Here is a 72,089-nt window from a genome sequence, read left to right as displayed (position 1 = left end):
TGGGCTATGGGTGCTAGACGACAATTGGATTGTATGCACCTCGGGTGGTGCTGGCAAACTGTATATCATATGAATTACACCAAGAGGGGGCGACCTCGTCCGTAGAGCTATTGTATTTGTTGAATTGTTCTTTCGGACGTATTGTGTAAGGCGGCCATCTTGTACCAATTCTTCCAGGTGATCTTTCAAAGAAAAACAACTATCAGTGTCGTGACCTTGATCTTTATGATAGTCACATCGTTTATATTGCCTTCTCGCATCGGCGGGTCCTGTCATCTTGGGCAGCCACTTGAAGAACAGAAGGTGTTGTATTTTTGACAGAATCTTACTGATCGGATTTGTCAACTCCGTGTATTTTTTGCCCAAATGCCTTGTTCACCTGCTATCCACTTGATACTGTTCATTAGCTCGACGTGAACATTGATCATTTGATCAGCGCGAATCATGCCTTTTGTCTTGTTTTGGTCGACTCCCCCGCTCGAGGCTTCTTGATGGCACGGAACTAATCTGCTGAACAATTCCCGCCATGGTCGACTCAACTGCTTTACGTCCGGCTTTGACTCGAAGGGCATCATCTTCCACATTGCAGTACTCTTTGACTTTCTTCATTAATACCCAGACAGTTTTGGGAGGACGCCTAGTTAATGAATTGCGGAGGGGGCTATCAGGATACAATCCCATCTTAAAGGCGGTGATGGCCACGGAATCATTGCAAGCATAATCTACCACATTAAAGCACTCCTAGTAGCGGCCGAGTATTGACGAAGAGTTTCTTCCGGTTTAATTTGCATGGCCCAAAGAGAATCAGCTTGCTTTGGCTAGACCTCATCAGTGATGAATCTCGCCCTGAATGAATTTTGGAGTTGGTGGAAGCTCTTAATCGATGCTGGCTCCAGTTTATAGTACCACCTCATGGCCAGTGGTCCTAGACTACTTAGAAATATCCGACACATGAGGGCTTCGTCATCAGCATGAAGCGTCATCGCTTGCTTATAATGACGAATGTGATTAGTGGGGTCTGATTTTCCGTCGTAGAGGGTGAACGACGGTGCCTTAAACTTTTTGAGTAGCACAACCTTGGCAATTCGTCGCACAAATGGGTCATGTTTATCTTCCTCATCCGAATCATTGCTTCTTCTTCATCTATGCCTTACATATGGACTTCCTTCAGACGAGCTGGAAACATCAACGCGTCCTTTCTTTTTAGGCTCCAGGGATGGTGAGTCTGAATCACTATCATCATTGCATTTTTGAAGTCGACGCCGACGGTTGTCCATCTTTCCCCGAGGTTGATCCCGGTCTTGGCATGCGACTTGTTGGGATTTCGCCACCTCCAAGGCCAAATCCTGGCGCAGGCGCTCATTCTCAGCCATCATGTTCTCCAGCCGCTGTTCATTTTGCTTTGCCTGATCCATAATCGTCTGCATTGTCTTATACATTGAAGCTGAGGGTGAGGTCTGAGTTACTGAGTTAAAGTTCAAGGCACGTCACGCTGCGATATCTCTGGTCCCAGCATGTTTCTTGGAGTGAGGTCATCTCTTGGTGTAGTTTTGTCGGCAACTATCGGAGGATCTTCCACTACTTCCGCCATGGATGTACTTGAGTATTCCCACAGACAGCGCCAATCGTGATGAAGTGTTTTGGAAATACTCTTAGATCCTGAAGGATGTTCCTGATCCTTTGATTGCCACTTGAAAAGGGATTAACACTCCAGTCGGGGATGCCGAAATTAACACTCCGACAGTCAAGTTAGTATATGTCTCACGTTTGCTTATGTCTCAAGTTTCTTGGGGTTTACTCTCTTTTTCTTTTCTTTGGCTGATGCTTCTCTATTTATATTTTTCTTTTGGGCCTTAGGGTCGAGCACACCCCTAATCCATTGCATGGTTATTTATTCCGCTTTTATTCAACTGGTTCTATGGCCGATTAGTATGTTCGGCTTTGGGATCGTCCAGGATGAAGCCGAATACAAATTCTGTCATAGACTGTCCTCATACCGTTATTCGACTTTATTGCATGTATACTAACAATATCCGACTCCCACAGTCGGCAAGGCCCTATTCATGGCCGGCAGTGCCTCATTTCTGGCCAGCAAGGCACCCTTTTGGTCGGCAGGGGGCCGGCAGCAACCTCCCATGACCGGCAGGCCACTAGTGCAATCCTCAAGAGAGATTTGGCAAGGTGGAGCAGAAAGATTTTGGAGTGTGCTCAACTCTGCAAACAGAACTTCTCAAGAGCAAAACGGAGGGCTTTTTGAGGCAAAAACCGAGCGCATGCATCTTCTACTTCCCGAAGCAGAGCTGTGGCAGTATAGTTTAATGCCTTGCATGATTAGTTAGTGTGCATTTGTGTTAATTAATTAGTTTACTAGTTGATTAAAGTGTTGTAATAATTAGTAAGTAGTTTGTTAGTTATTCAATTGGTTTGTAATAATTAGTCTAATTAGATTAGTTTAACTAGCTTAGCTTAGATTAGCTTGGCTTATTCATTCGGACCCTCCTTCGCAAGGGCATAATGTTGTAATAAGTGTGTGTGCGTGTGTGTATCTCTTCCAATCCCACTTCTTTCTCCATTTTATTTAATCACTTTTGATGGTTAGATTAGAGACATTTTCAATTAGCATACATTATGCTCGCATGTTTGCATCCATTCATTCGTCTTGCATGCACCGAGGCTCGGCGCATCATTCAAACTGCATTGTAATTTCAATATCTTCTTTGAATACGTGTTTCAAAGCATGCTATCAAAGTGTTGCAAATACCTTGATTAAGTAGCCGAGCCTTTTTAATTGCATATTGCATGCGTTGCATTAGGCATTTTAACATAGTTAGGAATCATGCATTTTTCTAACTTTGTTTTCTTTCCTAGCTTGGAGTACTAGGTGAGTTTTTAAGCTTTAGCATATCACATGCGTGCCGATGTTTCCATGATTAGCATGCTTGCCATGAGGCTATGTGCTTAAATGCTAAACTGCATGAATGCCTATGGATGAAGGTTTGTTGTTTGAATTGGAACAATTCAATGAATGTGAGTTTTAAACCCACTTTGTTGAGTGGCAAATCATGTTTTAAGCCCACTATGTTTGGTGGCAAATCCGCATCTTTAAGCACACATGGCAAATTCAAACCATTTTTGCAAAACAAACATGACTTGAAATGTTCCAATTCTTGCGATCTAGTCTATACATGCTTGTGCGCGTCGCATAGTAAAGTTAGCTAATAAATGGAATAAGAACGCATAATGTTTATAAAATGACATATCATGATTAGTAGAGGCCGATTTTTTGATCGGGCGAGTGGGGGTGCTCAATTCATGACTTTCCCCCTTCGTACCCAAGTTCCCGAGCTGAGACAACTTTGGTGATGACGGACACGTGGCCTTTGGCACAAGTCAGGGTTTCCTAAATTTTCCCAAAAGAAAAAATATTTAGGTGGCGACTCTGTAATCTGGCAAAGCAGTCCAATTTTGGCATTATTTGATTTAAACTCAATTTTCCAAAAAGATTTGCCGAATTGGACTCTTTGGTGTTTATCAGTTTCACATTGCACTTGTGAGACTAGATTCAAAACCGCGGGAGTCCCAACTATGAGGCCTTTCATTTCAAACCTTTCCAAAAGGCGGGGGGGCGAGAAAAAGGCAAGCCCACACTTATGTGATTATATGGGTATGGGATTTAGTTCATAAGATGTTGATTGGGTCTACGGGTTTCTGGAAGTCCTATTAGAAGAGCACTTGATCAGTGCTGTTTCTAATTGGAACTCTAGTAATGCCGCTGGACATTCATTATCTAGGAATGAAGTTCGTATGTGCTTATGTGATTATATGCTTATGTGGAGTGAATTACAGTTGTCCATTGAATTAGGACGCGAGTGAGATAGCTTCGGCACATTTGTAAATATGCTAATCTCTTTTGTTACCTTTATTAGGATATCAGGATGAGGTCGTGGTGGTAGGCGTGGTAGGCCTAAGAGGCACGAGATGCTTATACCGGATGAAATTTCGACGCAGAAGGAAAGAGTTGGTCAAGCCAATGTGGCTGAGCTAGTAGGTCAGCAGGCCATAGGCGCCTTAGCCTATGAAATGGAAGGAGCATTGAGGGAATCCATGGACATTCTTAGGGCTGAGAGTTAAGTCTAAGCCCTTGTAGCTAAAACAGGGCCATCGTTCTTAAAGAGGTAGTTCTTCTGGTCGAATCCAGACGAGTTTCTGGGTAATCCAAAGGAGCCACTGAAGGTTGACGAGTGACTGGAGCAGATGGTGAAGATGTTTGAGATGCTTGGCATCGAAGACGGAGGTTTGAGGGTGACCTTGGCGTCCTTCGAGCTGAAAGGAGACGCGGGCCAATGGCACATTGGAGGAACTTGGGAGGCCTTTGTTAACGCCTTCCAGGAGAAGTTTTTGCCTTTCACAGTTAGGGAGAAGTTGAGAGACCATTTTTCAAAGCTGGTGTAGTTGAACACACCCATAGTAGAGTTTGAGGCCACCTTTACTAGCTTGTCTAGGTTTGTACCGGAGTTAGTGGCGACTGAAGAACATCATTGTCTGGAGTTTGAGAAGAGACTGAGGACCGGTCTCATGTTTAGAGTTGTCGGGTCCATGATTAGGGATTATGGGCATCTTCTGGAGGCTGTAGCCCATCTTGAGACTGTCATGCATGCGGAGAAGGAGAGGGTAAGGGGCTCTAGGAGGAGTCAGGATGGCTAGGGAGACAGTAAGAGGCAGAGGGGTTCTAATCCCCAACAGTCCTAGGGAGCACATTCGAGGTCTACTTTTTTAGTACTGAGTTCGGGGTTCTAGGAGAGGTGGTTAGGGAGACATTACCTGTTTCAAATATGGTCAGTTGGGCCACAAGTCTCCAGCTTGTCCACAGAGAGGAGGAGGGCAGCGGGCAACATCATCTTCTGTTTGTTCTCAAGGCCGGAGTTAGGGTAGAAGCCAGCCACTCACTTGTTATTAGTGTGGACAGGCGGGGCACTTAAAGAGGTTTTGCCCACAGTTGGGTGGCACACCTGGTGCGCTTGGTTCAAGGCAGACACAGAGTCACCAGCCAGCGCAGTTAGTACAGGCCTCGAGGGCCAATCAAGGAGCCTCTTCAGCTCAGTCGGTGCAACAGTCTTATACTCCTAGGAGTGAGCAGGTTGATCAGAGACTTACGGGGTGTGTGTATGTTGTTACGGCGCCAGATCTTGTACCAACTCCATCTGTTGTGAGAGGTACCTTCTTGTTTTGCAACTCGGTTGCTAATGAGTTGATTGATACAGGTGCATCCCATTCATTTATTTCGTCTGCATTTGCATCTATTTTGGGGTTGGAGTTGGCACAACTAGCATCTCTTATTTGTGTAGAGTGACCTATTGGTAGTAAGGTTATTCTGAAGTAGGGGTGTCGGGGTTGTGACATCGAGATTGCAGGTCGTCGATTATTTTTTGCATTTGTTTTGCTTGATATGACTAATTTCTATGTTATTTTGGGTATGGACTGACTATCGTCATACCGGGTTGTTATAGATTGCTACCATCAGAGGGTTACTGTATGTACCTCGAGCGGCGACTGCTTTTATTTCTTGGGGGACCGGGTAGATAAAGTCTTATCACCGGTATATGATTTGCATGGGCGGAGCGAGCTTAGTTGTCTTCTCGCTAGCTTTACGAGTAGTGAGTGTGATAAGACCCGGGTTGAGTTGCCAAGGGTGGTTTGTGAGTATTTAGATGTTTTTCCTGAGGACCTTACTAGTTTACCACCTCATCGAGAGATCGAGTTCTCTATTGACCTAGTGCTTGGCCCAACATCGATTTATATGGCACTGTATCGGTTTGCACCTGTTGAGTTGAGTGAGTTGAAGATTCAACTCCAGGAATTATTAGATAAGGGTTTCATTCACCCTAGTACTTCGCCGTGGAGAGCACCGGCTCTCTTTGCTACAAAGAAAGATGGAGCCTTGCAACTTTGTATAGATTACCGAAAGTTGAACCAAGTTACGGTTAAGAACAAGTATCTTATGCCTCGTATAGATGATCGGTTTGATCAGTTGAAAGGGTCCAGTTGTTTTTCTAAGATAGAGCTAAGATTGGGTTATCATAAGTTGAGAGTAACGGATGAAGATATCCCAAAGACGGCATTTCGTACGCGGTATGGATATTATGAGTTGTTAGTGATGCCTTTTGGGCTGACCAATGCTCCAGCGGTATTTATGGATTTGATGAACCGAATCTTCCTAGAGTTCTTGGACCGTTTTGTGGTCGTCTTCGTGGATGACATTCTGATTTATTCACCTTCTGAGGAGGAGCACGGGGAACACTTATGAGTGATGCTTGAGTTTCTTAGGGCCCATAAGTTGTATGCTAAGTTTGAAAAGTGTGAGTTCTGGCTAAAAGAGGTTAAGTTCTTAGTCTACGTAGTATCCGGGAAAGGCCAATGCTGTGGCCGATGCCCTAAGTAGAAAATCTATTAGCAGTCTGCCTTGTATTGCCATCCGGGAATAGGAGATGTTGGGTACTTTTGGGGAGTTTGACTTGCATTTAAGTGAGTCTGTTGAGTCTGCAGCCCTATTTTCAGTGGTTACGCAACCTACGCTTGTGAATCAAGTGTCAGAAGTGCAAAAGGGTGACCTCGAGGTAGAATCTCTCCGGGAGAAAATCTCCAGTGGGAGGGTAGAGAAGGGTTTGACTGTGTATCCCGACCAGAGTCTGAGATACCATGACCGTTTGTTTGTGCCGAAGTCTTGTCAAGAGGAAGTCACCTGAGAGTTTAATCATTCATGCCTTGCAGTGCATCCGGGAGGCATAAAGATGCATCATGATTTGAGTTGCCAGTTTTGGTGGAGAGGTATGAAGAAGGATGTGGCCATATTTGTATCAAAGTGCCTTACTTGTCAGCAAGTGAAGGCCGGGAATCAGAGGCCAGCAGGTTTGTTGCAACCCTTGCCTATAGCTGAGTGGAAATGGGAGCATGTCACGATGGATTTTGTTATGGGCCTTCCGAGGACTCAACGGGGTAGTGATGCCATTTGGGTGGTGGTTGATCGGTTGACCAAGTCGGCGCATTTTATTCCTATGCGCGTAAGTGATTCGGTAGACTATCTTGCCGACTTGTATATTAGGGACATAGTGAGATTACATGGGGTCCTTGCGATGATTGTTTCGGATAGAGATCCGCGTTTCATAGCTCGGCTGTGGCAGAGCTTGCAGAGTGCCTTGGGCACTAGACTGATTTTTAGCATGGCTTACCATCCCCAGACTAATGGGCAATCCGAGCGTACTATTCAGATCCTTGAGGATATGCTTCGAGGCTGTGTCATTGACTTTAAGGGTTCGTGAGAGTGACATCTACCCTTAGTGGAGTTTGCCTACAATAATAGTTTCTAATTAAGTATTGGCATGGCACCATTTGAGGCCTTGTATGGTTGACTGTGTAGATCGCCTATGTGTTGGGCCGAGGTGGGTGATGCACCTTTGTTGGGCCTAGAGTTGGTGTGGGAAATAACGAAGAAGGTTGCACTTATTCATAAGAGGTTGGTTACAACCCAAAGTCGCCAAAAGAGCTATGCCGACCGTAGGAGGAGACCCTTGTCTTTTCAGGTGGGAGACCATGTTTTTTTGAAAATATCACCTAGGTGGGGTTTGATGAGATTTGGAAGAGTGAGAAGTTATCCCCTCGGTTTATTGGCCCTTTTGAGATCCTTGAGCGGATTAGGGAGGTTGCATATAATACCGCCATAACTTTTCGGAGTGCATGACGTGTTTCATATTAGTATGCTTTGGAAGTATGAGCCGGATCCGTCGCATGTGTTAGATTGGACCGACTTAGAAATAGATGAGGATGCCTCGTATGAGGAGAGACCGACGATAGTCTAGGATAGACGGGACCAAGTCTTGCGAGGCAAGACAAATCCCTTAGTCAAAGTATTGTGGAAACACCACGGGGTTGAGGAAGCAACTTGGGAGCGTGAATTGGAAGTCCGAGAGAAATATTCGGACTTATTTGTTGATGTTTAATCATATGTTGAGATTTTAATTTGTGTATGAACTTTACAGACATTGTATATGTTTTGAAGTATAAGAACATTGTATATGTTATGGGCATTTTGGATGCATGGAATCTATATAAGTATTGTATATGTCTTGAGAATGTGGAATATTAATGGATATTATATCATTTTTGGAAGCATTGTACATGCCATGTGAATTTCTTGAAAATTTGAATTCTGGTCACGCATTGTGAACGTTTTGAGGAATTGTAAATATCATGTTAATATGGGACTTGTGTATCGAGTCAATGGGGATGGATGATCGGAGGACGGGTCATGGTGATTACCTTGTAAGAATAACCTTGTTTTGAATGATCTAATGTTGATTTTGAACTTAATTTGAAATTTTGGGGATGAAATTCTTTAAGGGGGGAGGGGGGGAGGTTATAGCGATCCTCGGTTTGGGCCCAACTTTTATAGTATTCCGGACTCAGGTCTTGCGGTTGGATATTGTTATTTCTACCTTTTTCCTCCTTTTACTCTTTGAATTTGAGTTTTGGAATGTCTTAGGCGTGTTCAGAATAGGTTGGTTGCTAGTTGGTCTAGTTTGTTGTTGCCCATAATTTTAGTCTTCCGCTCGAGCGAGGTTTGCAAACATTCAGTACTTTGCATGTCTGCAAAAATACTGGAGAAGTGTATTTCACGCTCGAGTAGGCCTTCGCTCGAGTGGACCTTCTTACGCTCAAGCAGTTGTCTGAAGTTTGTAAAAATACTAGAAGTATGTATTCTACGCTCGAGCGTCCTTTCTTGCGCTCGAGCGGGACAATTTTATGTGCCTGATGCTCGAGCATCAAACTCTCCGCTCGAGCAGATTGTGCATATATCAGATCGCGAAAGTGACATTTTATATCACTTTTTCGGCTCTCTCTCTCTCTAAAACTTTCCAAAAACTTAAATCCACACTCTCTCTCCCTAAAATACACACTCTCTCTTCATTTTGGCCTAGATCCTTTGATCTTTTCACCCTTGTGCCTTTGAGAAAAGGTTGGAGCATCTTTGAGGTTCTTCATCCCTCCTTTGAACTTCTACACTTGAGGTAGGGATATTCAACACCGTGATATAATTTTTAACCTAGGTATTTGTCATCTTGTATAAATGGTGGAATTTGGGAGGATTTGGGTGAAGTTAGGGTTTGGGTTCAAAGTTTGAAAGACGGATTTTCTATATTGATTTTCATAAATATATATGGGATATTGAATATGAAGTTACTTGGGTTAAATGGTGAAATTTGACCTTGGGATTAATAATTGGATAAGGGGGGGGGGGGTTTGCCCTAATATATGTTAAATAATTATTTATGGGAATAATGAAATTGATTTGGGAAATGTGAAATTGGGAAGATGTGTCAACTAATGGTGCAGTTAGGTTTGTTAAATCACTCACCTATAGAAATTTGATAAGTTACTGTTTAAAATTATATGTATTTGTTTAGAAATATCTGTTCTGGGCTGTCGGTGGAGGATAGCTATGATTGTTGTAGAAATTGCATGAAGATTAGGTGAATTGGAACTAATTATGTAATTAGGTCATTGAACATGACTGTATGTGGAATACGTTGAATATGCGTAATTGAATGTCATTAAATATGACTATAATTTTAAATCTATTGTATATGTATATTGTTTGGGAGAAGAAAGGGGATGTACTCTATTATTTGGGAGGAGATATGGGATGTACTCCATTGAGAATTAAGTTGGCCGGAGTGTCCAAAGTGAAAGTCCCGAAAACTTATGTATACATGGGTACCGGTTCCCGCGGATGAAATTTTCGTAAAATGGCAAGATTGAAGTGTCTATGAGATTGTTGTGATGATTAAAAACTCCTGAGTTGTAATCTCAGTTAGGTCATTCGGAGAACTATAATCCTGGTCTAAGAATTTAAATGGAATGAATCACATTGAAAGAAATAGAAAGAAGTGAATTGAGGCATGGATATCAATACCGATCGCCTATGTGGAGAATGTGTGTTGTCATAAATATTGAATAGAATTCTACTTGGCGTTTATATATTAGTTAAATCTCATATATTGTATTAGTTTATCTTTACTGGGCTTTGGCTCACCCTACTTGGGAAACCATTGTCAGGAACTGGTGACATGCCACCTCCAAGGACATAGCTTGGGAGGATTTGGGGCTGAAGACTCTACTTTTGTTATCTTCATGTTATATGTTTAATCAAGCCGAGAGCTTTATATGTATAGAGCTTAGGACTCTTTCTTTTGTTGTGACCAAGCGATATCTTGGAAAGATGTAAACCTATAGGGCGTTTTATTTTATTGTTATTAATCTGTATTACCTGATGTAGATTCAAGACGAATGTTTATGAATGTATAATGCATGTAACACCTTTTGTAATATACACTCTGATGAATGACAGTATTTCATTTTCATTATGTTGATGGATCTTATGAATGGTATATTGTATTTTATTTTGAGGGCGTTACAAGTGAAGTGATATTTAACAATAATTGATATGATATTTCTATTATTAATCCAATAATTTAAATTACATTTCTTTTGGTTTTAATTTCATAACTAAAAATACAATATGAATATAATTTGCACATGGATTTCTAATATTTAAAAATAAGAAAGTTTTAGAATATTTCCAGCCTTTCATCCTTTTCTTTTAATTCTTTTTATCTAATTTGATTTTAAATTTGAATAAAAGAATTTGATTTGATATGAATTATTTTTAACTTTTTCATTAAATTTTTATCAATTTTTAAAAGAACTTTCATTCTTATTCCATTTTCTTTTCTTTTCTATTCATCAATTTTGATGGAAAAAAATAATAATTTTCAATGCTTCATCTTTTTAAATTTTTATCAAATTATAATTTGAGAAAAAAATATATTAAGGGTTGAAGATTCTCTTAATTGGAATTATAGTGAAATAATATTTTGAAATAGTAGAAGTTTGAGTATGTGGTTGGTTGAAATATATAATTTGATTAATTTTCTTCTCATATTTGTATAAAAAATTGACACTTACGACCAAATCATTATAAGTCTGATTATGAAAAGTTTTTTGAGGTGTCAAACATCCATTTGTAAATATCTTACCTATTAAAAAAAAAAATAAATAAATAAAAGAAAAAGAAAAAAATGTGTAGCTTTTGGATGTGTGTTTATCAATTTTATTTGTAGACATAAATAACTGATGTTTTAATTTAAAAAAGTAAAAAATATAAAAAAAATAAATTGAGTTTTTTGGGGATAAAAGAAATCATCTAACTCCTCTATATATTATTTTAAGATGGACTATTTTAATCACATAAAAGAATAGATATTATATTTAGAGATTATCCCTATATATTATGCTATTATATATAAATATAGCGGTAGCAAATTAATTAATATATATATGAAACTGAAAAAAAAAAAAAAAACTCTAGAAATCCCCTAGATGTTGATTTGTGATTATGTATCAATTTTAAGCAGAATATAACAATCCCAATCAAACAATCAAAACAAAAAGACACAACGATTTAACGTGGAAAAAAACCACAATTGGACACCTCCAACTGTGATCAAAAAACCACGGGCAACTGCCACAAGACAATCCACTAAGAAGAATTAAAGGAATTACACAGGTATACTCTCAATTACCTAGCGAATCCACAACGCCTAATTGAACCAACCTTTATGTGCCTCTTCCAACCCCATCTTCACCATGGAATTGTCTTTCTGATGAGCCACTCCGGATTCCACCAAAGCTTCAGGCTCGAATTCTTCAGAATCCACAACTGAAGAATAACTCTCTCTTTTGTGTATAACAAACAAACCTTTGATGTACTCTATTTAAATCATGAGTTGAAGACTCAATAAAAACATCAAAGAAAAACAAACAAAATATCCCCAGATATAAACTTTAAGAACCAAAAAGAAGATCTGGAGGACTTCAATCAATCACTTAGTTTTGGGAGAAAACCAAGTATTTATAGAGAACCAAAAGTAATCCTAGATTGGGAAGAAAACAAACTCCTTGAGAAATCCGGATTCTGAGGCTGGCTCGAGCGAAGCTTAGCTGGCTCGAGCGAGGAGTGTATTTTTCATGATTTCTACTAGTGCCTTGGCTCGAGCGACGGATCCTTGGCTCGAGCGAGGAATACACTTTTTCAGGTTTTTGTATGGACGCAATCCTTGGCTCGAGCGCACATTCCTTGGCTCGAGCGAGCAACGACGGACATGCAATTTTGAATGCAATTTTGCATTTTGCTTCGGCCGCGAGCTAACCGGGCAGCTCGACCCCCGTAATAATCAGCGAAGTGGCAATCTTGAAAGCATTAACATCACAAACTTCTCTGCATGGTTCGATTCGGGTTTGGATTCGCATCTAATAAACTCATAACCTCACTGAAATAAAAGTGCGAAAATAAATACATCTGAAAGGAGTTTTGTCAAACGGGGTTGCCAAGAATAAAAACCTAACAGAAATGTTATACTAAACTTTTATTTTCAATTAATTGAATTATGATTAACAAACTAACAAATACAGCAATGGTATAATAGGATAGAAAGCAGATAACAAAAATATAAAAAAAAACACAATGATATTTAATAGTTTTAAATTTACCTATTCATACAAAAATCTAATGTTATGGTACAATCATGAATTCCAAATAAATTTTCACATTTTTTATAAAATAAAATGATAATAAAAATTTGATACTCATTTTTTTTACTTCAATTTTATGGTTTTCATTGAAAAAAAAAAAAAAAAAATTCGATCAAAATCCTTGGCACAGAATGGGTATAGATACTTCGATTGCAACCATCATCACTAATAATTCTTCTCCACCATGTAAACCTTTAAACAAACACATAAATCTCACTAAAACCAAAACCAAACCAACAATAGAGAAAGAGAATCATACATGAAAAAAATAAAATTAAAAAACAAATAAATTTATGGAGTGATAGTGTCACGACCCAAACCCGGCCCTAAAAGTTTGGTCCATGACCGACCTGTACATAGGCATCAAAACAAAATTTCACAATTATTTATTCAAATACGGGGCCTTAAGGAAAAGCAAATACCAACATAAAGACAATGTCCATTGAGCTTGTGCATACATGAAGACTCAGATTAATTTAAGCATTTAAATATACTTTCGATATTTACATAAATAATCACAGAACTTATATAGATCTCACACACAAATACATAAGACTCAATAAAATACATATTCTCCAATACAAAGTTAAAGCCTCGACACAAAGGCGTAACCCGGGTGGCTTCACAGAGAGGTGGACCTCGATACAACTCTAGTGTTGATCCCCGATGGCTCACCTACATATATAAAATAAAAGGGTGAGCTAACGCCCAGTGAGTAATATTAAAGTAAAGAGGTTAATGAATGATATCCTTAACATTAGGAAAACATATTTCATAATTCTGAAACGTATCTTAAATCATTTCAAAAGAAACATTTACTGTATCATAATTCATTCCTTTTCAAATGGAATACATATTTGAAATTATTTCAAAACATTTTACATGGTACGTGGTATGCTCACTTATACAAAAGGTTAGAAGCACATTTCAAAATAGGACATCCATTCATGCATATAAAATAATACTTCGTAACACGAGGCATATAAAATAACACATCGTAACATGAGTCATATAGTGATGTAAAAGCATTTGTATTCATATCATTTGTTCTGAACGACCTAAGGTCCATGTATAACAAAACGGCCTCAGGCCCAATCATGTATCAAAACGACCTTAGGTCCACACATATCATGTCGTATCACTGTATCTGATCAGGGAGTAAATGGAAAATCGACATGTCTCCACCTCTCTTTGGGCCCAATTCATATATGTATGGACCTAAGAGGTGTCTCGTACAGACCCTAGGGGTGACTCACACTGTAGCACTTAGTTCCGTACAACACTTTGTTTCATCCCAAAATGATTAGGTCTTAAAGACCGAACAACTCATATCATGCCATAGCATAAGTGAAATAGATAAACAGAATGGCCTTGAGCCCACCATATCATAATATAACAATTCGCATTTCCCGTTCATAATTTATTTCACATTTCTTGGAAACTTGTGTATTTAAATAAAATGTAACATTTAGAGAATCATGTCATACATAAATCAAGATAGATAATGAAAAACATATCTTTTCTATACTATTACTCATAGTGATGGGCTTCTGATAGCAGTTGGACGATGTCCTCATCTTGACCTACAACCACAATTACATAACACAACATATGAATATAACTGATCCCTTTCTTTTCTCTTTAATCAATTAGTTATGTTGGTTCTAAACTCGTTAGTCCTCAATAGGTCATAACTTGTGTCTAAGAAAATAGGAGGAAACGAAAGGAAAATGGGTTAGAAGAAGAAATGGTATAAAACCGGTACACGGAAAGTGAACAACCTTCACTAATTTGAGCATATCTATTTGTGTACTTAGAATTTTGGTGTGAGACTACCATCATTGGAAACTAGACTTCCGGGATTTGAATTTAGGCTCAAGAATAACTTAAAATGGAGTCCAAAGAGATATGCTTATTCGAAGTTGGGCTGAAAGCGGCGTGCCCCGCACTTGCAGGAAAAGGGGGCCGCACGTGCGGGACAAGGGCTTTTATTTCAAAATCATTTTAGATGCTGGAAGTGGACCGCCGCATGTGCGGGAAGCTCTGCCGCACGTGCGGCTCTGGGCAAAATCTGCTGTCTGAAATCCTTATTGGTTCTAACACTTGTTTTTTTTCCATTTTCTAAGCTTGGTTTCAACTCTAAACACCCAAAAACATGTAAAATGACCCCACAACATGATAAACTAACTGTAACGCCCTCAAAATAAACCCATAATTCATACATTCATGACACAAGAAATTGACAATATATTCAAGAGAATAAAGTGTACATCTATTTATCACAAAAGTATTACATGTTGACAACAAAAGTAAATGCCTTACGGGCTTACAACTTTCCAAGCCAACACTTGGTTACAAAAAGGAGAGTACTAACTCATACACATTAAGCCCTCGGCTTGAATTTACATGTAATACACAAAAAGGTAAACAACAAAAAGGGATCTTCAGCCTCTAAGCCTCTCAAATTATGTCCTTGGAGGTGGCATATCACCTGAACCTGAAAATGATGCCCCATATAGGGTGAGCCAATGCCCAGTAGAGATATACTAAACCAAGTATGAGAAATAACTAAAACAATAACATTTGATATATGGTTGACACTTATAAACCAAGTCACAACACTTTTCAATTCAACATCAAGTACATCAATTTTTCATTTCAGTTTCCTTCACTTATACAGTTTCGATTCATAATTATGGCTCAGAAACTGGCCAAACAATTCAATGAGACTATAACATATTAAAACACTTCCATACTTCACAATTCACATGAGAATATAACTCACATTAAAACACTTCCATATTTCAAGTGATACACAGATTTGCTGTATCAGAGGAGTCCATCCCATATCTCCTCCCAAACAGGTTTGAGAGTCCATCCCCTATCTCCTCTCAAACCATGGAGTACATCCCCTATATCCTCGCAAACAATATACATATGAAATCTATTTAAACATTTATCATATGCAATGATCAATCAATACACACATTTACTGTATTATTCCAACCGTCATATTCAATAACATATTCAACGTGATTAGTTTCAGTTTTCCCTAATCATCATACAATGTCTACAACAATCAAGACTATCCTCCACCGATAGCCCAAAGTAGTTATCTCTAAACAGATAATAAATTTATCAAACAGATAAAATATTAACATTTTCATAGGTGAGTGATTAATTTATCCAACTACACCATTCCATCTTATAATTTCCCAATTTCATGATTTTCAACTCAATTTCATAATTCCATACATTTCGCAAATTAATTTATCACACTAATTAAGACATTATCCATTTTTCTCAAATATTGATCCTGAGACCAAATTTCACCAATTTGACTTATAAACTCATATTCCCAAAGCCTTATATGCACATGGAGCTTTAAAACACAAAACTCCTATTTTATAAATTACAAATCAAACCCTAACTTTCCCAAAATTTCCATAACTCACCACTTAATCAAAATGACTAAAACTTATTTCAAAACCCATAAGATGGAGTAGGGTATCCCTACCTCAAGAGAAGAGACTCAAGGAGATGAAGGTGAAAACTCGAGATGCTCCAAACACCAAGCTCCACACTTCTTACAAAGGGATTAGGGTAAAAACACACTAGAGCTAGATGGATTTGTAGAGAGAAGGTATGTAGAGAGAGAGGGAGCAGCCGGGTCTAGGGTTTGAAGATAAAAGGGATGAAAAAGTGAAGTGTAATCCCGCTGCTGCCAACTGATATAATCGAGGCTTGCTCGATCGAAGGAATGGTTACTCGAGCGACCAGACACAAAGAGACCTCGCTCGAGCCAACAATTCGAAGCTTTAGGTCTACAACCTAGAAGCACGCTCAAGCGAAGAAAAGCTCACTCGAACGAAGAAACCCAAAACATAGACCTCGCTCGCTCGAGCCAAGAAATGTAACCTTCAGGTCAAAAAGAGACGCAGACGCAAGCTCGAACGCCAGACTTCTTGCTCGAGCAACCAGACACAAAACTCAACTCTCGCTCGAGCGAAGGAACCCTGGTTCGAGCGAAGGAACTAAAACACAGGGCTCGCTCGAGCGACAAAAGTCTTGCTCGAGCGAAGACACCAAATTTTGTGCAACAACCATTTGCTCCCAATCACAGCCAACCTGCTACAAACCTACCCAACACAACCTAAAACTCAAATATATAGAATTGAAAGATGGAAACAAGATATATACAACAACCAACACCACGGAACCTAAGTCCGGAATACAACAACCAAAGGAGAGAAAACCGGGATCGCTATAACCTCCCCTTCTTAAAGAATTTCGTCCTCGAAATTAGATACAAGTTTCAAAAACAAGATTTTTCAATTCTCAACAACATTACAATTCCATATTCAACATCTTGACCCATTACTGGTCGTCCCATCTCTTTTCAAGAGGCAAATTACACATATGTTACAACATGCATTATCAACATGCATTTTCTGAAATCCAACAATTTCCAATATACATGGTTCACAATTCCATAACATATTCAATGTTAATGATATATTTGCATTGCTACAGTACATTCAACATATACAATGCCAAAATAAACTTCCAATTTCAAGGCATATTCAATAATATTTCCATAAACCGAAACATGTACAATGTTTTACAACTTAAGACATATTCAATGCTCTTAAAGTTTATCAATACAACAAAAATATTCAACATACGATCATACATCCACAAATAGATCCGGATACTTCTCTCGGTCCTCCAACTCGCGTTCCCAAGTGGCTTCCTCAACCCCATGATGTTTCCACAAAACTTTTACCAAGGGAATGGTCTTGCCTCGCAAGACTTGATCCCATCTATCCAAGACCCTCACCGGTCTCTCCTCATACGAGGCATCTTCATCAACCTCTAAGTCGGTCCAATCCAATACATGCAACGGATCTGGCTCGTACTTCCGAAGCATACTAACATGAAACACGTCATGCACTCCGGACAACTGCGGCAGCAAAACTAAACGGTAGGTAACCTCGCCAATCCTCTTAAGGATCTCAAAAGGGCCAATAAATTGTGGGGACAACTTCCCACTCTTACCAAACCTCATCAATCTCCGCCTAGGTGATATTTTCAAGAAAACATGATCACCCACCCCAAATACCAAAGGCCTCATCCCACGGCCGGCATAACACTTTTGACGACTCTGGGCTGTAACAAGTCTCTTACAGATAAGCTCAACTTTCTCCGTCGTCCCCCGAACCAACTCCATGCCCAACAAAGGTGCATCACCCACCTCGGCCCAACAAACTGGAGACCTACATGATCGACTATACAAGGCCTCAAACAGTGCCATACCAATGCTCAATTGGAAACTGTTGTTGTAGGCAAACTCCACCAAGGGCAAGTGCCTCTCCCATGATCCACTAAAGTCAAGGACACAACCTCGAAGCATATCCTCAAGGATCTGTATAGTACACTCGGACTGCCCGACAGTCTGAGGATGATAAGCCGTGCTAAAGGTCAACCTAGTGCCCAAGGCATTCTGCAAACTCTGCCACAACCTAGCAATAAAACGTGGATCTCTATCTGAAATGATTGACACTAGGACCCCGTGCAACCTCACTATGTCCTGAACATACAAGTCGCCAAGATGATCTACCGAATCTCTCACGCGTATAGGGATAAAGTGTGCCGACTTAGTCAACCGGTCTACAACCACCCAAATAGCATCACTACCCCACTGAGTCCTCGAAAGACGTACAACGAAGTCCATCGTGACATGCTCCTACTTCCACTTGGCAATAGGCAAGGGTTGTAACAAACCCGCTGGCCTCTGATGTTCGGCCTTCACTTGTTGATAAGTAAGGCACTTAGACACAAAAACTGCCACATCTTTCTTCATACCCCGCCACCAAAACTGGCAACCCAAATCACGATACATCTTAGTGCCTCCCGGATGTACTGCAAGGCATGAATGGTGAAACTCTCGGAGTACCTCCTCTCGACAAGACCCCGGTACAAACAGACGGTCTCGGTATCTCACACTCAGGTCGGGATACACAGTGAAACCCTTCTCAACCTTCCCACTGGAGATCTTCTCCCAGAGGGATTCTACCTCAAGATCACTTCTTTGTGCCTCTAACACTCGATTCACAAGTGTAGACTGTGCAACTACTGAAAACAAAGCCGCAGACTTAACAGATTCGCCCAGAAGCAAATCAAACTCGCCAAGTGCACCCAACATCTCCCACTCCCAGATGGCTATACAAGCTACATCACTAATGGATTTCCAGCTAAGGGCATCGGCCACAACATTGGCCTTCCCCAGATGATAATGCAACTCGAAGTCGTAATTCTCAATAAACTCTATCCACCTCCTCTGTCTCAAGTTCAAGTCTTTCTGTGTAAACAGATACTTCAGACTCTTATGATCCGAGAACACCTCGAACCTCTCACCATACAGGTAATGCCTCCAAATCTTCAAGGAAAAAATCACAGATGCTAACTCTTGGTCATGTATAGGGTAATTCCTCTCATGTATTTTCAACTGCCGCGAGCCATAGGCTACCACTTTTCCCTCTTGCATCAACACGCAACCCAGACCCTCTCATGAGGTATCACAATAAACCGCATAGCCCAAACCTCTCTCCGGAATAATCAAAACTGGAGCGGTGGTAAGTCTAACTTTCAGCTCTTGGAACGACTTTTCACAAGTCTCACTCCATACAAATTTGGCCCATTTTCGCGTCAATCTAGTCAATGTAGACGCGCCCGCGTGAGGCCTTCGTGCTACAATTCGGACTCAATTTGTGTCACGGTCCTTAATCTGAACCAAAGAGTCCAAATCCGGCAAATCGTTTTGAGAAAACAGATTTTTAGAAAAAAAAGTGCCAAACATGGATTGCTTTGCCAGATATAGAGTCGCCACTTAAATATTTTTTAAGGGGGAATTTAGGAAACCCTGACTCAGTGCCAAAGGCCACGTGTCCGTCATCACCAAAGTTGCCTCAGCTCGGGAGCTAGGGTACGATTGGGGAAGGTCAGCTATGAGCACCCCTTCTCGCCCGATCCGAAGATCGGCCTCTACTAACCGTGATATCCGTTTTTGAAAACGTTATGTGTTCTTATTCCGGTTATTAGCCTAGAATTACTATGTTATGCGCACAGCAAACAAGTATAGACCAAATCGCCTAGATTGGAACGAAACATTGCATATCCGTTTGTTCGGAAAACAATTTGAAATTTGCTACTCGTAAGTAGGCTAAAAAAAACGAAGTTCAATGAGTTGTTCCAACTCAAACAATCCAACATTCACCCATAGGAATTCAAGTAGTAATATCATGTAAACATATAGCCGCATGGCAAGCATACTGTCATGTTAACATTCACACTCATGCGAGATGCTAAAGCATAAATACTTACATCGTACTCCGTGCCAAAACAAAGAACTCGTTAGCAATCAATGCATGATCCAAGTCCATGTTTAAATGCCTAATGCAACGCATACGGAATGTCACTAGAGTAGGCTCGGCTAATCTATGAATGACATGTGAAAATGCACATGTAACATGTATTCAAGTTAGATTTGAAATACTAATGCTGTTAGCATGATGCGCCGAGCCCGGTGCATGCAATACTGATGAATGATGCACGCATGCATAGCATAAGGTATGCTAAATTAAACATGACCTATTACTAACCATCAAAACAGGTAAATAAAAGGGAGAAAGAAGTGGGGGTTGGAAGATATGCACACACTCACCCACACTTATTACAAATTCGCCCTCGCTCGGAGGGACCGAAAGAATAATACAAATTAACTAACTCGCAAGCTAATTAATTATTACAAATCACCTAATTAATTAACAAATTAACTAAGCTAAGAAAAGCAATAAAAAAGGGGCCTCGGGAAGAGGGTCCAATGCATGCATGCTCGGGTCTTGCTCGGAAGTCCAGTGCCATGCACAAGCCACCTCTGTTTTCCTTGCTCTGCTTCTCTGAAGACTGCCAAAGTCTCAGGATGTGCTCACTGGATGTTGGGGAATGCCACCGGCTGGAGGGAATCATCATCGGCTGTGATTTGGTGTCGATCGGCCAAAAATGAATCCATCGGCCACAGATGGATTGCCGGTCGGCACTCTGTGCAGTCGATCGGCAAAAAGTTCCTGCAGAATCTGTTTGACAGTAGCAGAGGACAGAGCTTTGCATGGCAATACAATTCAAGCAATATATGCACCAACCATATCCCTTATCATGTTTATGACTCAAAGGGACATGGTCCTTGGTTCTCGGACCATCAATCGCGCATTTCAATGCGTGATGGCCCAAGAGACCAAGTTATGCATGTTGATTTCAAATGCAATGCAAACCAACAAACAAAGGCCCAACTCCTATCACTAAATCAAGGAGCAAGGCATGCATGCTACATGGAGTGCAACCTAGGCATGTGAACTAGCATGCAACATGGGCATACAATGCATTTGTGCAAGTATGCAAGCAAACATGCAAGGTAAGCATGCAAACAAGCAAATGATGGACTTAAGCTCGTTTGGACAGCCCTTAAGGAAGCCCAAAACAGTGGCCAAGGTGCTCAAAGATGAAGGACTAATAGGCACACAAACATGCATGCAAATGATCTCCAACACTTCAAGCATTAAAGAGCAATTCTCAAGCATACTCAAGAAGATGCAAACATGGACATATAGCATGCATTAAGCTCTAAAATCATGTTACAAGATGATGCCAAATCAATTTAAACAAGACAAGCAAAACATGCCACAATGGTCCAAGTGCTTAAGACAAGCCAAGGAGGCTTAAACCAAGGTCAAGTCCACCAAACCTCACAAGGCTAAGGGGACTTAAAACAAGTCAAATGCAGACTTAAACAAAGCCAAGGGTGCACTTAGATGGCATCTAAGTGGTCTAAAAGTGCAAGCATACTCCGAGGCCTAAACAAGGGGCATAAGGTAACAACCTTTAAACATATTGAAGAAGGATTAAATGCAAGCATATAAGCATGTCATAAGGACTGAGATAACATGTTAAGCAGTTCCAAACCATTGAAATGATACAAACAAAGCATGCTACATACTTATATACTTAAGGCCAACAAGCCCAAAATGCAAAGGGGGCATGCAATGCAAGCTATGGTCGACCAAAACAGCCAAGGACAGACCTTAAACATGGCAAAATAAACATGAAAGCTTCACAAAGCTAGGCCTAAAGCATGCTTGAACAAGGGTTAAAACCTAGATGCATGTTAAGGCAACAAAATGGCATTACAAGGCATGTATGCTAAGCAAGCATGGTATACCAAAACCAACATACAACAATGCTATATTATGACATAATAAGCATAAAAAATAGCCAAGGCATGGTCAACATGAGCCTAAGCTAGGTGCTCCCTCAAGAGGCAAAAAGTGCCCTTTTCAAGGACAACAAGGAGATGGGGTGGCCCTCTCCTTCTTGGGACCTCAAGGCACCATCCTCACCTCTGAAATCCCTCAAGATTTCAGTGGGGAGGAGGCCCAAACACCAAGGTCTTGGAGCTCACCCAAAATGGCACAAAATGGAGCCTTACAAGGCTTAAGAGGGGTCAAACAACCCCAAAGCTTAAAACACTCTTAACAAACTATTTAGAGGCCTTAAAAACAGAACTTTTACGTATTATATGCAAAGCCAAAAAACAGTTTCAAGATAGGTAAAATTAGTGTGCAAAAATGGGGGATAAAAGGGAAAAGTGATTACCCTTGTAGACCTTCTTCAACAATGGAGCTCCAGCAGCTTCTTGAGGTTGAAATCAACTTCAAAACTCTAAAAACAACCCTCAAGGACCTCAGCTCCAAGGAAAGGTATGGTAGTGTGTGTTTGTGTGCAAATCTAAGGCTTAAACACACACAATACAAGAGAAGGAGAGATATAGATAAAGGAGAGATATAGATATAGGATAGATATAAAACCCTAAACCTAGAACCAGAGCTTCTCTAATAATGTTTTCTAACCCTAATGCCAAGAGAGGAAGCCTCTTCTTATAGGCAACTCCCTCTTGTAAGGCTTCCAAAACAAGCCATCCAAGAGGGAAATCCCTCCATACACGTGTATGGAGGGGAACAGAGTGGGTGCCAACTATCACAGCTGGCACAAAATATCTACTAAAAGTAGATGAACAGTGATCGGCCATCCAAAATTACCACTTTGACAAAATAAATGGCCGATCGGCAACAAAGAATGCTGACCGGCAATATATATTGCCGATGGCATAAAATCACTGGCCGGTGGCCTCGAGCCATGGCCGGTGATGTGTGGAGATGCCTCACAAGGCATTCCCTGCCCCTCCAAGGCAAAACACAAGTGTTTGGTGCAAAACACAAGTGTTTGGTGCAAAACCAGACACAAAACAGTCGAGTCGAGAGATCCTCAGGCAAGGCACGCAACCGAGACCTCCGGGAACTCAAGACGAACACAAACATGGATGATCACCGAGTGTTCGAGCGGTGACGTCCAAGTCTTGAGGACGGTCAAAAATGGGGTGTCTACAGTCAATGGTGAAGCTAGCCTGGAGAAATCGTTTACATATCGACGGTAATACCCAGCTAATCCCAGAAAACTGCAGATCTCAAAAACACTCTTAGGCTGTGTCCAATCCTGCACTGCCTCTATCTTGGATGTATCAACAGACACCCCTTCCCCGGAGATTACATGGCCTAAGAATTTCACCTCTCTTAGCCAGAACTCACACTTTCCAAACTTGGCATACAGCTTATGGACTCTAAGCAACTCAAGCACCACTCTCAAGTGTTCCTCGTGCTCTTCCTTAGAAGGTGAATAAATCAGAATGTCGTCCACGAAAATGACTACAAAACGATCTAAGAATTCCCAGAATATCCGGTTCATCAAATCCATAAACACTGCTGGTGCATTGGTGAGCCCAAAAGGCATCACCAGAAACTCGTAGTGGCCATACCGCGTACGGAATGTCGTCTTCGGAACATCTTCCTCCTTGACCCTCAACTGATGGTAACCCGATCTCAAGTCTATCATAGAGAAACAAAGGGACCCTTTCAACTGGTCAAACAAATCATCTATACGGGGCATAGGGTACTTGTTCTTAACCGTAGCCCGATTCAATTTTCGGTAATCAATGCAAAGTCTCAAAGCCCCATCTTTCTTCTTAGCAAAGAGGGCTGGTGCTCCCCACGATGAAGTACTAGGGCAAACGAAGCCCTTATCTAGCAACTCTTGGAGTTGAATTTTCAACTCACTCAACTCGATTGGGGCAAAACGATACGGTGCCATAGAAATCGGTGCCGTGCCGGGCACTAAATCAATAGAAAATTCCACCTCTCGATGGGGTGGCAAACTAACAAGTTCCTCAGGAAAGATGTTTGAGTACTCACAAACCACTCTGGGTAACTCAATCTGGATCTCGTCACACTTACTACTCATAAAGCTGGCAAGAAGACCACTAAGCTTACTCCGCCCTCGTGGATCATATACCGGTGGCAAAACACTACCAACCCGATCCCCCAAGAAGTGAAAACAATCCCCACTCAAGGTACATACAGTGACCCTCTGGCGGTAGCAATCAATAACAGGCTGGTATGACGATAGCCAGTCCATACCCAAAATCACATCAAAACCCGACATAGCCATAACTACAAAAGAAAATGGAAGCTGGCGGTCGGCGACCTCAATATCACAACCTCTACACCCCTGCTTCAAAATCAACTCACCCCCAACAGGTAATACAACACAAATAGGAGATGCTAACTGCGCCAACTGCAATCCCAAAACAGATGCAAATGCAGCAAATATAAAGGAATGGGATGCACCCATATCAATCAACACATTAGCAACCGTGTTGCAAAGCAAAAAGATATCTCTCACAACAGATGGAGCCGGTACAAGATCATGTACGGTAACAGCATACACACGCCGTGAAGGTCTCTGATCTACCTACTCACCTCTCGGAGCATAAGTCTGCTGTACAGACTGAGACGATGAGGCTCCCTGATTGGCCCTCGAGGCCTGAACTGACTGAGCTGGCTGATGGCTCTGAGTCTGCCTCAAACCAGATGCACCAGATGTGCCATTCAACTGTGGGCAAAACCTCTTCAAGTGCCCTGCCTGACCACACTGGTAACAAGAAATCGGCTGACCTCTGCCCTGACTCTGGCTCTGAGGATGAGCCGAAGATGAAGCTGCTCTCTGCCCTCCTCCCCTCTGCGGGCAAGCTGGAGACTTGTGGCCCAGCTGACCACATTTGTAACAAGTAACGTCTCCCTGACTGCCTCTCCCAGAACCTGAACTCAGCACTGCAAAGGTAGATCTCATAAAAGCACCCTGTGATTGCTGAGGGTTAGAACCGCTCTGCCTCCTGCCATCCCCCTGGCCATCCTGACTCCTCTTGGAGCCCCTCAACCTCTCCACCTCCTCGTGCATAATAATTTCCATATGGGCCGCTGCATCCACAAGGCGTCTATACTCTCGAGTCATGGACCCAGCAACCCTAACCTTGAGTCCGTGCCTCAACTTCCTTTCGAACTCCAGACAACGGCGTTCCTCAGACGCCACTAGCTCAGGTGCAAACCTAGACAAACTGGTAAATGAGGCCTCAAACTCGCCCACTGATGAACTCAGCTGCCTGAGCTGATAGAACTGATCTCTCAACTTCTCCCTGATAGCGGGAGACAAAAACTTCTCCTGGAAGGCGTCAACGAAAGCCTCCCAAGTCCCGCCAATACGACCCCACACAAACTTCCACCACTAGCTCGCGTCTCCCTTTAGCTGGAAAGACGCCAAGGTCACCTTCAAAGTCCTGTCTTCGATGCCAAGCATCTCAAACGTCTTCGTCATCTGCTCAAGCCACTCATCAGCCTTAAGTTGCTTTTTCGGATCCCCCAGAAACTCATCCGGATTGGACCGGAAAAACTCCATCTTCAGAAAGGAAGGCCCTGCGTCAGTAACATGGGCCTGGACTTGATTCTCAGCTCTGAGAATGTCCATGGATTCCCTCAATGCTCCTGACATCTCGCGGGCTAAGGCGCCCATGGCCTGCTGACCTACTGGCTCGACTACATTGGCCTGACCAACACCCTCCTGTTGTGCCGGAATCTCGTCCGGTATAGGCATCTCCTGCCTCCTAGGCCTACCTCACCTACCACCACGTCATCGTCCTGACATCCTAATAAAGGTAACGAAGATCATTAGCACATTCATAAATGTGCAAAAGCTACAACACTCGCGTCTTAATGCATTGGACAACAGTAATTCATTCCACGTAAGCACATAATCACATAAGCACTTACGAATTTATTTCCGGATAATGATAGTCCCGAGGCATTGCTAGAGTTCCAGTTAGAAACAACATTGATCAGGTGCTTTTCCAACAGAACTCCCAGAAACCCAAGGATCTAATCAACATCCTAGAAACTAAATCCCATACCCATATAGTCACATAAACATGTTATCAAATAGACATATAACATCATGCATAAGTCTCTAACAAGCGAGACAAACCCATTGTGGTACTAACCACTTCCCACGTACCCAAAGTATTCGAACCCGGTACGCTATGATACCAAGTTCTAATGCCCTCAAAATAAACCCATAATTCATACATTCATGACACAAGAAATTGACAATATATTCAAGAGAATAAAGTGTACATCTATTTATCAGAGTATTTATCACAAAAGTATTACATGTTGACAACAAAAGTAAATGCCCTACGGGCCTACAACTTTCCAAGCCAATACTTGGTTACAAAAAGGAGAGTACTAACTCATACACATTAAGCCCTCGGCTTGAATTTACATGTAATACACAAAAAGGTAAACAACAAAAAGGGATCTTCAGCCTCTAAGCCTCCCAAATTATGTCCTTGGAGGTGGCATATCACCTGAACCTGAAAATGATGCCCCATATAGGATGAGCCAATGCCCAGTAGAGATATACTAAACCAAGTATGAAAAATAACTAAAACAATAGCATTTGATATATGGTTGACACTTATAAATCAACTCACAACACTTTTCAATTCAACATCAAGTACATCCATTTTTCATTTCAGTTTCCTTCACTTATACAGTTTCGATTCATAATTATGGCTCAGAACCTGGCCAAACAATTCAATGAGACTATAACACATATTAAAACACTTCCATACTTCACAATTCACATGAGAATATAACTCGCATTAAAACACTTCCATATTTCAGGTGATACACAGATTTGCTGTATCAGAGGAGTCCATCCCATATCTCCTCCCAAACAGGTTTGAGAGTCCATCCCCTATCTCCTATCAAACCATGGAGTACATCCCCTATCTCCTCCCAAACAATATACATATGCAATGTATTTAAACACTTATCATATACAATGATCAATCAATACACACATTTACTGTATTATTCCACCCGTCATATTCAATGACATATTCAACGTGATTAGTTTCAGTTTTCCCTGATCATCATACAATGTCTACAATAATCAAGACTATCCTCCACTGATAGCCCAAAGTAGTTATTTCTAAACAGATAATAAATTTATCAAACAGATAAAATACCAACATTTTCATAGGTGAGTGATTAATTTATCCAACTACACCATTCCATCTTATAATTTTCCAATTTCATGATTTTCAACTCAATTTCATAATTCCATACTGTTCCCAAATTAATTATGCAAATTAATTTATCACACTAATTAGGACATTATCCATTTTTCTCAAATATTGATCCCAAGACCAAATTTCACCAATTTGACTTACAAACTCATATTCCCAAAGCCTTGTATGCACATGGAGCTTTAAAACACAAAACTCCTATTTTATAAATTACAAATCAAACCCTAACTTTTCCAAAATTTCCATAACTCACCACTTAATCAAAATGACTAAAACTTATGTCCAAATCCATAAATGGAATAGGGTATCCCTACCTCAAGAGAAGAGACTCAAGGAGATGAAGGTGAAAACTCGAGATGCTCCAAACACAAACTTTTTCGGATTGAAACGAAGCCCACACCAAGCTCCACACTTCTTACAAAGGGATTTGGGTAGAAACACACTAGAGCTAGATGGATTTGTAGAGAGAATGTATGTAGAGAGAGAGAGAGCAGCCGGATCTAGGGTTTGAAGATAAAAGAGATGAAAAAGTGAAGTGTAATCCCGCTGCTGCCAACTGATATATTCGAGCCTCGCTCGATCGAAGGAATGGTAGCTCGAGCGACCAGACACAAAGAGACCTTGCTCAAGAGCAGAAAGCCTCGCTCGAGCCAACAATTCGAAGCTTTAGGGCTACAACCTAGAAGCACGCTCGAGTGAAGAAAATCTCACTTGAGCGAAGAAACCCAAAACATAGACCTCGCTCGCTTGAGCGAAGGAAAGCTCGCTCGAGCCAGGAAATGCAACCTTCAGGTCAAAAAGAGACGCAGACGCAAGCTCAAGCGCCAGACTTCTCGCTCGAGCCACCAGACACAAAACTCAACTCTCGCTCGAGCGAAGGAACCCTGGTTCGAGCGAAAGAACTAAAACACAAGGCTCGCTCGAGCGACAAAAGTGTCGCTTGAGCGAAAACACCAAAATATGGACAGCAACCATTTGCTCCTAATCACGGCCAACCTGTTACAAACCTGCCCAACACAACCTAAAACTCGAATATATAGAATTGAAGGATGGAAACAAGATATATACAACAACCAACACCATGGAACCTAAGTCTGGAATACAACAACCAAAGGCGAGAAAACCGGGATCGCTATACTAACATCATTCAAGTATAATTTCACCTCAAACAAATCAATCTTTGCTTCAAGTTCATGACCAATGTTTCATTTTTCATAATCTTGAAAGTTTCCAAAACATAATCCACAAATACACTTGATCCTTGCATAAATCTTGTTCTATGGACAATCTAGAATTCATTTCATATGTTATTCACAAGATTGTGCTCCAATCATAAACAAAATCAAAGGACCCAAGTCCTAAGTTCTTAAATTTAGCTCAATTAAATACATAACACAAAACCCTAACCCAAATGGGTTTCAAATCTTCTAATCTCATTATGATTTCATGAAATTGATGAATTAATCATAAGGATTCAAGATAGATTTCCATACCTTAGTTCAATCTTTGCTTTGCATTAACTCTCTTCAATTTCCCAAGCTTTCATGGTTAATCTTCTTCCTTTCTCTTAAATCTCTTCAATTTGTGTTTAAATCCCATGAATGATGAGCTCTCTCTCTCTCTCTTAGAGAAGCTTTCTCTTTCCTTTGCCCTCTCTCTCTCTCTCTCTCTCTCTCTCGGTTCTCTCCCTCTCTCTCAAATATTTTGGACTCCAAGTGATGAGCTCAATTGATATCATATATATATATATACATTATATACATAAGCTTATCACAATTAGAGGGAGCCAAACGCATTCTTACTAATCGTATGAAATCAAATTTCAATTAAACTTCCCAGATGACTCTAAAAATTATACTGATCATAACTATGTACTCCGTTCTGGTTTCTGAAGCCTCTGAGGTCTTTAATTTGCAGTGCAAAGTTAACCATCGAAACATACCTTAATGAATTAGACAAAATAAATTTCCAATTAACTTTTCCAAATAGCTCTAAAAATTCCCATTAGCATATCCATGTATTCAATTTTGATTTCTAAACCTATAAAAGTTGGCAATTTCAGTTTCAAGGTCGCAACTCAACAGAAAATTCCTCAATTCAAGCAGGTATAAATAAATTAAAGCACATTAACCCATAATTAAATAGAGATAGTTTTTTATATGCATTTTAGGGTCGTTACAGATAGGATATTACCCCCAACAACTTAGACCTTGCCCCGCCTAATTTGTCAGCTCCTCTGCTAGTGCCCGCGAAGTCTAGGAGTTGAGATAACTAATCAAATTATTCTTTAAACAAGACTTAAAAATTGATTAATTTGTCTCATTAAGTGATTTGAAGTTTTGATAGATATACATAAAAAAATAGATAATTATATTATTAAATCATAATTCAAATTTAGATATTGCCATATCTTTTTGAGATCCATATCTAAATTATTATCTTCTTTATTTTTGTGTGGTTTCTATATGTTTTTTTTTTCAATTTATTTACGATAGAGTTGTGGGTTTCTATTTTTTTAATTTAATTTATTTATGGTTTTTATTTGTTTTTAATTATTATTATGTGGGTAAGTTATGATGTGAGTTAGATATGTGGTAGACATGTGAGTTTTATTGATTTAAAGTATGATGGTGTGAAATATTTTCAAATTAGATTGTGTAGATAGACTTTAAAGATTTTTAAAATTTAAAATTGGATATTGAGACGGAAAAGAAAAATTTTAACTGAATAAATAAAATCATATTTATTAATTTTACCTGTTTGTATATTTGATTTTTAATTTTTTTTTGTTATGTTATAATATAATATATAAGTAGGTAGATATCAACAACTCTCATGAAAAATATTATCTAATTTTTTTGGGGTGAGATGAGGAGGACAAGTTTTAATATTTTCTTTTGGAAATCGATAAGAGAGATTAGGATGGAGAAATTTTGAAATATTTTTGTTACTTTTTCATTTGAAATCCATAAATTAAGGGATAATTATTATTTCCAAAATAATTAAATAGGTATGGGCGAAGTTGAAAATGATGTGTTTGAGAGAAGTCAAAAAGACTTAAGAGAAGTCAATAAGTGCTGAGGTTTTTTTTTTTTTTTTAAATTAGGAAATTAAGATTGAGATATTGGAACTCTCACAAAACTTGTGAGTTAAAAACTTCATTTTTCTTATATAATATATAGATAGACAGATAGATAGATATAGATTCCTTGTTTTGATGATTCAAACAAACACACATCACCCAAAATAATAATAATACTACTAATAATAATATTTCTCTTTCAATCCTTTTTGCCTTATCGTTTTCCATTAATTTCCTATGGTTCACGCAATTGACCATGGCCCAGTGGTCCATACATGACCATTTCCTACCACAAAATGGTGATCTCATTTAGATAAAATTCCCACCACTACTTAATCGGTTGAAATTAGTAATATGTCATATTGGAAATTTATTATGGAGTTTCTTAATCTCCTTTGATATACTCAATATTAAAATAAAATTAAAAATCAAAAGTAGAGTTTAGCATCGAGAAGAAATTCGTTTTGAATTTAAATTTTTTATAATCTTTGCAGCTCTACAAGCAATCAACTAATTAATATGACTCAAATCACAATTTAAGGAGAAAAGTGAAGAGGGAGATATTCTTAAACTTGCCATGTTAGCACTTGACAGGTTTTCAAAATATACAATTTGTTAAACAATGAGTTTAGGTGTGCATACACCAAACACAGAATGAGACACATATGTTTCATATGGAGTGAGTCCTACATGTACCCCACATCATGTGGACCCCACACCATGGAGAAGTTTTTTTTGGTAAGATGGAGGCCTAAGCCAAGGAACAAACTAAGAAACTCTCCAATCAGGCGTCTTCTGAACAAGAAGCTGTTTCAGACTTGATGACGGCACATCCACTATTATCAACTGTGCATCCCCTTGAATGGCCTCCCTAACTATTTGATTTGCACATCCATTTATCTCCCAAGCAATATAGCTAAGTCTACATTCCCAATTTTTGTCCACGAAGACCCTCTGAATTGGCAAGACCAGATTATTGGTTGGTCTTAGAATATTACTCCACACCATTCATTGAAGGACAAGTGTCCAGTTGTCAACTAGAAAGAGACAAAATAAAAAAAAAATGGTGATCTCACTATTTCAACCAATAAAAATTAAGTTGGAGTACCATATCAGCATGCCCTAGGAGCAATGAATAATTTTCCTACACTTTATGTTCCTAGTATTCAATCTTCAATTTTTTAATTATTTCATTTTGGTCTCTAAATTATGGAATCTATTACACTTAGTTCCTAATGTCAATGTCATTCAAAATCAGTAGGGGTACTTTTGAAATTTTACATGAAATCTGAATAAAAATTAAAATCACCATATACGCACACGATCTCAAAATAGATGGTTTCTGCTCAGGGGGGAAGTGTGGATGACTATAGCTAATGGTTTCTCTTTTCCACATACTATTCAAAGTTAAATTTTCCTATAAATATCCCCTCAAACAAGCCTCATTTCCCATCAATTACTTGTGAAATCTTTGTATTCTAGACCAAAAGCCAAGATGGTGCTGTGTAAGCTTTCATTAGCTTTGGTATGTCTCATGAGCTTAGCCTTGGTTCATCCCTCCTATGCCCAAAACTCACAACAAGACTACCTCAATGCCCACAATGCAGCTCGTGCCCAAGTGGGTGTTGGACCTATGACATGGGACAACAACGTTGCTGCCTATGCACAAAGGTATGCTAGTTCGAGGATGGGTGATTGCAATCTCGTCCACTCCGGTGGGCCTTATGGGGAGAACCTTGCTGAGGGCAGTGGTTCATTTACAGGCACTGACGGAGTGAACCTTTGGGTGGGAGAGAAGCCTTACTATGACTACAACTCCAACTCATGTGTTGGGGGAAAAGAATGCAGGCATTATACCCAGGTGGTATGGAGAAACTCGGTCCGCCTTGGGTGCGCTAGGGTTCAGTGTACCAATAACGGTTGGTGGTTTGTGATTTGCAGCTATGATCCCCCAGGCAACTATATTGGACAACGTCCTTATTAGAGATTGGTGTACTTAATAATTGTATGCATGCTATTTATATATATTACCAGCATACATTTATAAATAAGCTAAAAATGATTAGCACAAAAATAAAACTAAGATGGGGAGGTATGTTCCTATGTCATGGTTATAAGTTAAAATAAGTGTAATTTTGGCTCTGTGATTTGTTCTCTTTAATTGTTTGATTTTTCTTTTGTTAAGGAGAGCTTATAATTTCATAATATGTCCTTTTATTGAAATGTTATGGCACTCGTTGTACAAATTTTGTACATGCATGAACGCCTTTTTGTAATTATTGTAAATCTTTTTTTTTTTCTTCGACAAAAAAATTTGGAAGCTAAAAAGGAGATTTGCAACAAAAAATAAATTTCCGGACATTTTCATCCATACCGTCATCATCCAAATTTTATTTATCATTAATAAACTATTTTAAGCATATTGTAAATAGAAATGGATTCTCCCCCTGGGCATGCAAACAATTAGATTAATTTAATGATCGTAACAAAATAATTTAAATCTTTTTAAAAAAAATAACAATCAATATAATTTTGAAATAAGACTAATTTAATTTTTAAAAGATAAACATGATAAAATCATATAGCTAATATTATTAAATCAATTTGATCTATGCACGTGGACTAACAAAACGGACCAATATGATTTTGGTTAATTTTTCGAATAATGTTGTGACAACCTTCTGCATTTGAAAATTGTACAAATTTTTTCTTAGTCACAGACAAATCCTCCTGCTGTTTTTTTTTCTTCTTCTTATAATACAAACTAGATTTAGGAGCATGAAAAAAACAATCCTATTTTAATACAAGTAAAGGTGCCAATTAGGGAAATTATTGAAAAGTCCTACTGTATAATTTTATTTTATGACAAATTTTATGAGAAATCTATTAACACGTGTAATTTAACTTATATAGAATGCTAGGAGTTAAAATTCTCTTTCAAAATTTTATTACAATTTAATGGCTTTTTTTTTACTATTGATTTAAATGATATGTATATCATTATGTTTATTGTAGGCACAAATGTTTCCCCTTTTTTTTTTTTTTGTTGAAATTTTTATAATATTTATATCACATGGTACATTTATATAAGGGTTATTACACCTCAATGGTGTCAGAAACAAATATATATATATATATACATGAAAAAGTTTATAATTTTAATTATTAATATGTATAAAATTTCTTATTAATTTGTAATTATTTTTCTAAAACTCTATTGATGTTATATTTTTCATTATATAATGGATGAGATTCACATGATGTGAGATTCACATATGGGACTCACCCTTTGTGAGACGTCTGTGTCCACTCTATATTTAATTTTTTGTGTTTTTAGCATTGGTGTTATGTATGTATCATAAACTTTTCCTTTTTGGTGGAGATAAATGATACCTTTCCTTTTTCATGGAGACTTACATGGTATTATATTGTTATGTTAATTATATTTTATTATATGTCATAGTGTTTTAATTATGTATTATAAATGTTTCCTTTTTGGTGGAGATAAATGATTCCTTTCCTTTTTTATGGAGACTTTCATGGTATTATATTATCATGTTAATTATATTTTATTATATGTCATGGTGTTTTAATAATTTTATTGAATGAAAATGTGAAATTTCATACTTATAGCTTCTTTTTTTTTTTTGTATCATAGTCTTAATTGTGAATATTTACATTTAAAATTTCACACGTTACAAAAATTCACACTAGGTTATTTTGATTGAAATTTCCCAATGAATGAGTATTGCCAAATTTTGTTACCATTTTTAGTGTTACATTTGAAAAAATTGAATTTTTTATCTATTGCATAGCTCTTCCAAAATTTTGGGGTTTATAAAATATATGAGACTTAATATAATACAAGTTATATATAGAACTTTGCATTAAAAATCCCTTTTGATGTAATTTGCCTACAAATATCACATGAAACAAGCCTCATTGGAAACACTTTGTGTTATAGACAAGAAAAAAAGAAAAAAAGAAAAAAAAAAGAAAAAGAAAAGCAAGATGGTGTTGAGTAATATTTCATTCGCTTTTGTATGTCTCATAGCCTTGGTTCATCCCTCTCATGCCCGAAACTCACAACAAGTCTACCTCAATGGCCAAAATGCCGCTCATGCCCAAGTGGATGTTGGACCTTTGACATTGAATAATACTGTAGTTGCTTATGCACAAAACTATGCTAATTCAAGGATTGGCGATTGCAATCTCATCCACTCAAACAGACCTTATGAGGAGAACCTTGCCAAGGGCACGAGTTCGTTTACAGGTGCCAATATAGTGAGTCTTTGGGTTAGAGAGAAACCTTACTACGATTACAAGTCCAACACATGTGTTGGGGGACAAGATTGTGGACATTATACCCAGGTGGTGTAGCGAAAGTCAATCCATCTTGGGTGCGCTAGGGTTCTATGCAAGAATGGATGGTGGCTTGTGTTTTGCAACTATGATCCCCCAAGCAACTATATTGGAGAGCATCCTTACTAAAGATCAATGTTCTTATTAATGTTGAAACAATTAATTATATATTAGTTGCATATAAGTATCATCAAGTTTAAAAATGATAGGATGAGTTTTTTGGTGCTACATAATTGGGATGATTTAGCTCATTGTGATACTTTTGTACTTACCTTTCTTTATTGATTTTTTTGCTTTGTACTTTGTACTGTGCTCTACATCAATGAAGTTTCTTTTTTTTGCCGATCAAAAAAAAGTTTAAAAATGATTCGCAAAAAAATAAAACAAATTGTTAAGATGGGGAGCTCTATGTTTGTGAGTTAACTTTTATTTTATTTTATTTTATTTTTTGTTTTTGTGAGGCTTTATGCGTTTGGTCTCTTTGTCTGATTTTTCTTCAGTTGAAGAGAACTTATAATTTCATAATTGTCAATTTTTCATGTTATTGAAAATTTTTAGCAGTCTTCGTATAAAGTTTTTGTTAATTTCCATAGTTGACGATACGATTTTAGGGGGGAAAAATTACAAAAAACAAAACCAGATATTTATCTACGGCCAACCCATGACCAAGAAAGTCTTCTGCTAACATGACAAAAAAGGAGGCCCTATTTGGTAATTTAGTTTTTTTTTTAATTATTATTAAAATAATTAAGAAATAAAAAAAATTATTAAAGCTAAAAAACCACTAAAAAATTGTCAAACATTTTAGTAATTCATGATTTTTAATACAATTAAAAAGAAAAATGCTACATATAATTCTATTTTTTACCTCTTTTTCTTACCTTTTTTTCTTACTTTAAGACAAAAGTAGCATCTCCAACGGTAGTAGGCATTTTACCTATTTAAATATTACTATAAAGTATGCATTTTATTTTGCCTATCAACTGTTTCATGTTTCTACTCCAACCATGCTCTTTATTTTAGCTATTCATCCAAATACTATTAACTTTATAGAATGCCACGTCAACAACAAAGGTGGAGGGAAATAATCCTAATGATTAAATACATTTTGCCTAGCCTTGAAGGCTAGCTAAATGTAGCTAGTGAATGTGAGCTGAGCCAAAATGCCTAATCATATGCCTACTGCATTGGAGTTGAAAAAAGTAAGTTACATTAGGCATTTTGACTAACAAGCATTATATGCCTAATGGGTTGGAGGTGCTCTGAGTCTCATATGTATTTATTGATGTAGACCTATTTCTTTGTGTCACAAAAGTGAATAAGTCTCATATGTATTTATTGACGTGGACCTATTTTTTTGTGTCTTGGAGCGAGAAAATGAGATAAAAAATTAGATTATGTATAACAAATTCAATTGAAAAAGTTTATTCTTAAGCACATTAATTTTTTTGATCTCATAATTTTTTTTTTTTTAAAAAAAAATTACTAACAAAATTAACTTTTTATTTACGCCAACCCATGAAGTGTAAATCATTTACCTCTGAGGGTGTGCTTTCATGTCATGAGCTAACTATCACTACAAGAAAATACACCTTTGGCGACTAAATTTTTAGTCGCCAAAAGTCCCATTTTAGTCGCCAAATGTCAAATTTCCACTTTCCCCGACAAAATCTTTTAGTCGCCGGGTTTGTCGCGAAGAGACGGTCGCCAATACCTTTGGCGACTAAAAAACGTTTAGTCGGCAATACACAGGTCTTCAGCGACTAAGATTTTAGTCGCCAATAGTCAATTCCATTTTTGGAAATTATACCTTTGGCGACTAAACTATTAGTCGCCAATAGTGAATTAATTTTTTTATTATTTATACATTTGGCGACTATTTTTTTCGTCGGCAATGCTCAATCTTTTGGCGACCACAGTGTTTAGTCGCCAAAAGCATTTTTGAAAAAAAAAAAAATTTCCCTTTGTGCCTCAGACGCTTCGAACCTGAGACCTCCAGGTGGTTCCAAACCTTAACCACACACTCGACCCCACTATGCCACTAAACCATCTCATGACTATAGTTGCAACTTATATTATTTATATATTACTTTCACCAGTATTAATACAAAACTATATATATAAATTTAATTATATATATTCAATATAATTTATGTAAAAAATAAATTATTTATTAAAAAAAATTTAGATCGCTTTTGGCGACTAAAAAAATTATTTAGTCGCCAATTCTATTATTTTTGGGCTACTAATTAATTTTCCGTCGCTAAAGAAAACTATTCGGCCTAAAAACCTACCCTTTTGGTGACTAAACCTGTTTATAGTCGCCAAAAACCTCCCCCTTTGGCTACTAAAGTGAATTTTAGTCGCCATAAACCTGTTTTTAGCTACTAATTTTTTTTAGTAGCCAAAAAGCTTGACCTTCAGCGACCAAACTGTTTTTAGTCGCCAAAACAGGTACAATCAGTGACCAAAGTGGTTTTCAGTCGCCAAAACCTTAACGTTTGGCTACCAAATGGTTTTAGTCGCCAAAAACCCTAACCTTTGGCTACTAAAAAATTTTTTGTCGCTAAAACCCCTATATTTGGCGACTATACTGCCTTTTACTCGCTAAAACCATTGCATTCGATGACTAAACTCTTTTAGTCGGCAAAAGTGACCAATTTTGGCGACTAATTCCATTTTAGTCGCCAATTCTACAACTTTCAGCGACGAAAATTCCCATTTTAATCGCCAATAGTGTTTTTTGTTGTAGTGTATATGATAATTTATCCACGAAGATGCATCGATAATTTGTATAATACCAGTGCACAAGCTAAATTGGAGCGGAAAGAATAAGATAAGAGAAATTGGATCGGTCAAACTCAAACTCAGATATTATAGTAAAAAAAAAAAAAATCTCATCAACTAAATCATTTCCTATCTCAACCTATTAGGTTTATTTATTTTATTGTTTAATTACCTTGTTGGCTACTTGACATTATTTATTTATTTATTTATTTTCATTAAGACTTCGTTTGACAATAAATTGATAGTTAATAAGTCAAAAAATCATTAAAAAAATTAAAGATTCATTTCTATTTTTTAACACATTTTTTACACATTTTTTTTTAAAAAAACTAAAAAATCATCTTAAAAAAAAAAAACACTTTTTAAACCTACCCTAATTATTCTAGTGCCTGAATTATTTGACAAGGATGATACATTATTATTACCCTACAAAAATGAAAGGTAACCAGTAATTTCAAGTCTTTGTGAAAAAATTTACTGAAAGGCATTTTGGTCATTTGGTCATTTGGTAATTCATAAACAAGTTGTACAACTTACCTTTTTTCTTTTTATTCCTTGCCGTTTTTGACTTTATTCTCTTTTGGGAAATCATTGTCAGAAATGATAAATGGTAGGCTATGAACATACTTGATTGGACGGATTACAATATAGAATTAAAATTATGAATCTATTAAACTTATATCTTATTTTTTTAATTGTAATTTTTGTTATTCGAATTAAATTCTTTAAATTCTATTTAATCCATCTAATCCCACCTAATTGAGATGGATTTGTTTAGTTGTGATACTTTTTGTACTTTCTTTTTATTTTTTGTTTAAAGGGAAATTATCAGTAAGTCCTGTTTGAAATATGTGTACACTATTTAATCCAACAACTTTTTGAGTAGACCCAAAAGACTTACACGTTTCTCTCTCTCTCTCTCTCTCTCTCTCTCTACTTTTTGTCTCATTCTTTATGTTTTCCTTTTTTTTTCTTCTACGCTTTCCTCTCATTCTCTTTGTCATGTCCGACGATCGATGATCATACTTTCCTTATTTTCTTTCTTTTTCTAATATATGGTCACTAGTGATTGACGAACACAATTGATTGGGGTTCACCGGCAATCACTAACCACTGACATCAACTTGTGACTTCATCTTCATTGACAGCGAACAAGATGAGTAGATCTACTCAGATCTGATGTAGATCTACATCAGATTTGAGTAGATCTACATGAGATATGACTAGATCTAAACCAAAAATAGTTACTGGAGTATAATATTCTTTCTATATCTATTTTTTTCTTCGATTTCTCAATTTTTCTACATTTTCTCTATTACACACGTCTATTTTTCTATTTTAATGAAGAAAAATTTCAAATTTTGAACAAGTTGTTTTTAAGTTTTAGTTACAGGCGGTGAAAACTGTAAAATTTTACAGTTTCAGCTTTTTTGGTGCTGAAATGAATCATTCTTTAAAATTGTAAAATTTTACAATTTCATAACATTCTTTAGAACTGTAAAATTTTACAGTTTCATAATATGTTTTTTTCCAGCTTAATGGAATAATGCTTTGAAACTATAACATTTTACAGTTTCAAAGCTTACTTTTCATTTTTTTTTTTATCAGCAAAGAAAATTTTATTAAAGATAGAAAGGGAGCTTACTTTTCAGTTTGATCAACATTACAGATTAATTGCTTAAACCCTACAAAAATTGAAAAATAATATATACTTTTTCCTATTGTTGTTTGTTGTCGTCATGTTTTTTTAACTATAATTTCTCAATTTATTCTTTTTTTTAGACAATATTCTAAATATTTCGGTGAGCCTCCGATGATGTTCTTGACATTTTTCAATGATGTTCAGAACACTCCGGTGAACTTCCGGCGATGCTCAAAACACTCCGGCAAACTTCCGGTGGTGCTCCGACAACTTCCCGATGATGTTGAATATTTCGGCGAGTCTTCAGTAAATTTGACGGAAGTCGTTGGATATAGCATCATTTTTAAAGTTTAAAAAAAAAAAAAAATTGGTAACAATTAAACATATGTAGGATTAATTGGTGCAAGTATTTTGTTTTGGGATTAGATGGATTTTGAACTTTATGTATGAGACTTATTGGTAAGTGCTCCTTTGTTTAATAACTTACTTTAGTTATGTAATGTTTCATATTCATCAATACATTTTTTTTTTGATAAAAATAAATAAATAAGGGTAATTGCAACCTCGCACATTTTAGTGGGCCCTATAGATAGAACATTGCCAAGGGCATGGGTTCCTTCTTAGGTGCGAATACCATCAAAATTTAGGTAAGTGAGAACCCTAACCATGATTACAACTCCAACTCATGTATTGGTAAGTGGTTTGGCGAAACGTGGTTCAACTTGGCTGTGGTAGGTTTAGTGCAATAATGATTGGTGGTTTGTCAATTGCAATTGTGATTCATCGGGCGTGGTTCCTAAAAAAATTCTCAAAATTTAAACCTAAGCAAAAGCGACTATGGTCAAGAAATACATATATACTTATATATAAAAAAATGTAAATATTAGAGACATAAATAAAATAGAGTGATATATAATATGTATCATGCATGGTGCAATGGCAACTTGTAATGTTTTGTAGTTATGTTTATATGTTCCTCTAGTACTGATAAATAAACTACTATGTTAGTGTGTTTTAATTTGGAATCAAAGCTCAATCTTTTCTTAGTTTGTTCTTTATTTCGTTCTTCTTTATTGATTTGTTAATTGGCCTTAGCTTATATACTAATTGATAAGAGGAAATATCATTTTGCTTCCAAACTATCGTGCGTTTTTCAATTTGACCCCCATGCTTCGATTTATTTCAATTTAGTACCTGAACTTTTAACAAATTAATCAATTTAATCCCTGCCGTCATATTTCGTCTACAATTAGATGAAATGTACTGACGTGGCACCAAAATTTATTTAAAGTCATTTTACCCGCCAAACTATATCTCAAAAATCAATTTTCCCCCCAAATATAAAAAAATTAAATTTAAATATTTAATAAATATTTTTATCTTGATTGTAACGCCCTCGAAATAATAGCATTAAACCAACATTTTAGACATGCATTGATACAAAAGAAGCGAACAATTTCTATTCATCAGAGTAATCCTTACAACTGTATTACATGTTAACAACAAAAGCGAATGCCCTATAGGCTTACAGCTTTCCAAGTTAACACTTGGTTAGAAAAAGAAGAGTACTAACTCAATACATATTAAGCCCTTGGCTTGAATTTACATGTAATACATCAAAATAAACAAAAGAAAGAGTCTTCAACTCTCATCATCACCCAAGCTATGTCCTTTGAGGTGGCATACCACCTGTATCTGAAAATGATGTCCCATAAAGGGTGAGCCAACGCCCAGTAGAGATATGCTAAACACAGTATGAGCAGTGACTAAGACATTAGTAATTGATAAATGTTCAATTTCCATAAACCAATTCATGATCCATTTCCATTTCATGACCGCTATGTTCATATTTCATTTCAATTTCAATTTCTTATCAATTTCACAATTTACATCAATGGCTCAGAACCTGGCCAACCACTTATATGAGACGATGACTCATATAAAGCACTTCCCATTTTACAATAGATAAACATATTAGTTGTATCAACATCTCAACAGATAAGCATATAAGCTGTATCCACATTTCAACAGACATGCATATTAGCTATATCAACACTTCCATTGACAAGCATATGGGCTGTATCAACACTTCCAAAGATAAGCATATGAGCTATATCCACACAGTATCTGACAAGCATATGAGCTGTATCAGTGGAGTCCATCCTCTATCTCCTCCCAAACAACATCCGGTTTAGAGGTCCATCCCCTATCTTCCCCTAAACCGTGGAGTACATCCCCTATCTCCTCCCACACACACAATGTATATACACATAGGTCATATACACAATCAATCAATACATAACGTTAATGTATTCTATCAACAGTCATACTCTATGACATATCCAATTGATTAGTTTTAGTTTGTCTAATCATCATGCATTGTCTACAACAATCAAAACTACCCTCCACCGGTAGCCCAAGCAATTATTTCTAAACAGATAATAAAAGCTCCAACAGATAAAATATCAATGTTTTCAAAAGTGAGCGATTTATAAATCCAACTCCACTATCCAACCATATAATGAGTCAATTTCATTATTCCCGACTCAATTCCATATAACCATCTTTTTCTCAAATTAATCATACAAATTAATTTATACAACCAATTAGGGTTTTCTAACCCATTTCCCAATATTGACCGAATGGCCCATATATTAACAACCAACGACAACATCATTATTTTGAAACCCAAATTACATATTATGAGCCCAAAATCACAAAACCCTCTTTAACACATTTTGAAACCCTAAGTCCCAAAATCACCAAACTACAACACTTTATCAAAACTACCAAAAATCTATGTCAAAGATCATAAGAGTGAGTAGGAATCCCTACCTCAAAAGATGACACCCAATGAAGAAGATGGTGAAAATGAAATTGCTCCGAACCACGAGTTTCTCGGATCAAAAGATAGCCCTCGACGATCAACAACTCTTTCGTAAAGGCCAAAGGTGAGGAAAACACCCTAGCTAGATCAATACTTAGAGAGAAGTTAAGGTTTTAGAGAGAGGAGCTCTCAAATGGCCTTTTCAGAAAAGTAAGAGAGAGAAAGAATGATAAAAAGTGATTTAAAACTGCCCAGCAGCCAACTGATATACGACATTCCCGCTCGAGCGGAGAACACAACGCTCGAGCGTCAAGAACAAAATCTGGACACGCTCGAGCACAAGAAGGCCCGCTCGAGCGCCAAGACACAAGAATAAAGCACATCCGCTCGAGCGCGAAAACCAGTCCGCTCGAGCGTAGATTTCCCCCTCCCAGAACTTACACCAAAAAGGTACTACCTGCTCGAGCGCCAACAAACCCGCTCGAGCGCTACCGCTCGAGCGTAAAGAAACCCGCTCGAGCGTAGAAATCACACCTGCAGAAGTTTTGCAAGGACACGAAATACTGGGAGTGTGCAATCCCCGCTCGAGCGGACCGCCTAAAAACTGGGCAACAAGGAATTGAAACCAAGGCCTAACCAACCTGTAACAACCGTGCCCAAAACATCCTAAAACTCAATCAAGTGGAATTAAAGGACAACAACAAGATAGATACAACTACCAACTTCACGGAACCGAGTCCGGAATACAACAAAACAGTAAAGGGACAACCGGGATCGCTATAACCTTCCCCCTTAAAGAATTTCGTCCCCGAAATTAAACACAAGTTTTTCCAAAAATAGGTTTTCTCCATTCTCAACAATATTACAACATAATATTAAACAACCCGACCCATTACCGGTCAATCCTATCTCTTTTCAAGGGGCAAAACACATTATTCATAATAACCTGCATTGTCAACATGCATTCTTATGAAATCTACCAATTTCAACCTTTTTCTCACAATTTCTTAACACATGCAACATTAATTTTATGCTTGCATTTCCACAATATACTTAACATATGCAATGTTAAAACCAACTTTCATTAACCCAAAACATTCACAATGTTTTGCAACTTAAGACATATACAATGCTCTTAAAGTTCAACAATATTACAAAAATTCCAATACATGGTCACACATCGACAAACAAGTCCGGATATTTCTCGCGGACTTCCAACTCACGTTCCCAAGTGGCTTCCTCCACTCCGTGATGCTTCCACAAAACCTTTACCAAGGGAATGGTCTTGCCTCGCAAGACTTGATCCCGCCTATCCAAGACCCGTATCGGTCTCTCCTCATACGAGGCATCCTCATCTACCTCCAAGTCGGTCCAATCCAACACATGGGACGGATCCGGCTCATACTTCTGAAGCATACTAACATGAAAGACGTCATGAACCCCAGACAACTGCGGTGGCAAAGCCAAACGATAAGCAACTTCCCCAATCCTCTCAAGGATCTCAAAGGGACCAATAAACCGAGGGGATAACTTCCCACTCTTCCCAAACCTCATCAAACCTCGCCTAGGTGATATTTTCAAGAAGACATGATCACCTACCTCAAACGCCAAAGGCCTCCTCCTATGATCGACATAACTCTTTTGGCGACTTTGGGCTGTAACAAGCCTCCTACGGATAAGTTCAACTTTCTCCGTCGTCTCTCTAACCAACTCCGGACCCAACAAAGGTGCATCACCCACTTCGGCCCAACACACTGGAGACCTACACGGTCGGCCATACAAGGCCTCAAACGGTGCCATACCGATGCTAAACTGAAAACTGTTGTTGTAGGCAAACTCCACCAAGGTCAAGTGCCTCTCCCACGTCCCACTAAAGTCAAGGACACAACCTCGAAGCATATCCTCAAGGATCTGAATTGTACGCTCAGACTGCCCGTCAGTCTGAGGATGATAAGCTGTACTAAAGGTCAACTTAGTGCCCAAGGCACTCTGCAAACTCTGCCACAACCTGGCAGTAAAACGAGGATCTCTATCTGAGACGATCGTCACTGGGACCCCGTGCAATCTCACTATGTCCCGAATATACAAGTCGGCGAGATGATCTACCGAATCTCTCACGCGCATAGGAATGAAGTGCGCCGACTTAGTCAATTGGTCTACAACCACCCAAATGGCATCGCTACCCCGCTGAGTCCTCGGAAGACCTACAACGAAGTCATAGTGACATGCTCCCACTTCCACTCGGCAATAGACAAGGGTTGCAACAAACCCGCTGGCCTCTGATGCTCGGCCTTCACTTGCTGGCAAGTAAGGCACTTAGACACGAAAACAGCCACATCTCTCTTCATACCTCGCCACCAAAACTGGCGACCCAAATCCCGATACATCTTAGTGCCTCCCGGATGTACCGCAAGACGTGAATGATGGAACTCTCGGAGTACTTCCTCTCGGCAAGACTCCGGCACAAATAAATGGTCTCGGTATCTCACACTCTGGTCGGGATACACCGTCAAACCCTTCTCGACCTTCCCATTTGAGATCTTCTCTCGGAGGGATTCTACCTCAAGGTCGCCTCTCTGTGCCTCTAACACTCGAGTTACAAGTGTAGGCTGCGCAACAACAGAAAACAAGGACGCAGCCTCAACAGATTCGCCCAGAAGCAAATCAAACTCGCCAAGCGCACCCAACATCTCCCATTCCCGGATGGCTATACAAGCTACATCACTAATGGATTTCCTACTAAGGGCATCGGCCACAGCATTGGCCTTTCCCGGGTGATAGTGCAACTCAAAATCGTAGTCCTCAATGAACTCCATCCATCTCCTTTGCCTCAAATTCAAGTCCCTCTGTGTAAACAGGTAATTCAAACTCTTGTGGTCCGAGAACACCCCGAACCTCTCACCGTAAAGGTAGTGCTTCCAAATCTTCAAGGCAAAGATCACTGCTGCCAACTCTAGGTCGTGTGTAGAGTAATTCTTCTCGTGTATTTTCAACTGATGTGAACCATAAGCTACCACTTTCCCCTCTTGCATCAACACACAACCCAAACCCTCTCGTGAGGCATCACAATAAACTGCGTAACCCGACCCTCTCTCCGGAATAATCAAAACCGGAGGGGTAGTCAATCTAACCTTGAACTCTTGGAACGACTTTTCACAAGTCTCATTCCATACGAACTTGACCCCTTTCGCGTCAATCTAGTCAACGGCGAAGCTAGCCTGGAGAAATCTTTCACAAACCGACGGTAATATCCAGTTAATCCCAGAAAACTGCGGATCTCAAACACACTTTTAGGCTGTGCCCAATCTTGCACTGCCTCTACCTTGGATGTATCAACAGATACCCCTTCACCGGATACCACGTGGCCTAAGAATTTGACCTCTCCTAGCCAGAACTCACACTTCCCAAACTTGGCATACAGCCTATGGGCTCTAAGCAACTCAAGCACCACCCTCAAGTGTTCCTTGTGCTCCTCCTCTGAAGGCGAATAGATAAGAATGTCGTCCACGAAAACGACAACAAAACGGTCTAAGAATTCCTGAAAGATCCGGTTCATCAAATCGATAAAGACTGTCGGTGCATTGGTAAGCCCGAATGGCATCACTAGAAACTCATAATGGCCATACCGTGTACGGAATGCCGTCTTAGGAATATCCTCCTCCCTGACCCTCAACTGGTGGTAACCCGATCTCAAATCTATCTTAGAGAAGCAACGGGAACCCTTCAATTGGTCAAACAGATCATCTATACGGGGCATAGGGTACTTATTCTTGACCGTAGCCCGATTCAACTTCTGGTAGTCTATACACAATCTCAAGGCACCATCTTTCTTTTTAGCAAAGAGGGCCGGTGCTCCCCACGGCGAAACACTAGGGCGAACAAAACCCTTATCTAGCAATTCCTGGAGCTGAATCTTCAACTCACTCAACTCGGCTGGGGCAAAACGATAAGGTGCCATAGAAATCGGCGCTGTGCCGGGCACTAAATCAATAGAGAACTCTATCTCTCGGTGAGGTGGTAAACTAACAAGATCCTCGGGAAAAACATCCGAATACTCGCAAACCACCCTCGGCAATACAATCTGGGCCTCGTCACACTCACCACTCACAAAACTAGCAAGTAGACCACTAAGCTCATTCCGCCCTCGCGGACCATACATCGGTGGAAACACACTACCAACCCGATCCCCCAAGAAATGGAAACACTCCCCGCTCAAGGTACAAACCGTGACCCTCTGGCGGTAGCAATCAATAACACCCGGGATGACGATAGCCAGTCCATACCCAAAATAACATCAAAGCCCTTCATGGGCATGACAACAAAAGGAAAAGGAAGCCTATGGTTGGCGACCTCTATATCACAACCTCTAACACCTTGTTTCAAGATCGACTCACCGCCAATAGGCAATACTACACATATAGGAGATGCTAACTGTGCCAACTCCAATTCTAAAACAGATGCAAATGCAGCAGACACAAAAGAATGAGATGCACCCGTATTAATCAAAACACTAGCAACCGAGTTGCAAAACAGAATAGTACCTCTCACTACTAATGGAGCCGGTACTAGGTCCTGCGCGGTAACAGCATACACGCGCCCTGTAGGCCCCTGATCCACCTGCTCACCTCTAGGAGCAAAAGACTGCTGCACTGACTGGGATGACGAAGCTCCCGGATTGGCCCTTGAGGCCTGCACAGACTGAGCTGACTGATAACCTTGCGTCTGCCTAGAACCAGACGCTCCCGAAGTGGCACTCAACTGTGGGCAATACCTCTTCAGGTGCCCAGGCAGACCACACTGATAGCAAGACAAAGGCTGGCCCCTGCCCTGACTCTGGCCCTGAGGTCTAGCTGAAGAAGAAATAGCTCGCTGACCCCCTCCCTTCTGTGGACAAACCGAAGACTTGTGACCCAGCTGGCCATACGCAAAACAAGTCAAGCCTCCCTGACTACCTCTCCCAGAGCCCGTACTCGGTACTGGAAAGGTCGATCTAGCCACACCACCCTGAGACTGCTGAGGGTTAGAACCCCTCTGTCTCCTGCCATCACCCTGACCATCTTGGCTCTTCTTGGAGCCTCTCTGCCCCTCATCCTCCTCTTGCATCATGAGCTCCATATGAGCTGCAACATCCACTAAACGTCTATACTCCCGGATGAAAGATCCACCAACCCTCAACTTGAGGCCTCGCCTCAACTTCCTCTCAAACTCAAAACAACGGCGTTTCTCAGACGCCACCAGTTCAAGTGCAAACCTGGACAGACTAGTAAAACTAGCCTCAAACTCAGCCATTGACAAGCCCTGCTGTTTAAGCTGGCAAAACTGCTCCCTCAGTTTTTCTCTGGCAGCTGAAGACAAAAACTTCTCTTGGAAAGCAATCACAAAAGCCTCCCATGCACCACCAACACTACCCTTCTCGTACTTCCACCATTGACCCGCATCTCCCTTCAGCTGGAAGGATGCCAAGGTCACCTTTAAAGCCCCGTCCTCGATGCCCAGCATCTCGAACGTCTTCTCCATCTGTTCCAACCACTCGTCAGCCTTAAGTGGCTCCTTCGGATCCCCAACAAACTCATCTGGGTTGGACCGGAAGAATTCCCTCTTCAAGAAAGAAGGCCCTGCCTCAACCACCTGATTCTCAGCTCTGAGAATACCCAAGGCTCCCGCTATCTCTCTGGCCAAGGCGCCCATAGCCTACTGACCCGCTGGCTCGGCCACACTGGCCTGACCAACACCCTCCTGCATTGCCGGAACGTCATCCGGTAAAGGTACCTCCTGCCCACCATGCCTGCCACGCCTACTACGCCCTCGTCCTGACATCCTAATAAAGGTAACCAAGACTATTAGCACATTCACAAATGTGCTGAAGCTATAACACTCGCGTCCTAACGCATGGACAACTGTAATTCACTCCATACGTAAGCACATAAACACATAAGCACTTACGAGTTTCATTTTCGGATAATGATAGTCTCGAGGCGTTACTAGAGTTCCGGTTAGAAACAGCATTGATCAAGTGCTTTTCCAACAAGACTCCTAGAAACCCAAGGATCCAATCAACATCCTAGAAACTACACTCCATACCCACATAGTCACATAAGCATGTTATCAATTAAACCCATAGCATATGACACTACATCTAAGTCTCTATCAAGCGAGACAAACCCATTGTGATCCTAATCACTTCCCACGTACCCAAAGTATTCGAACCCGGTACGCTCTGATACCAAGTTATAACGCCCTCGAAATAATAGCATTAAACCAACATTTTAGACATGCATTGATACAAAAGAAGCCAACAATTTCTATTCATCAGAGTAATCCTTACAACTGTATTACATGTTAACAACAAAAGCGAATGCCCTATAGGCTTACAGCTTTCCAAGTTAACACTTGGTTAGAAAAAGAAGAGTACTAACTCAATACATATTAAGCTCTTGGCTTGAATTTACATGTAATACATCAAAATAAACAAAAGAAAGAGTCTTCAACTCTCATCATCACCCAAGCTATGTCCTCGGAGGCGGCATACCACCTGTACCTGAAAATGATGTCCCATAAAGGGTGAGCCAACGCCCAGTAGAGATATGCTAAACGCAGTCTGAGCAGTGACTAAGACATTAGTAATTGATAAATGTTCAATTTCCATAAACCAATTCATGATCCATTTCCATTTCATGACCGCTATATTCATATTTCATTTCAATTTCCATTTCTTATCAATTTCACAATTTACATCAATGGCTCAGAACCTGGCCAACCACTTATATGAGACGATGACTCATATAAAGCACTTCCCATTTTACAATAGATAAACATATTAGTTGTATCAACATCTCAACAGATAAGCATATAAGCTGTATCCACATTTCAACAGACATGCATATTAGCTATATCAACACTTCCATTGACAAGCATATGGGCTGTATCAACACTTCCAAAGATAAGCATATGAGCTATATCCACACAGTATCTGACAAGCATATGAGCTGTATCAGTGGAGTCCATCCTCTATCTCCTCCCAAACAACATCTAGTTTAGAGGTCCATCCCCTATCTTCCCCTAAACCGTGGAGTACATCCCCTATCTCCTCCCACACACACAATGTATATACACATAGGTCATATACACAATCAATCAATACATAACGTTAATGTATTCTATCAACAGTCATACTCTATGACATATCCAATTGATTAGTTTTAGTTTGTCTAATCATCATGCATTATCTACAACAATCAAAACTACCCTCCACCGGTAGCCCAAGCAATTATTTCTAAACAGATAATAAAAGCTCCAACAGATAAAATATCAATGTTTTCAAAAGTGAGCGATTTATAAATCCAACTCCACTATCCAACCATATAATGAGTCAATTTCATTATTCCCGACTCAATTCCATATAACCATCTTTTTCTCAAATTAATCATACAAATTAATTTATACAACCAATTAGGGTTTTCTAACCCATTTCCCAATATTGACCGAATGGCCCATATATCAACAACCAACGACAACATCATTATTTTGAAACCCAAATTACATATTATGAGCCCAAAATCACAAAACCCTCTTTAACACATTTTGAAACCCTAAGTCCCAAAATCACCAAACTACAACACTTTATCAAAACTACCAAAAATCTATGTCAAAGATCATAAGAGTGAGTAGGAATCCCTACCTCAAAAGATGACACCCAATGAAGAAGATGGTGAAAACGAAATTGCTCCGAACCACGAGTTTCTCGGATCAAAAGATAGCCCTCGACGATCAACAACTCTTTTGTAAAGGCCAAAGATGAGGAAAACACCCTAGCTAGATCAATACTTAGAGAGAAGTTAAGGTTTTAGAGAGAGGAGCTCTCAAATGGCCTTTTCGAAAAAGTAAGAGAGATAAAGAATGATAAAAAGTGATTTAAAACTGCCCAGCTGCCAACAGATATACGATATTCCCGCTCGGGCGGAGAACACAACGCTCGAGCGTCAAGAACAAAATCTGGACACGCTCGAGCGCAAGAAGGCCCGCTCGAGCCCCAAGACACAAGAATAAAGCACATCCGCTCGAGCGCGAAAACCAATCCGCTCAAGCGTAGATTTCCCCCTCCCAGAACTTACACCAAAAAGGTACTACCTGCTCGAGCGCCAACAAACCCGCTCGAGCGTAAAGAAACCCGCTCGAGCGTAGAAATCACACCTGCAGAAGTTTTGCAGGGACACGAAATACTGGGAGTGTGCAATCCCCGCTCGAGCGCAAGAAGACCCGCTCGAGCGGACCGCCTAAAAACTGGGCAACAAGGAATTGAAACCAAGGCCTAACCAACTTGTAACAACCCTGCCCAAAACATCCTAAAACTCAATCAAGTGGAATTAAAGGACGACAACAAGATAGATACAACTACCAACTTCACGGAACCGAGTCTGGAATACAACAGAACAGTAAAGGGACAACCGGGATCGCTATATTGATAATGAAAAAATTAAATTTTAAATAATATATACTTTGCAAAAATAAAAAATAAAAAAAATATAAAAGTCCTCATTTAGAATTATCTTGAGACTATGAAGTATGAATATTTCGACAAATATGTCGTATCCGTACCAGTTACTCATTTAGAATTATCCATGTAGATGCATTGGTAGTTTATATAATATCGGTCACTGCTGAAAATTAGGCTTTTAGTGGCGTTTAAAAAATGCTACTATAGCTATCCAAAATGCCGCGAATTGTTTTCGTGACGTTTAGTACCAAACGTCGAAGATACGGCCGTCGCTATAGCTTTATGACGCTTCAAAAGCGTCAATATTTAGTAAAAACGCCGCCAAATGTCCCAACCTAAGATACTATGACATCATTACAATTTTAGCAACGTTTTCATTGACTAAATCATTTCCGATCTCAACCTATTAGGTTTATTTATTTTATTGTTTAATTACCTTGTTGGCTACTTGACATTAATTTTTTTTTTTCATTAAGACTTCGTTTGACAATAAATTGATAGTTAATAAAAAAAAAAATCATAAAAAAAATTAAAGATTCATTTCTATGTTTTTACACATTTTTTACATTTTTTTTTTGGTAAAAAAACTAAAAAATCATTAAAAAAAAAAATCAGTTTTCAAACCAACCCTAATTATTCTAGTGCTTGAATTATTTGACAAGGATGATACATTATTATTACCCCACAAAAATGAAAGGTAACCTATAATTTCTAGTCTTTGTGGAAAAATTTATCGAAAGACTTTTTGATCATTTCGTAATTCAATAGGAGTGATTCTACGTATACTACTGCTTTATCTCTTTACACCTTCAACATGAGTGTTTTTTTTTTTTTGATTCTACTTACACCACTCTTTTGGCTCCTTACACCCTCCATATGAGATTTTTTTTTTCCAATTTTATCCATGTGTGAAATTACTTAAAAGGACAAAACACTAAAATTAAATATATTTGATTATCTCCTTACACCCCTTGATCTTTAATCCCTACTCCTCTTTTTCCTTTCTCAACTTTTCTTTTTTCTTACACATCTCTTTTGAAAAAGTGACAATCATAGTGTTTTGATCATCAAAAAAAGCAATGGATGAAGAAACGATGGTGAAAAACTATCGAAAAAGTGAAATGGTGAGTTCTTTTTATTAGTTTGGTAGGTTTTTGTTTCGATTTTCTGGGCTAGTCTTCGACTTTTGTTTGGTGTTTAAAAATCGAACAAAATAACATAGTTCGGTATCACAATGCCAAACAAAAAATATAAGTCTGGTATCAAATTGCCGAATAAAATATATATTTCCAGTAATATAAAGTCAGATTTTTTAAATTTGTTCGGCTACTCATTGCCATGTATTTTCACTATCATTTTTTTTTTTTTTTGCTTGAAAGGATTATACTTATACTCATTAGTAGACTCTAGTCACGAATTCATTGCAGACAAGGTTTGTCAAGTTTTTTTATGAATACAATTTTTTCTTATTTTTAATTTGTATTGAGTTTTATTAATAATTTGACGTACAAATGTATTTATTATGTTTAGATTTTTAGTAGTCGTCAAGCATTAAATAAATGGGCTTTTGACGTTGGGAGGAAGACTGGATTTGTCATTGTTATAAAGACATCAGATGCGAGAGGTAATGGCAAAAAACCAAGACTTACCATGCTTGTGAAAGAAGTGGTTATTATAGAGACAACAGGAAAATCAAGGGGGAACGATTGTGGTTGATAGGTTCTAAAAAGTGTGGATGTCCATTTCTATTAAGGGGGAAAAATTACCTACAAATGATAAGTGGATGTTGCATGTCTTATGCGGAGTGCACACTTATTCGTCTGCTGAACATCTTGAAGGGCATTCATTTGCTGGCAGATTATCTAAGGAGAAAACATCCTTATTAGTTGACATGTCAAAGAGTATAGTGCGATCAAAAGAGATATTGGTTACATTGAAACAAAGGGATACCTTTAATGGGACAACAATGAAGACAATCTACAACGCATGTCATCGACATCGAGTAGCACAGAGGGCGGGAAGGTCACAGATGCAACAACTATTGGGGCAATTGTCGATTCAAAATTATGTTGAGTGGCATCGATGTGATGATAGAGAAATAGTGACTGACTTGTTCTGGACACACCTAGTTAGTTTGGAGTTGTTACGTGCATTTCCATATGTTTTGATTATGGATTGCACATACAAGACTAATAGGTATCGACTCCCTCTCTTAGAGATTGTTGGGGTAACGTCAACGGACTTGAATTTTTCAGTTGCCTTTGGTTATCTTGATCATGAACAGGAGGACAACTATACATGGGCTTTAGGCGTATTGCGTACTGTCATGGAGAATACTGCTTTTCCAAAAGTCATTATTACAGATAGGGAGTTGGCTTTGATGAAATGCATATCAAAAGTTCTACCTATGGCCACTAATCTTTTATGTAGATGGCATATTAGCAAGAATGTTTTGATGAAGTGCAAGAAGGTTTTTGAGACGAAAGATAAATGAGATAAGTTCATGCATAGTTGGAGTGCTTTGGTATTGGTTAGAACAGAAACAGAATTCAATGAACAATTTTCCAATCTCAAGACTGAACTTAGTACGTATCCTGAAGCTATTAAGTATTTTACTACCAATTGTTTCGAGCCATACAAGGAAAAATTTGTTGCAGCTTGGACAGACAATAGTATGCATTTCAGAAATACTACTACAAACAGGTAAATTATGGTCATTACATTTATGAATTGCTATAATTCTTTGATTTTTTTTATTAAATACCAAAATATAATACTTGTAGGGTGGAGAGTTCTCATGCTAAATTGAAGAGGCAACTTGGATCAAGTCAAGGCAGTTTTGAGACATCTTGGACCAAAATATACAATTTGTTAGAGTTGCAGCATGCAGACATTAAAACCTCATTTCAACAGAGTTTGATTGTAGTCCAACACAACTACACACCTACTGAGGTCACTGAGTTATGTGGTTTTATTTCAATTTTTAGTTTGGAAAAAATATTGGTAGAGTCAAAGAGATCGAATAGTGTGGGAATAGATGTCGCTGCATGTGACTGCATTTTGCAACATACACATGGGTTGCCATGTGTACATGAAATAGCTGAGTATTTTCAACAAGGTCGACCGATTCCCCTCTCGTGCATAAATCCTCATTGGAGGAAGTTAGATATGCTTCCAGTTTCAGAAAGTGATTTTTTGGAGTTGGATTGCAAAACAGAGACTGATTTTTTTATTGAGAAATTCCAAACGATTGACGAAATGCAACAAGTGATCCTTCTGAAGAAGTTGAGGGAGTTAATTAGTCCAGACAGTACATTTTTGATGGAACCTGAACTCAAGACTGACACGCGTGGGAGGGGCCGAGGTCGTGGTCGTGGATAATTCAAAATTGATACGTCTATTAAATGCGAGCCATCTGCGTTTGAGTTTGTACTATCTGAGGAAGATAGTTATTCGCAAGGTGTTACCATCTCAACTGCACCAGTTCGTAAGCAGGTGTAACGAAAGAAGGAAAAAAAAGATAATGTATTGAATTACATAAAACTTGTAACTATGTACAAAATATATTTTAATAGTTTTCAGCCTCATTTGAATTATTTCATATATCTATTGTTGTATATTTGTGATGTAGGTTTGTATGACGCAGTCAACAAATCGTATCTCTTACTTCGAACAATTTTCGAAGAAGTTGAGACCATATATCCATCACATAAAAGATGTACAAGTAGATGACAATTGTGGTTTCAAGGCAATAGTTGGATTGATTGGTTTAGGTGAAGATGATTAGCAAAAAGTTAGGCACAACTTGTTGACTAAGTTGTATTCAAATGTAGTGCACTACATGCAACTATTTGGTTCACAAGAAAGGGTTGATGACCTTAACTCTATCTTATCCTACTTCGAACCTAGCCCTGGATTTAATCATTGGATGACTATGCCCGACATGGGCCATTTGATAGCATCATACTACCGAGTCGTTCTTTACCAATTTTCCATGCAACAATGCTTGACGTTTCTACCACTTAGATCAGTACTGATTGTAACACCTGATTGAAGAGATATCTGCATAGGATTTGTAAATGGAAACCATTTCATGCAAGTAACTATCGAGCCTACTTAGATCATTACTATGTCTTATTTTGTAATTCTATTTATTGATTTCTTTGTTATAGTTTTATCTGTAACCTGGTCATCCAGTACCTCCGATAGCAAATAATTGGATTCGTTTTCATCACCCGTGTGCTAGTGGATGAGAGAAAGCATATACTATCTGTAATCAGCAATTCCGTACTCTTATTAGCCCTGGCGTAATAACTACCGAAACAATCGATATAAAAGAATTTTGATAACATGTTTGATTGATAGATGCAAACAAAAACAGATTTTATGGATATTCGTACACTTGATTTTGTTATGAAATATTTTATGGAAACTTTTTATGTTTGATTTTATAGATGCGTGTTTGATTTATAGATTTTTTTTATCAAACTAGATTAATTGAAATTTGTTAACATTGTATTACCGAACAGGTCCTAATTATCATTTGGAACAAAGTGGCTCTGTAAATGTACAACAACAGAACGCTGGACAAATCTATTTTTTCAAGCAACATAACACCAGACAAATGTAATTTGTCTACTATTGTGTGACCGAATAGACATCACAGTGGGTCCCACTGAATTTGTTGTGAAATTATCCAATTATATGGCAACATAATGCTGGGAAAAAATAGTTTGTCTGGTAACACGACACTAGAGTAATTAAAATTCACTAGCATTTTATTATCGAATAGGCCTAACACAAATTATTACCACATTATTTGGAAGGAAATTGCTCTGTAAATGTATGACAACAAAAGATTGGGCAAAACAATTTATTCAGACATTATAGAACCGAAGTTTTGTAAATTGTTTCTCATTGTGTGACTGAACAGGAACTTCAATGTGGACTCTACTGGCTTTGTTGGGATGCAATATGAAATTATCCAATTGAACGGTAACATTATGCTGGGAAACAAAATTTCATCTGGTAACATGGCACTAGAATAATTCAAATTGTTTAGTATTGTATTACCGAATAGGCCCAACACAAATAAAAAAACATTGTTTAGGACAAAGTGGCTCTGGAAATGTATAGCAACTAAATGTTGGAAGGATCTATTGTTTTCGGCAACTGAACACCTGAATAATGGAAAATGTTTAGCAGTATGCCACTGAATTGGCCCATAGCACTGAAAAAAACAATGTTTCTTCCAACAAATGGTACCATATCCCTCCAAAACACTTTAATGCATTACAAACAATAACAAATCCATATGTTCACCAAAATAAGTTTTCATTCACATAAATATTGAATACAAAATAGATGTGAAATTGTTTAAAATTCTTACAAAAGTATGACAATTCATTACTTGTCTAACCAAACATCCAGTTTACAAAAGATCCAAGACATCCACAAAAACTATGCCATTAGGGAAAAGTATATCCCAAATTCTGTACGGGCTAGGCATTCACAAAAACTATGTCATTAAAAAAAAAAAAAACTAGATCCCAAATTCTGTATGGGGCTAGGCATTCACAAAAACTATAAGTGTCGATGTAAATCCCAAACTCTGTCTATCAAGAACTTGTAACATCCGACCAATGGTTTCATACAACATGTCAGGGTGCAAGACACATTCATCACGGCCGAGCCTATGGACTGCAGCACCAACATTGAAAGCAACTGTAGACACCCCATTTTTGACCGTCCTCAAGACTTGGACGTCACCGTTTGAACACTCGGTGATCATCCATGATTGTGTTCGTTTGGAGTTCCCGGAGGTCTCGGCTCGCGCGCCCTACCTCAGGATCTCCGAACTTGACCGTGTGGTGTCTGGTTTTACACCGAACACTTTTGTTTTGCCTTAGAAGGGCAGGGAATGTCTTGTGAGACACCCCCATACACCACCGGCAGTGGCTGGAGGCCACCGGCCGGTCTTTTTCTTCCATCGGCACTTTTGTTTGCCGGTCGGCACACTTTATTGCCGGTCGGCATAATATGTTGCCGGTCGGCACTGTTTTTTGCCGGAATAGCTTTTTTGGGCAGCCGACCACTGTTCCTCCACTTTATGGAGATATTTTGTGCCAGCTGTGATAGCTGGCACCAACTCCTTTCCCCTCCATACACGTGTATGGAGGGATTTCCCTCTAGCCAAGCTTGTTGTATAAGCTTTGCAAGAGGGATCCTTATAAGAGAGGGTCCTCCCTCTTGGTTCTAGGTTAGACTCTTAGAAGCAAAAACCAGCCCTTAACAATATAGATACACTCTATCTCTATATCTCCCTCTTCCCCTTCCTTTGTGTGTGTTTCTTGGCCCAAAAGGTGTGTTTTACCTTACTTTTGCACCATTACACACACTATCACACCTTAGTCCGAGATTGAGGGACTTGGGGGATTTGTTTCTTGAGTTTTGGACTGGTTTTGATCCAAAGAAGGAGGCTAGACCACTTGCTCTTCAAGGGTTCTTCAAGGGTGAGCATTTTCCTCTTTATTCCCCAAACTTGCATCGGTTTTCTACCTATTTTGTTTACTGTTTTAGCTCTTGTGTATAACATAAAAAAGGTTCATATTCTCCTGCTCTAACACTTTCATTGAGGTCTCTTTGTGGTTAGATCGCAAACTCACCCTCATAGGCCTTGTTTGGCCTATTTTGGTACCCTTTTGATAAGGTTTTGTTCACTTCAGCATTTTGATCTTTTGATCACCAAAAATCAGTGTATTTTAGTGTCAAAAAAGTTGGTTTGAAGTCTTGCATAGGGGAGGGACACCCCTCTCCCTTTATGGTTTTGTTTATTTGCTTTTTGGGCTCAAAAGGATAGCATGTGTGCTTGTTGTTTCTTGGCTTCATTTCAGTACTTTTTTAGGCATCTTAGGTCTTATATAATCTCTGTTTTTGGTCGGATTTGGGCCCTCTTGCATGCTTGTGATATTTGCTTTGTATTGCTCCATTTTGCTTAAAAGTACACCCCATGATTAAGCCATGATTTTGGTGTGTGTTGGTTTGGTTCCATGGAGCATTTAGCATTGTTTTTCCATGTTTAAAATCTGTTGATTATCAACTTGGTCATGTTTAGCATGTTTGTTAGAGTTGCTTTGTATTTTGGCTTGGAAGCCTTGAGCATTTTGACCTCTAGCATGCATGGTTGTGTTTACCCTTTTGATTTGGCATCATCTAGGGTCATATTTTAGTCCAAGAATCATGCTTGTATGTGTGCATGCATGGCCTCTTTCATGCCTTGAAGATGTGTCCTCTTATGCCTAAGAATGAGCCTTAGTTTGTTTGCTTCATGGGGGATATCTTAGTTGCCATATTAGGAGCTTCTTGGGGTCCTATCTTGCATGCATAAATTCCCTTTTGGGCTTGTTTTGATCATGCCATGAGTGGTCATGGTAATGGGGGTGGGTTGTCTCCTCTTTGTGTCTTAACTTTGGGACCATGAATTTGCTTGATAACATGAGTTGATTGCCTACCATTTTAAGCACCTTTGGTCACTGTTTTGAGGAGGGTAAGGGTCTGTCCCTTTGTTTTTTTTTAGCCCTCTTGCATGCTTGCTCCATGTTTGTTGGATAGTTGTTCCATTAAGCTTTGTAGCACATCAATTCCATGGTCAATTTGCTTCATGTTTGCATCATGTTTGTATCTTGTGTGCTTGGTATCATACATTTTGTCATCATAGTTGCATATTGCTTGTTGTGTTTTACATCTTGGTGGTATGACACATTTGAGGCTTGTGAGCATTACATGCATTGCATTTACTTGGTTTGGGGTGTCAAACCAAGTGCGGGAGTCAAGGACCATTCATACTTCAAGTAATGTAATGTGCCTTGATCCCCGGTCATCGGGACCTTTGACTCCAATTTGATAAGGCCCCGGTTTTCACGTTATTTGTTGCATGCATTTTCATATCAAATAGCAAATTTGATCCATTGAGTCATCATGCACCTTGGATGACTCAAAGATCGAAGGTCATGCTTCTTTGAGTTCGAAATATGATAAGAAGTAGGACCATGCTTACATGTGTCCAAGAACCCCATGCCATGCATTGTCTGTTCTCTGTTTTGCTGTCAAATTGTCTGCTGCAGGAAGTTTCTGCCGACCGGCAGAATTTAGTGCCGACCGGCACTATCTGGAATGCCGATGAGTCTGATAAAGTGCCGACGGGAATTTTGGAGTGCCGGTGGCAATTCTGTCTGGCCGGTGGTGCTCTGCAAGATGCAGAGAGCTTGCTCCAGCACTTTGGTAATTTTCAGAAAGACAAGGCAGTACAAACAGAGGCGACAAGAGTATAGTACGGGTTTTTCGGGCAGGACGGATTCGAGCATGCATCATCTGCGCGCCCCGAGGCAGAGGCTGTGGCCACCCTCTTCATTCTTTTGCCTCCTTTTTTTAATTAATTAGGAAATTTTGTAATAATTTTATTTGTTCATTATTTTGGGACTGTAATATTAATTCGAACCCTCTGAGTGAGGGTAAACATGTAATAAGTGTGGGTGAGTGTGTGTATGTCTTCCAATCCCCATTTCTTTCTTCCCTTTTATTTACCAGCTTATGATGGTAGATTAGGGCATTTTTGAAATTGGCATACCTTATGATATGCATGCGTGCATTCATGTATCTGTTAAACATACACCGGGCTCGGTACATCATACTAACCGCATTCGTATTTTCAAATTCCAAAATTGAATACATGAATCAGTTGGTTGCATATCGTATGTCATATTTAGGTTAACCGAGCCTAACTAAAATTGCATCTTGTATCTGTTGCATTAGGCAAAATAATATGAACTAGGACACGCACATTTGCTAACTAGTTTATTGTTTTGGCACGGAGTACAATGTAAGTGGTTATGCTTTAGCATCCAGCATGCGTGTGAATGTTGCCATAATAGTATGCTTGCCATGCGGCTAAGTGCTTACATGAGATAAACTGCTTGAATGCCTGTGGGTGGAGGTCAAATTGCTTAAATTGGGATAATGCGTTAAAACTGCGATTTTTAAGCCCACTTGAAGGTGGCAAAACCTGCATTTTAGCCTACTTACGAGTTGCAAACCATTTTCAAAAACAAACATGGAAACGTTTTATTCTAATTTGAGCGATTTGGTCTATACTTGTTTGCTGCGCGCATAACATAGTAATTCTAAGCTAACAATTGGTTTAAGAACACATAAAGTTTTCAAAAATGGATATCACGGTTAGTAGAGGCCGGTCTTCGGACCGGGCGAAAGGGGGTGCTCATAGCTGACCTTCCCCGATCGTACCCAAGCTCCCGAGCCGAGGCAACTTTGGTGATGACGGACACGTGGCCTTTTGGCACCGAGTCAGGGTTTCCTAAATTTCCCAAAATAAAATATTTAGGTGGCGACTCTGTATCTGGCAAAGCAGTCCATGTTTGGCACTTCTTTCAAAAATCTGTTTTCTCAAAACGATTTGCCGGATTTGGACTCTTTGGTTCAGACTTAGAACCGTGACTACGAAAAGTCGAGTCCGAGCTGTAGCGAGGTCCCCCCGCGGGCTTGTTACAGTTTCTGGCGACTCTGCTGGGGATTTTTAGAGAGTTTGACTCGAACTCGTGATGTCCTGTTTTGATCTCATTTATGTGTTTCTTTGCATTACATGTGCATTGGTGCGCCTAGGAACACAGTGTTTGCCATCTGCCATTCCTGAACGGTTTGCCGGAGGCTTGTCTTGTCAAGGCATGTCCATAAGGCTGACCGGCTATGGGCTCTGACAGTATGGGAACACAAACCCCGGTTTTACCGGGGCACCCTCTTTGACCATTCGACCTAGTGCATATTCGGATCCATAGTGACCATTCCAAACTAGGACAGGTTGCTCACCCGATGTTAGGTTGTTTGAAACCGCTGTGTGCATAGTGAAACCCTAGCTCCTGACAAAATAGGACAGGGAAACCCTACCCCAACATAGGGGTGTATTGGCTCTCTTTACTTGCTATGTGCTGTTAGAATGTATTTCTGCAGGGAAAAGAACACACCAGTTTGTAAGTCTGGGCATCAGGCCTGAGGGCATCAGTATCAGCTTTAAGAGAATCAGTTATCTGAGGATATCAGGGTTCGGTATTGGGAATAGAGATCTTGAGAACAGTGGTCGGTATCGGGGAACCGTGTGCTCGGCCTATCGACTATTGCGTTTTGAAAATCCAACTATATATTATTTGTTCATTTTATGCTGTTGTGCTGTCCGGTTGTTGGTTTATTTATTGCTTTATTTATCTTTTTGCTAGGGTAGTTTAGCATCATTGCGTCTAACCCAGTAGACATTCCCCAAGCACTCTGGATCAGAGGTCGCCGGCTCCATCGATCTGAGGATCTGATAGAAGGACAACCAGTGTACCATTCTCTACCCCCGGTTACTAAACGGAAAGCAATTAGGCAGAAGATAACGATTCAGCAGTTGGTACAAAGGGCTTCGTCTACCCCACCTGTGTACAGTAGGGATCAGGATCCCGTTTCACCCACCGAGAGGGAACGCATACCAGCAATTCAACCGGAGCAGAACAGTATGGCTAGCTTAGAGGAGATGGTGCGCCAACTTCAGGAAAGCATGAAAATGATGCAGCAAGATGCTGCCCGCCAGGCAGAATTTGCCAGGCAACAGGCTACCGTTATGAGTGAGCAAGCGGATTTAATTGGGAGATTGCAACAACAAACTGGGGCATCACCTTCGCAGCAAACCCCTCCTCCATTAAGGGTTCCAATACCCGAAGAAACACCAAACGCCCGGAATGTCCAAGAAGATACAGACATCCCAACGGGGCCGACTCCACCCCCGATTCCGCCTCAACAATCCAAGGCAACCACTCCCATTAATGTATCGGATTCTCCCTTTGAGTCTGAGATAGACCCCATGACATTAAAAATGCACAAGCTTGAAAAGCTGTTCAAGAAGTCTCAAGGTGCGAAGTCCATTCCGGACATTGGAGATGGGTACATCGACACAGCCGTGACGCTGCCAGATCGATTTAAGATGCCCCAAATTGATCGTTTTGACGGGTCTGAGGATCCCATGGTACACCTGCGATTGTTTTCAGACGTCCTAAGGCCAATGGGCCTCACCAGATTGCAGAAACTATCTTTATTCGGCCGGACCTTGTCAGGTGTGGCGTCCGCATGGTATGCCAAGTTGGGGGACGACGTCAAGAGAAACTGGGACGAGATGGCTGAGGCCTTCATCCTGCAGTACTCGTATAACACACAAATCGAGATCACGACCCGGGATCTCGAGACAATGAGGCAAGAACCCAAGGAAAGCTTCTCAGAGTTTGTAACCAGATGGCGGGCTAAGGCTTCAATGATGACCTTGAGACCCACAGACAAAGACCAGATTCGGATGATTGTGCGCAATCTTCAGCCGAAACTAATGCAAAAGATGATCGTAGTCCCCTTTCCCACCTTTGCTGATTTACATGAAATGGGGGTGCAGATCGAGGACGCCTTGAGACAAGGTTGGATTGATAATGATCGGGACCAACCCCGCAGAAATTTCAATCGTAGTACTAATACAGGCCCGAGTGGCGCTACGACTGCCAGGACCTCCGAAGTGAGTATGGTCACCACTAACCCTTCCCCAAGAAATACAGCAGCCACACCATTCTCCGGCGCGTCCGGAAGCAACTCACAAACAGCCAAATACCCTCCCAGAAACACCAGAACCTTTGCTCCACTTTATATGCCCCTATCCAAAGCTCTGGGGGTTTTGATCAGAAAAGGGCATCTGAAGCCCCTAGAGCCGCGGCCCTTGCCAGAAAGACTACCCGCCACCCACAACCCAGCCAAATATTGTGCGTTCCATCAGCAGCATGGTCATGACACTGACCTATGCTTTTGCTTACGTCATGAGATTCAAGATCTCATTGATAATGGGGTGATTCTTCCCCCTGAGAAACCCAATGTTACCACAAATCCTCTCCCCGCACATAACCAAGTTCCACCGCCCAAAAGAGTCAACTTCATCCACACTGGGGTCGCATCCTACGGTCCCAGTATCTACATCACACCCTCCTACCTACCTAAACCTAAAGTTTTCCTCCCTAATTGCACCGATTTGTGCATGACGGATATCTCCGTAACCCAACCCAAGCCAGTGGTGGTGACCACCGAGAACAAGAAAGGGGTTGTCAAACCAGGGTCCGTGGAGCCTGAGAATGATGTTGGGAATGCTTACAATCCGAATGACTACATTTCACCTGTGGGCCAGAATAGACCAAACGTCGAATTTTCAGTCGGGGGAGAGCTGTGTGTAGTCCGAGGAGACAATTCAGGACAGGGAATTGATGATTTGACAGCCGTGGAAAAGGATGTTGTCAAGTCCCAATTTCATGATGACCAAGACTCAGCCATCAATTGGTATGATAATGAAGAATCAGCAGAGGCCACGGGGTGGTTAGACGATCAGCCGGATGTAATAGGGGAGTTCCAGTCAGAACAAGGCCCGGCAGGGGCAGGAATGTCAACAACGCCCGGGAGTGCCGAAAAGCAGAATATATCGCCGGAGAGCGCCGGTGTCGAGAGTTTCGCTCGGGAATGGAGCATTTTAAGTACAGGGGTCAGTGAGCAATCTACTGCATTGACACAGTCAGAGCAAGAAAGATTCGAGGATTCTGAGAGGATTAGAAAAGCAAAAGGCCATGTAGGGGTCAAAACCGCCGCAAGTACGGAAATGGAGGATGCTGTGAACATAGGGGTAAGAGGTACTGTGAGTATCGAGACAGTTGTGCCAGAACCAGACAGATGCTTGTCAGTCGCAGATGGTATATGGTGGGAAGACGACGATCTATGTCTTGCCCACACGGACGAGGATTGGAAAGGTAACCAACCAGATGATACCTGGTATATCGGCGAAGTCGATCACATGACTAGGAGTGGACGGTATTTCAAGCCTCCACACCTAGATCAACCAGAGGCGTCTGGGAAAGATAATGAAGCAGAGAAACAAAAGGAGAGGCAACTCGAAGACGAGGCTGTGTTGAGACAACTGAAAAGGATGCAAGCAGACATCTCCATTTGGGGACTGCTTATGGCTTCTCGAGTACATAGGCAGGCTGTCCTGTCAGCCATGGACAAGGCCAAGCTGTCCATAGACACCACGCCCGAGCAGCTGGTGGGATTAGTCTTTTCAGGAGGGAATTCCCCAGCATTGAATTTTTCTGACAAAGAGCTGCCACCCGAGGGTGCAAACCATAACAAGCCGCTCTACATCTCTGTCGAATGCAGGGATAAATGGATACCTGTAGTACTTGTCGACACGGGATCCGCTATCAATGTCTGCCCGGCAAGGACAGCTTATGCGATTGGTTTGAAAGTCGCGGATTTTATACCAACGGCCCAGGTAATTCGGGCATATGATAACACAAGCCGGGAGGTAATGGGGACAGTTAAGATTGAAACAAAGGTTGGGCCCGGACAGCATGAGATAGATTTCCATGTTTTGGAGGTTCCTGCAACGTTCAACTTGCTTTTGGGACGGCCGTGGCTGCATCAGGTAAAGGCGGTCTCCTCTACCTTACATCAAGTGGTGAAATACCCCTATGGGAAGGGAGTAGCCATTGTTTTTGGAAATTCATCAATTCATCCACCACCAGAGGTATCTACGCCTGTTCTAGAAATTGAGCATGGCATAGAAGATGTGTTCATATCAGGTTTTACCTTGGCCGAGGCTCGGGTTGTACAGAACATCATGGCAGCTAACGAAGGGGTGTATGTCAGCGCCCAAGCAGTTTATCTCATGAACAAACTCCAGCACATCCCCGGGATGGGATTAGGCAAGAGCGGTAGGAAAGGTGCCGCAGCATCGACAGAGGTGCCACATAACCCCCATACTTTTGGTTTGGGCTACTTGCCCACCAAAGAGGATTGGATAAGGAAAGGAAAGGAAATGGCCAGAAGGGCCAGGGCGAAACAGATGGGGAAGCCCTTTGACTTGATACACCAGCCCATTCGGGGGACCCTGAACGGACGTTTCGTCCGGGAGGGGGAGGACTTTCCGTTCTGTGGCTTCCCAGAGCCGTGGCTCAACGCGGAGAAGAAGCGCGTGCCGGGATTTGAGATCTTCTTTGATTTACAGTTACCTGAGGATGACATCGCCGAAGGGCAGGCAGATCTATCGGCTGAGGCCGAACAAAGTAAGGAGGTACAGTCCGAGGACGCTGAAAATGAAATGGGGGCAGCGCTGGCATGTCTGCTGTCAGATCCTCCGATCGAACAGAGGTGCTTGGGGGATAGCTCCTCGGTATGTGTGATTGGGAATGAAGCGGCTGCGGGCCTACCATCAGCTATTTTGGATGCATCCATCGCACCTTCTCTCATTTGGCAATATGAAGAAGGCTTTCTATCAAGCAGCACCGGGTCAGGTAGTGAGCCGGAATCTGATTCTACCGAATCTTGTACGTCGGAATCAGATTCCAGCTCAACTGAGTCTGAGTCCGGTATTCCCGGGGGTGATAACCCGGATACCACAGTCCTGTCTAGGTCGTCTTTTTCATTTTCTTTTGAGTCTGTTGTAACGGAAGAATCCGACGGCTCGGAAATATTTAATGAGAACGACGTGGGTGTGGCTTCGGAGTATTTTTCTGTGCCTTTGATTTATTGCTTAAATCAGGATTTTCAAAATTTTGATGAAAACGACGAGGAAGAAATTCCTCCGGTTTTGCAACGGTTAATTGATCAAGAGCAGGAAAGATTTGTTAAACCTTTAATGGATGAAATCACTACTGTGAATGTTGGTACTGAGAAGGACCCGCGGCTGGTCCAGATCGGGTCCACGTTGTCTTCTGAGGAACGCGAGCGCTTAGTCGCTTTGTTAAAAGATTTCAAAGATGTTTTCGCATGGTCCTACGAAGACATGCCTGGAATCGATCCTGAGATTGTACAGCACCGGATCCCTCTTGATCCCGAGGCCCGACCTGTCAAACAGAAGCTCAGGAGGATCCGCCCCGATTGGGCCATTAAGATCAAGGAAGAGGTCACCAAGCAGATTGATGCAGGCTTCCTGTTGGTGTCTGAGTATCCGACTTGGTTGGCCAACATTGTTCCGGTGCCGAAGAAAGACGGCAGAATTCGGGTCTGTGTAGACTTCAGGGATTTGAACAGGGCCAGTCCGAAGGACGACTTTCCCTTGCCGCACATTGATGAACTGGTAGATTTCACGGCAGGACATGCCTTGCTTTCGTTCATGGATGGTTTCTCAGGCTATAATCAGATAGTAATGGCACCCGAAGACCGGGAGAAGACTGCATTCACTACCCCGTGGGGTACATATTGTTATCGAGTGATGCCATTTGGGTTGAAAAACGCGGGAGCTACCTATCAGCGGGCAGCAACTACAATATTGCATGATATGATCCATAAAGAGGTCGAGGTGTATGTGGACGACATGATTGTCAAGTCCAAGGAAAGAGAGGGCCACTACACCGCCTTACAAAAGTTTTTTCAAAGGATCAGAGAATTTCGGCTGCGGCTGAATCCCCAGAAGTGTACTTTTGGTGTTACAGCAGGAAAGATGCTAGGGTTTCTGATAACGCAAAGGGGCATCGAGGTCGACCCTTCCAAAATCAAGGCCATCTTAGAAATGCCACCACCAAGGACTGAAAAGGAGGTGCGAGGCTTTCTAGGTAAAGTGCAATTCATAAGGCGGTTTATCTCTAAACTAACCTTGACTTGTGAACCACTTTTTGGCCTCCTGAAGAAAGGAAAGAAATTCCAATGGGACGGCCGATGTCAAGCAGCTTTTGAGCAGATCAAAGAGTATCTACAGAACCCACCTGTGTTGTCACTGCCAGAACCGGGGAGACCGTTGATATTGTATCTTTCGGTAACTGAGACCACCATGGGCTGCATGCTCGCACAGGAGTCGGAAGACAAAGTGGAAAGGGCTATCTATTATCTGAGCAAGAAGATGCTGGATTACGAGACCCGCTATACACCACTGGAGAAGGCTTGTTTGGCCTTGGTATGGGCTACCCGGAAGCTGCGGCACTACCTGTTAGCTCACTCTGTAATGTTGGTTTCACGTTTGGATCCCATCAAATATCTTTTCGAGAAACCAGCACTTACGGGTAGGTTAGCTCGTTGGTTGCTATTGCTTTCCGAATTCGACTTGAAGTATGTAACACGCAAGTCGGTGAAAGGGAGAGCGGTAGCGGAATTCCTTGCCGACCATCCGGTTGAGGGGGATGAAGCGGTTGAGTACCTATTCCCGGATGAAGCGATTCTGCATATCGAGGATGAAACTTGGACGATGTACTTTGACGGAGCGTCAAACCAGTATGGGTACGGGATAGGAGTGTTGTTGATAGCGCCTGACGATTCCCGTATCCCTTTGGCATTCAAGCTCCAGTTCAGGGTCTCGAACAATGAGGTAGAGTATGAGGCATGTATTGCTGGTCTGGAAGCAGCCCTAGAGCTAGGGGTAAGACGGCTGGATGTCATTGGGGATTCGAATCTTGTTGTATCCCAAGCAAAAGGGGACTGGAAGGTCAAGGAGGAAAGGATGATAATTTACCACCAAACCTTGGATTTGTTAATTCCTCGGTTCGAGAAACTAAACTTCACCCACCTCGTAAGAGAGAACAACAGGTTTGCAGATTCGTTAGCAACCCTATCTTCCATGATAGACATCCCGTCAGGAATCCGGATGCGTCCAGTCATCATTGATCAGAAGTTTGCGCCAGCATACGAGTCAGTTTCCACCATAGATGAGACCCAAGACGACAACCCCTGGTATTACGATATTTGGAACTTCTTGGAAAAAGAGACGTATCCGATAGGGGCAAGCACCAAGGATAAAAGGGCCATTAGAAGAATGGCTATTCAGTTCATCATCTGCGGAGGTAAACTGTACAAGAGAGGTCATCTGGGAATGCATAAGCTCTGTGTAGAAGCTGAAGAGTCGAAGCGCCTAATGGAGGCCATCCATGGAGGAGAATGCGGCGCACACATGAATGGAGTAATGTTGGCCAGAAAAATCCTTAGACAGGGCTATTATTGGTCGACCATGGAAGAGGATTGTATCGGCTTTGTTCGACGATGCCACAAATGCCAGATCCACGCAAACCGTATGAACATTCCACCATCCAAATTATACAATATGACTTCCCCGTGGCTGTTTTCCGTATGGGGGATCGATGTAATCGGAGCTGTTACCCCGAAGGGATCGAACGGACATGAGTATATCCTCGTAGCGATAGATTATTTCACAAAATGGGTCGAGGCCCAATCTTACGCGGTGTTGAAGGCGTCGCACGTCGCAAAGTTCATCAGAAACAACATCATTTGTCGCTACGGGATACCAAATGAGATCATCTCGGACAATGGATCCCACTTTAAGAAAGAAGTGGTCGACTTGTTGGAAAAGTATAACGTGGCTTTTCATAAGTCATCTACGTATCGGCCGCAAACCAATGGAGCAGTTGAGGCCGCTAACAAGAACATCAAGCATATACTGCGGAAAATGGTAGAGACCTATCGAGATTGGCCAGATAAGTTGCCGTTTGCTCTGTGGGGCTACAGAACTTCGATTAGAACTTCTACCGGAGCAACTCCGTATTCGTTAGTTTATGGAATGGAGGCTGTTCTACCTATTGAAATTGAAGTTCCGTCTTTACGGGTATTGGCCGAGTGTCAGATAGCTGAGGCAGATTGGCAGCAAAGCAGGTTCGAGGAACTAATGCTCTTTGATGAAAGGAGACTGAAAGCACTGTACCACGTTCAGAGTTATCAGCGCAGGATTGCTCGGGCTTTTAACAAGAAGGTTAAGTCCAGGAATCTAAAGGAAGGGGATTTGGTACTCAAAGACAACCGAGCTCCCATCCACGACCCGAGGGGCAAGTTCAGACCCAATTGGACTGGTCCCTACATCATCAAAACCGTCTGGTCAGGCGGAGCTGTGGTTCTAATGGACTTAGATGTCTTAGAATTCTCTCAACCGATCAATATGTACAAGTTAAAGAAATACTACCCTTGAGAGGCTCGCTGGGACGAAAACCCGAAAGGGCGACCTAGGCAAAAGTTAGAGCACAAAAAATTAGAAAATATAAAAACTGAGCTCGCAAGGCTGAAAACCCACAAAGGGCGGCCTTGGCAAAAGTCAGAGCGCAAAAGGAGAGTGAAAATACTCGAGCGAACCTAAGCCGGAACTACGTAAGGCTTGATTCCCATGTTTGGGATACGTAGGCAGCTTCATCCTGAAGTTCAGCCATAACACTTCCCCGATCAACTTTGTCCATTTGATCATCTCAGCCATCTTAGTCCATCAGCATTCGTTGGAATCTCCGGTGCAGTGTCACTCAGACTAGGGGCAACTTTCCGTTGCTATGCGGTGCTACGAGGCTCTTCAGACTAGGGGCAACTTTCCAGTTGCAGGAATTTGGGGTTGTGCATCTCAAGCGACAGATCTCAGGCGTGTCCAGTTCTGATCCATGTCAAAAATACCTTTGAAAAGTTTTAATGTAAGCTGACTTTGTTCAAATAATCTTTTTACAACATTGACCACTTTTGGACCAAAGTGGAAAATTCTTAGTACCAGAACTTTCAATTTCATTGATTTCAAAACAGAGTCTTCCTGCTCTTACAAACAATTGAAATTGCTTTTTATTACATTCATGAAAGAAAACTTGAAAATACTAATAAAGCAATAAATCTAGGGCATGGTCAAGTCAGGTGTTCCTGCGCCCCCTCCCAGAGCTGGTCGAAGCCTCTGATGCCAAGATGGGCCCGATCTGTGCTTCTTCATTGAGCCAATCTATGCACTCGTCAGATAAAGTGCAACTGAAAATAGGAGCGGGGGCCAGGAGTTCTCTCATCCTCCACGCAGTGGCCTGCCAGGCAAGCTGCGCGCCTCGGGTTGGAAATGCAGCAGGATACTCTATCCCCTCTGGCGGGCAGGTCTGATCATGGCCAAATTGGCGTCGAATCCGAAATGGGAAATAGAATACACAATGAGTGAGACCGACCAGTTGAATCCCAGTCTGTCGAGGCATGTTGTAACTCATTGCCGGAAGGCTCAACCAAGGACACCGCCAAGCAATACGGTCTGTGGACAAGTGGCACATCCAAGCGAACCACCATTCCTCATCCAAAGCATTGACCAGACGATGCCGGAAGAAGTAGCCACGAGCTGAATATGCTGGGCAGGAGTCCACAACCTGCAATTTATCCATCAACCACACCTGGGGAGGGATTGAAAAATGAGAGATTAAAGAATAGAGAGATGTACGAGGAGAGAAAAGTGAGAATGGGTTTTTGTGAGAAAAGACTGAGCTCGAGGGCCGAGTGATGTGAGCAAAACAGAAATGCGAGATTGGGTGGAAAACATTACCTGTAGTAGTAGTGGACTCCCCGCCAATCTAGACGTCTCATGACGGTAAAAGGCGTCTAAGCCCATTAGTGTCTCGGCCAGAACCATGGCGATACAGCTCTTGCCCTCTCTCAGGCCTTGGGCAACCTCAATCAGCCGGACACTAGCCCCTCCAGAGCCCGAAATGAACAGGAAATGAGACAGCATGCACAAGCAGAGCGCATGTCGCCGGAAGCCTTGCCAGTAATGGTTGCTGCGATCACCAGCATCAGAAAATCGATTGGCCAAACTCGGAATATCTAACATCCCGTCGCCCATCAGAGACCGAGCATCGCGCATGCTGAGCCCGCACATGCGCCCTAAGGATTGGGCATGACCAAAATTTAGTTGGGGCAGGAGCTCCTCGTCGCGCTCGGACTCCATTAGAGCTCGGAAATCTTCAAAGGTAGGACACATCTCTTGCCCGGCAAAGCTAAAGACATGTGTCACCGGATTCCAAAATCTTGCCGCGGCGTGAAGAAACGGGAGATGCAACGGGGTACGACCCAGAGTGAATAGTGCATTTATGCCGAAACCCCGGAAATTCACCTTTTCCGAGCCATCCAAGCTAGCAATCCAAGCTGTGAGATTTTGAGCAAGAAACTCTTCCATTGGAGCAAATCAGTGCGAAAATGAGGAAAACTACGAAGCTGAGATCTTTTGTAGGAGATAAGGTTGAGTGGGGAAACAGGTGTCAACATTCTGGTGGTTCCCCTCATTTAGTGCCGACCGGCATTAAAATATGCCGACCGGCCATTCCAGTTTGCCGACAAAACAGACATACGGCCGGTAGCCACTCCTTGCAGCCGGTGGTTCCTACACCGTGCCGGTGGGTTTCTTCCCTGGCCTCCTGAGCTGTTTATGCTAAGAATTGGGGAACTTAACCACCTCCAACCCCTCCCCGGCGGTCGACTCTTACGGAGCTACGCCTGTCCGCTTGTCGAGTCTTGAACATTTGCTTATCGAGTTGTATTTCGCTCTCTTTGAGCTCTTGATTTGTTTATCGAGTTGTATTCACACTTGTTTGGCTGTGTCATGTCCTTGTTTTGCTTATCGAGTTGTAAGTCGGTTCACTACCTGATTATTACGATGGCAAATTTCCAAAATGGGTTCAATTTCGTTCACATTTTGGTGTGAAACCCTGCGATGCGATGCACAGAAGATCCACAATTGCAACATCTTTTGAACAAAATGATTCGTTTCATTTCCATCACATGTTTTGTAAAGTGCGTGAATTTTGAGAAAGAAAATAAACCTGCCTGAGGCAGTGCAATGTGCTCAAACTACTAGTAAAAAGGTAAATAAAACGTAGAATGGCAGGGTAGCCAAGTATCAGAACTGATACCGATGAAACTCCCCTTGTGGTTAACGCACCTTCCGTATCTTTGTTCGGGTCAGCCGCGTTGTCGGACGCCCTCACAATACGGGAAATCACACCTTTGAAACGTGAACCTTTGAGTTAACCTCAGGCCACAACTTCTGCAAGCAACGCTCGATGCGCGCAAAGAATGTCCCGCCCCGTATCCTTTTCATGCTTCGTGAGCCCCGCAAATCGTTTCGATTATGCTGTGTGATGTTTAATTCCATTACCTGCGTAGACCGCATGTTTTGATTGCGTAGATCGCATGTTTAATTCCATTACCTGCGTAGACCGCATGTTTTGATTGCGTAGATCGCATGTTTAATTCCATTACCTGCGTAGACCGCATGTTTTGATTGCGTAGATCGCATGTTTAATTCCATTACCTGCGTAGACCGCATGTTTTGATTGCGTAGATCGCATGTTTAATTCCATTACCTGCGTAGACCGCATGTTTTGATTGCGTAGATCGCATGTTTAATTCCATTACCTGCGTAGACCGCATGTTTTGATTGCGTAGATCGCATGTTTAATTCCATTACCTGCGTAGACCGCATGTTTTGATTGCGTAGATCGCATGTTTAATTCCATTACCTGCGTAGACCGCATGTTTTGATTGCGTAGATCGCATGTTTAATTCCATTACCTGCGTAGACCGCATGTTTTGATTGCGTAGATCGCATGTTTAATTCCATTACCTGCGTAGACCGCATGTTTTGATTGCGTAGATCGCATGTTTAATTCCATTACCTGCGTAGACCGCATGTTTTGATTGCGTAGATCGCATGTTTAATTCCATTACCTGCGTAGACCGCATGTTTTGATTGCGTAGATCGCATGTTTAATTCCATTACCTGCGTAGACCGCATGTTTTGATTGCGTAGATCGCATGTTTAATTCCATTACCTGCGTA

The 72,089-nt window shown here is 40.5% G+C and overlaps 2 protein-coding genes, 1 long non-coding RNA gene and 1 pseudogene across 3 annotated transcripts; 3 read left to right on the top strand and 1 right to left on the bottom strand.

Annotated features, from left to right (window-relative positions):
* Positions 1-13,111: 13,111 nt before the first annotated feature.
* LOC114256257 (uncharacterized) lies at positions 13,112-28,932 on the bottom strand. Its single transcript, XR_003627126.2, has 2 exons — positions 28,726-28,932; positions 13,112-13,320 (listed from the first exon to the last, which is right to left on the bottom strand). It is a non-coding gene; the product is annotated as an uncharacterized LOC114256257 (long non-coding RNA).
* A 2,733-nt stretch (positions 28,933-31,665) lies between these two features.
* LOC114258858 (pathogenesis-related leaf protein 6-like) lies at positions 31,666-32,537 on the top strand. Its single transcript, XM_028198865.2, has one exon. The coding sequence runs from the start codon at positions 31,810-31,812 to the stop codon at positions 32,296-32,298; it is 489 nt and encodes a 162-aa protein (XP_028054666.2). The 5' UTR covers positions 31,666-31,809; the 3' UTR covers positions 32,299-32,537.
* A 926-nt stretch (positions 32,538-33,463) lies between these two features.
* LOC114256258 (pathogenesis-related leaf protein 4-like) lies at positions 33,464-35,133 on the top strand (annotated as a pseudogene).
* A 16,372-nt stretch (positions 35,134-51,505) lies between these two features.
* On the top strand, positions 51,506-52,920 carry LOC145813160 (protein FAR1-RELATED SEQUENCE 6-like). The gene is made up of 3 exons (XM_082908434.1): positions 51,506-51,550; positions 51,957-52,050; positions 52,265-52,920. The coding sequence occupies exons 1-3, from the start codon at positions 51,506-51,508 to the stop codon at positions 52,918-52,920; spliced, it is 795 nt and encodes a 264-aa protein (XP_082764560.1).
* Positions 52,921-72,089: the final 19,169 nt, after the last annotated feature.

The sequence above is a fragment of the Camellia sinensis genome, chromosome 2 (genome assembly GCF_055761805.1).
Source record: "Camellia sinensis isolate YWXY chromosome 2, ASM5576180v1, whole genome shotgun sequence".
NCBI lineage: Eukaryota > Viridiplantae > Streptophyta > Magnoliopsida > Ericales > Theaceae > Camellia > Camellia sinensis.
This window is presented reverse-complemented; position numbering and strand designations above follow the sequence as displayed.

Excerpts from the sequence above, each read along its gene's own strand:
- LOC114258858 (XM_028198865.2), top strand. The coding sequence starts at position 31,810 with ATGGTGCTGTGTAAGCTTTCATTAGCTTTGGTATGTCTCATGAGCTTA.
- LOC145813160 (XM_082908434.1), top strand. The coding sequence starts at position 51,506 with ATGGATGAAGAAACGATGGTGAAAAACTATCGAAAAAGTGAAATG. Across the intron at positions 51,551-51,956 it reads ACTATCGAAAAAGTGAAATG|ATTTTTAGTAGTCGTCAAGC; the intron begins GTGAGTTCTTTT and ends TATTATGTTTAG. Across the intron at positions 52,051-52,264 it reads AAAGACATCAGATGCGAGAG|GGCATTCATTTGCTGGCAGA; the intron begins GTAATGGCAAAA and ends AACATCTTGAAG.